Below are 72,089 nucleotides of genomic sequence, written 5' to 3'. Positions count from 1 at the left end.
GAGCCAGTGGTCTTGTCCCCACAAACCTTTAAAATGAAAGATTTGGTTTGAATGGTTTCTAAGATCTCTCCCAGCCCTAAGTCCTGTGCTATCTAATAGGGCTTTGCAAATTAATCTGTCTACCATCCCTTTGTCCTCTACTTGTGGAAGACTTCATAGGCTGCTTTCTTCCTATAGTTTCTACTCTCAAAATGTTTTCCTTTGGTTCCCCTGCTTCTTGCCCTATCCTTAGCTTGGTTAAGAGGTAGAGGTTGATCCTGGGGGCTGTTAGACCTACCCTTACAGGATTAAGAGATAACTACTTACCTGTCAGTGGCATCTTTGGGGGTCCCCCGCCCCCCTAAGCCACAGTAGCAGCCATAGAAGCCATAATTAACCAGGGCATTCTTCCCTGTCAGCTTCTGAATTATATCCTGCAGTTGCTTCAAGCTTCCCTGTACTTGAAATGGGCCTGCAAGACAGATACAGTCTGCTGTTATCTTTAGCACCCTCTCTGGTGAGTAGTGACTCTGCCTCTTCTTTCCCCTTCTACTGACTTTGCTGTCTCCCACATTTCTCACTAGATAAGAGATCTTGCCTTCTTTCTCCTTATTCAAACTTACTATAGAGACGAAGAGGTATTGGAAACAAAACTGGAGGGACCCAGAAGTTGTGGGAGCTATGGGGATAGTGGTGGTGGTGGTGGGCTCTTTGTGCACCCCAAAGGTGTGTCCTCCGTAAGGCTCATGTATGGGGAAAAGTCTCAGAGTCAACTCTTACCATAGGTCATCAATACAGCCAGCAGGAGGAAAGTCTTCATTTTGAAGGCACTGGGGTAGAAAGCACAAACCTCCTGCCCACTGGGAAGGAAGAAAAAGTTCTCAGTCAAGAGCATTAGGACATTTGGAAAAGAAGGAAGCAAAGACCATAACTTTGAGAAGATGGGGGAGACAATTGTGTCTACTGGAGAGAGTAAGAGGTTTTTAAGGCATCCTGATTCACTTTCATACAGATACGTTTGTAGCCACAGAAGCATACAGATATGGAGAGACACTTACTCAATTCAGTTCAACAAACCTTTGTTCAGCACTTACTACATACAAGGTAAGAGGCACCGGAGTATAATGGAGAGAGAATTGGTCTCCAAAGGAACAAGATCAATGTTCAAGGATCACTTATAACCTATCCTGACTGTGGGATTCTGGACAAGACCTGTAACCTCTCAGTGCTCTAGGAAAGTAGGACTAGAAATAACAGGACACATGCTAAATTTCATTGACAGAGTTTCCTCACCTGGTACTTCCTTATACCAATGAAATTGCAGGTCTAGTCTCTAGAGGTGTAAGGAAAATTGCTAGACATTGGGGATAGAATAAGAGGGAAATAGTTCCTGCCCCTCTTTATAGATCATTTCCTGGTAAAACTGTCTCCACTGTGAAAGGATTGAAACCAAGAAAGTCTTAGGCTGGATCATCTCCAGAAATAGACTCAAAAATGTCCAGCAAAATTAGGGTAGCTGAAATGCCTACTCCCAATCCAACTCCCCTTTCCACAATCCTGTCTGACACAGACTGTCCCCATTGCACAGAAGCCCAGAATTGAATTTCTCTCCCACCTCCAATGGGTAAAGCAGCCATGCTTTAATAGATTTTGAGGTGATAGGCTTGGCAGCGATACTTAACTGGGTTAGAGTTCAGGCCATCATGTTCCATTAATGGATGTAGACACCCTCACATTCCATTTTAGGACACTCTATGCTGCCTCAGGAGCTGGATCACAAGATGCCAAAGGGCTCTGTACACATTTGCCAGACAGACCAACCACTTGCTCATGGCAGATACTTAAACACCAAGCCAAGACCCCAACCAAATGCCTACTGTGTACATTCCACAGCAGTTACTGACATTGCTATGTGACTTGCAAAGCACTTTCCTTACAGCAATTCTATGACCTGAAGAGGATAAGTTTTATTATTCACTTTTTACAGATATTTTCTTATCTGATTTAACTGACTTGTCCACGGTCACAAACTAAGGTAAGAAATAGCTGAGTTTGGTATTTTGCCCAGATCCTTCACCTCTAAGATCCATGCTCTACCCCTTTTGCTGCCCCTGTTGTTTCTTTCAACCCCCCCCACCCCAAACCATAGATTTTCCCTCCTTCAGCTATTCACCTTTTCTAGGAAGAATTAATTAATCTAACTTTGTCCCAGTCAATGTCCATTTTAATGTTTCTTCTACATTTATACAGTTGTATAATTTATAATTGTCTATTTTGGAGGGCACATTTTTTTGATGCCTTTTTGGAGGAAGGGATTCTGGAGCTTGATTTCCTTGGTACAAGGTCCATGAGGTAACGCCTTCAACCAAGGCAGATCTGTATCTTCTCTTCTAACAGTTTTAGTTGCTTGGAGGCATGAAAGCTTATGAGTTGTGCAGCTGCCATGTATCAGAGAACTCAAGTCTACCTGGTTTGAGAGCAGTTTGAAACCATTCACTGGACCCTGTTGCTTTCATCTCATGCCATTAAAATGCTTATTCTGCTTCATTTCTCAAAAGTAGAGGTGTAGAAAGGAGACTTTTCATCAGTTTTGAAGCTGCTCCCTAAGCACAGAAGAATCCATAACCTATAAAACATCCTGGAATTTCTTTTCAAGGCAAGACCAAGTTTCCTCTTGGTTCAATAAGACTTACTAGCCTTTACCTCTCCTCTGCATCTCACAAGGCTCCATTTGATGGCATGTTTTGTAAATCATTTCCCTTCTAATCCTCCCAAGAGATAACCTTTATATCGGAGTAGGATCCCCTTACCTCTCATACTTCTCTTTTCTTCAAATAAGAAAGTCAAGCATCATCTTGCCCAGCACCTGCCTGAGATTCACCTGGTAGACAAGTCTTGATTTGTCATTAATGGCACTGCTTATGCTTATCTTGCCATCCCCTTATATATTCTGTCTTGCTGTACTTGGGGTAGGGAGGTTGTGGGTGATGGAAATGAAAGATGAATGTATTAAGGGGGGTAAGAAGATGAACATTTACATAATGTGAACATCTGTGGGCAGCTAGGTAGTAAAATGGATACAGCTCTGGACTTGGAATCATCTTCATGTGTTCATATCTGATCTCAAACAATTTATTAAGTGCCTAGACCTGGACAAACCACTTAACTCTGTTTGTCTCAGTTTCCTCATCTGTAAAATGAACTGGAGAAAGAAATGGCAAATTACTTTAGTATCTTTGCCAAGAAAACCCCAAAATAGGATCACAGAGAATCAGACATGACTCAACAATATTGTTAACTCCTACATTTAAAATATTTTTAATCAGAGCCTTGTCAGAGGGCAAACTGGGAAACTATCCTTTGAACAATGACAAATGCAAATTCCAGATCATTCCCAAATCCTGGTTATTCCCAGGCCAGATGAAATTACCAAACTGGCTGTAGATGAATTACCTTTTCCCCTTTACTCCCATCCCCCATCCCAAAAGATACAACCCAATGCATCTTTCCTTGCAGGTAAAAGATGTAGGAGAATTTATTGGCTCCAAGATTAAAAATTTAGGGCCATGTTCTCTCCTACCAGGAATTGGATTTGAGAGGGCTAAGAATTAAATCTTGACCTCATTTAATCTGGCTGACTAGAATCCTAGAATTGGTCTTGGTTTAACAATGAGTTTAGCTGACATTCATATAGGTTTACAACTTAGGACGTTATTTATAGTTTCTCATTTGACCCTCCACAATAGCCCTGTGAAGTAACAGAATAGAAGTATGATATTCTTTCTTTTATAGATGACTTGCCTTACAGATTGACAGTCAATGAATGTGAGAATTACACCTTGAAGCCATGCTCACTAGCTCCAATCTATTGTTCTCTCCCCCCACTAAGATAAAATTACATTCTCCTGAATTACAAGTAGACTTTTTACTATGTTACTCATTAAGTGAGGATTTTACAGATCATCTAGGACCATGAAAAGATCTTTATATGTCATCTTATTTAATCTACTTCATTTTACAGATGAGGAAGATGAAGCTCAGACAGAGAAAATGACTTGCCCCAAATCGTGTAGGCTAGGGCTCTCAAAATGAAATAGAAACAGATTCCTTTGGGCAGCTTGTTATCTTAGAAAACCACATATTAATATTAGCTATGTTCTATTGTATATTTTTTTATTTTGCAAATTATTTCCCAGTTACATATTAATCAGTTCAAGTTTGTATTTAAGAATATTTGCTTCTTGCCACCAAAAAGTCACATGTTTGACTCTGATGATATAGATCACAAGAAGTGAGGAGGAAGGATACAGGTGTTACTTGTGGTTCCTAGGGATATACTTTGGGATAAACTTCCCATGTGGATGAGTAAATAAAATTTTCATGTGATATTCTTTCAATAAATAGATTCTAATTGATAGCCTTATCTTGAAAATGAATAGAAAGAAAGCAGAAAAGATACATAGACTCACTAAAGACTGAACTTTTATGAGCTAAAGGAAAAGGGTAAGCTACAAAAAAAGAAACTCTCTGGAGGGCAATTGAGCAAAGTCCTTTGGTCCTTCCTAATACAAATGTGACAAGGCCATCAGAACATGATATTTCTTCAAAGAGAATTTCAGGCATGAACACCAAGCTGCTCCCAAATGTATTAGCTCTTTCCTGCTAGTGAAAAAGACAGTGCACTGAGATTTGAGAAGCTAGGGTACTGTCACATGTGTTGTTCTCTTGAAAAATTGACTTGACTCTCAGCCCTTGAATTTCCTCCTCTATTAAATGATAAGATTGGACTAGAGGAGTGGTTCTAAACCTATGGGCTAAGAAGCTTAAAGAGGAAGTGGGTGGATGAGTGTTATGATAAGAGGGTCTGTGAATTCAAGAGTAATTAAATATATCTCCAATAGACTGGAAAAATATTATATTAATATGTATTACTATTTTTCAAATGTCTCTAGGTGCTGAAGCTGTGAATAAAATACAGATAATTTAAAAGCTTTTAAATTGAGGGAGGGGTGATCAAAAGCAAAACATTTTTGAGGAGGGAGAGGGTGAAAGGAGAAAGAGAATAGAATAAATGGGGGAGGGGGAATACAGTTAGCAATAGTAATTGTGAAAAGAAATTTGAGGAAAGTTTCTCTAATGAAAGCTCTTTTCTGAAATGTATAGGGAACTGAGTAAAATTTATAAATGTTATAATTTATAAACTTCACCTATCCCCCAATTGATAAATGATCAAAAGATATGAACTATGCCTAAAGGGCTCTAAAATCATGCATATCCTTTGACCTAACAATATCATGAATCCCAAAGAGATTTAAAAAAAAAATAAAAGGACCTATATATACAAAAATATTTATAGTGGCTTTTTTCTCAGGGCAAAGAATTGGAAATTGAGGGGATGTGGTCAATTGGAGAATGACTGAATAAAGTGTCATATAGGAGTATGATGAAATACTATTATTCTATCAAAAATGATGGGAAGAATGCTCTCAGAAAAACCTGGAAAGCCTTCCATGAAGTCATGTAAAATGAAATATACTATGTACAAAGTAATAGCAACATTGTGAGATGATCAGCTGTGAATGACTGATCTGAAGGACTTAGAAAAATGCTGTCCATGCCCACAGAAAGAACTGATTGTGTCTGAATACAGATTGAAGCATACTTTTTTATTCATTTATTTTTTAGGGTTTTTTTTAAGAAGGAGGGGAGATTTATGTTTGCTTTATGTGACTTTTATAGAAATATTTTGCATGTGCCTTCTCAGTGGGGGTAGGATAGGGAGAGAATCTGGAACTCAAAGTTTGAAAAAAAATGTAAAAGATATTATTTTACATGTAACTGGGTTACATTATACATATGCAAAACAACCCAGGAAAAACATTTTAATCTATAATTTAAATGAATTTATAGAACTTACAGCAACTTTTACTTGTTTTGTATTTTCTCAAATATTGAATATTAATGGTATAGTTACTACTGTGTGGAGACATACAGTTTTTTTGACATTAAGAATGAATCCTCAAATTTGAAAAGTAGGTTATTATTGGTCTAAACCCATAAGTTTAGAACCAGTCCTCTAGTTCAATCTTATTATTTAATAGATCAGGAAATTCAAGGGCTGAGAGTCAAATCAACTTTCCAAAAGAACAACATATGTGACATCTTTCTAATCCCTTCTAGTTTTAACATTTTATGTGCTTTCTTCCTCTAATAGATTATATTTATATTGTGTTTTAAACCAGAAGTGTCAAACACTTGGCCTTCCAGAAGAACCAGATTAAAATAGTTAGCAAAAAATAAAAATACATTAGAATATAGATAATGTTAATATGTGGTTTTCTAAGTCAACATGCAGGTTGTAGGAATCCTTTCTCTTTGCTGTGAGGTAAATAGTATAAATTTCACTCTTTTAATTCTCTAGATAACTGATTGGCTGTGATTTGCTCAAAGTCAGGCAGTTTGTAGAGAGGCACCCAAGCAGTTTTCTGACTTCCAATTCTAGTCATTTTACCATTGCTCTGTCCTGCCTCTAACATTTTTGACAACTCTCTGAGCTCTAAAAATCTACATTTTCCTATCCCTTCCTGCTCTATTTAAGTAGCATTTCCTGTTTACAGTAGAAATCAACAATCTCTTGAATTTTCTTATTTGTCAATTTGATAAATAATATGCTTAAATGGGATTAACCTGCCTGATTGTACAGATGAAGAAATAGGCTAAGATTATAAACAAGTCAATTAAATCCCGAGTGTTCCCTTAGAAATCCCGAGTGTTCCTTTAGAAATCCCCAGCTCTTAGAATAGGGTCATACCGATCCGGAGTCCCTGATCTTATTCACTACTCCCTCAGCCCTTAAAGCCAGGTCATTTCCACTGTTAGCACATCATTGCTAACAGCCAGACACAGTTCAGACTCTGGCAGGAGGACAGCTGCTGGGGTTTTACAAAGTACAGTGAGTACTGCTCTCTACAAAGCAAAGAAGGTAACGTTCTTTCATTAGTGGGGAAAGAAGTGAATGGGTTTGGCTGTGGAGAAATTCTTTCAAGACACCCTGTTTAGTAGAAAATAAAGGAAAAAAATTTGACGAATGATTGAGTTATAAACAAGAAGGAGGCAATGTGATAGAAGGAACATGGGGAAGGGTAATAAGATATTTGGGTTTTATACCCAGCTCAACTACAGATTTATTGTGTAATCTAGACATGTAACAGAGTTGAATGGGACTCCAACAGCCATTTTATTCAACCCACAGCCTAAAAGGAATTCCCTACCCCATCATGTTATATCTGACAAGTGTCATCTGGCCTTTGTTTTAAAACTTTCAATGAAGGTCAACCCACTACCTCCTCAAGCAGCTTCCACATAAAGAATAGAGAGGAGTAGGAGCAGCTAGGTGGCACAGTGGATAGAGCACCAGCTCTGAAGCCAGGAGGACCTGAGTTCAAATTTGACCTCAGACACTTAACACTTCCTCACTGTGTTACCCTGGGCAAGTCACTTAACCCTAATTGCCTCATCAAAAAAAAAAAATAGAGAGGGGTGAGACAACATAGTGTGACCTCATCCTTAAGCTTCAAGATCCTGGGGAATGCTGGTTGTCATGCCCTCCCTCCCTTGCCTAGATTGGAAACTGAAGTATCAGAGTTTGTGGCTGTCTTGGCACAGGGTCATTGCTGCCTTAAACTCTCATCATCTCCTGACCTGGGGTAAGATCAATTTTTTCTCAAAGATGAACCTTCCCTAAGAGCATGAAGAGGAGATAGGTACCTATGCCATCTATTGGAATACAAGGGACTGACCAGCCCTCCATGTTGCTACCCCATGAATACTCACAGTAGAAATGAGACCATTGCTGTTTCTGATTCAGGCTGGGTGGCAAATTTCTGTTCCACTGCCTTCCAGCTTCTGAAGAGAGTCCTGGATCTTTTATTGCCTCTGCCGAGGCAGGGCCTGACTGGCTGTAAAGGACAAGAAAGTTAGATTGGTCTTCAGGCTTGTGACTACATACAGACAATGATGAATGGTGGTGGGGGAAAGTGGGTGGAAAGGAGTGCTGGACCTCCCTACCTCCCACAGATACCATCCTGGACTAGCCATGCATGACCTATTAAGGCCATACATAGCATATAGTTTTTAGGAATAATTATTTTATTTTAGCATTTTTATTTTCAGTTCTAAATCCTTTCTCTTCCTTTGCCCTCTTCCTTATCCATGGGAAGGCAAGAAATATGACACATATTATATATTTGAAATCATGTAAAAACATATTTCCACATGAGCCATATTGTATTTTTTTAAAAAGCAAGAAAGATATGTGTCATCCTGAACTCAGAATTCACCAGTTCTCTCTGAAGTGGATAATATTTTTCATCATGCGTTCAATGGAATCGTTAAGGATCATTGTATTGATCAGAGTAGTTAAGTCTTGATTATGTATTACACTGTTGCTATTATTCTATAGCATGCTCTTCTAGTTTTGTACAACTGTACAACTGTACAACATGTAAAGCCTGTTCATATAGGTCTTCTCAGGTTTTTCTGAAATCATCTACTTTATTATGTGACATTTCAAAAGTTTGAGAGACATAGTTTCTGGGTAATCATTTTATTAATAATAGTAGTATTTTATTAATAAAAGAAATGGTCATTTGGCCATCTATTTTGGACCAAAGATGAATCAAGGTAATAGGTATAAGTAGTAATCAGCTCTGATTAGTTAACGATTAATGAGAAAGAATGAATTTTACAATCAGAGATGGATCTACTCTAAGGAGGGGCTAGAGGAATGCAACTTAATTACACCAGCTTCAGGGAAATCTAAATAAAGGATCTAAATCCCTAACTCAAGTCTGAGAAGAGCACAATGGTCTGGAAGTTTTAACTTAGATTAAATTTCTTATAAAGATGGTTGGGGTAGCAGTAGCCAGATTGAGGAGAACATTAACTCTATCTGATATCATCAGTCTTATACTTCAGAAGCTGAACTTTAAAATGAGAACATTAGAAAAGGGCAGAGGGACAGCTGCATGGCATAGTGGATAGAGCACCAAACTTGGAGTCAGAACCTGAGTTCAAATGCCACCTCAGGTATTTGACACTTATTATCTATGTGATCCTGAGCAAGTTACAACTTCATTTTTCACTCCTTCTCTAGATATCTCCAAATAATTTCTCTTATTCATTTCTTTTTTGGGGTGTGTGTGTGTGTGTGTGTGTGTGTGTGTCTTTTTTACATTTTATTTTTTCAATTGAGAGAAATCATTTGATTTTTACCATTTTTCCTCTTACCCACAAATTCTGAGTTCTAAATTATCTCCCTTTGCCCTCCTCCCTTCAATTAAGAAGGCAAGCAACTTGACATCGATTATATATGTGTAGTCATGCAATATACATTTCCATGTAAATCATTCTGTGAAAGAAAACACATATTAAAAATACAAGAGAAATAAAGTAAAGAAAAATTATATTCCATCTGCATTCAGGATCCATCAGTTCTTTCTCTGGAAATGGACAGCACCTTATAAGTTCTTCAGAATTGTCTTGAATTATTGCATTGCTAAAAATAACTCCATTATTCATAGTAGATCATCATACAATATTGCTGTTACTATGTATAGCAGTCTCCTGATTTTGCTCATTTGCACCAGTTCACGTAAGTCTTTCTAGGTTTTTCCGAAAGTATCCTGCATATTCGTTCTTATAGCACAATAGGATTTCATTACAATCATATTTGCTTGCCACCACAACAAAGAGCTGCAGTAAATACTTTTGTACAAATGGATCTTTTTCCTTTTAAGATACAGACCTAGAAGTGGTGTTGCTGGATAAAAGGGCATGTGCAGTTTTATAGTTTATAGTATATATATAGTTTATAGTATATAGTATAGTATAGTATAGTATAGGGAGGGGGTGGGGTGTAAGAGGTGAAAAATTGGAACAAGAGGTTTGGCAATTGTTAATGTTGTAAAGTTACCCATACATATAACCTGTAAATAAAAGGCTATTAAAAAAAAAAAAGAAACTTGGGGTTGTATTCTATGAGAAAAGCAGAATTGCAGTAGTTCAAAAGAAATGAGATGTGTAAATTTAGAGACATATGCTTCCCAAATGATCATAGAGACTATTTGTGCTTTCCAAACTCCTACTAGTCTAATCAGCTACAGTTGGACACACTGTATCTTGACTCTAGTATAGTGGTCTAAATCAGCCACAGTTGGACACACTGTATCTTGACCCTAAGATAGTGGGCTACTCAGCCATAATTGGACACACTGTATCTCAACCTTAATATAGTGGTCTAGTCAGCTACAGTTGGATACACTCTATCTTGACCCTAACAGTAATATCATTTTGTTCTGGTCATGAATAACAACCTACCATTACAATATTTGATTGATACATGCACACACACACACACACACACACACACACAATATTTTCTCCTTGACATGGAAGCTCTGGAAGGTAAGCACTACCTAAACTACTATGATTAGGTCAGGAGATAAGATATTTTTTTTTTTTCTATGAATTGATAAGTTTTAAAGGAATTTAATTAAATTACTTTTATATGCTTGGTAATGTTTTAAATGTAAGAAGGCTGAAAGAAGCTGTTGAAATCTATTTCTCCCTCTTTTTAATTCGAATACTGTTACATTCTAAATATGTCTATTATGTGATTTTGGAGTATATTGTTTTTAAAAATCTAAAAAGTAAAAATAATAATAAATGACTTCCTGTTGGGAGAAAAGCATGGTAAAAGCCTCTTAGGAGATCTTTGTGAGGTTCCTTGGCATGAAAGAACACAGTAGCATTGCCATTTGAGGAGCTAGGGCCAAAGTGGAGAAATGATACTTTTGAATATTAAAGTAGATGTCATTGGGGATCATTTGAAAACTCATGTATCTTTTCATGCATCCCTGTGCATGAAATTGTGGTTACTTCAGACACTGCTCTAATGGCATCTTGCATGACAGGAACTTGTTTAATTTGTGGAGCTTTTAACCACCTTGCTTTTCAAGTCACACTGACTATCTGCTAACTTGTGCCCCTCTTTGAGCACCTCCAAAAATATTATTATGTCCAAGTCACACGATGACAAAGTTTGAACTACTCCCTAGTTTTAAAGCCACACCTCCCTCTAATACCATAGCTTTCATCAACAAAATTATACCCACAAATGACTATTTGGACTCTGCTGAGAAAATCTCATCTCAGACTTTAGCATTTTCTCAGTATTCTTATGCAGTCCTATATTAATTGGGGAAGGAAAATATGCAACAGTTATCAAAGTCTCAGTATTCTAGAAATGGTCTGATGTTCTCTCTTTAGCTCTATTTGTAGACCAAGGTAAGGAAGGGAAAATAATGAAATGTTGATTGGAATTAGGGATACCAATAAATAAAATTTGTGATAGTTTAAAAATAATAGTTGAAATGATAGTTGTGAATGGCTGAAATTTATGAGTAGTTGTAAAAATTAGGTGAGATTTTGAAGCTAATAAATAAGAAAAACCACAATTATCTAGCTGTGATATAATTAGTAAGATTTTGCAATTTGAAGACGAGTCTCTTGGATTTTCAATTTGCTGCTATTCAGAATCTTGAATCCAGATTCAGAATAGCAACAAATTGAATATATATATATAAAACTTATTATATATTTATATATGATATATAAATGTTTTGTCTCTTCATAAAGCTGCTGGTTCATCATTCAAGAAAAATGTCAAGTGACCCTGCAATCTTGCTACAGGTGGATATCTGGCTCTGGGAAAGTCAAAAGAATGAAGGTGAAGGTAGGACTCTTTTGACCTATCCCCAGCTTAATAAATAAGAAATCTCCTCACCTGAACTTGATTATGACATCCTGTCATCTAATTGACTGCTTATAACTCACACCTGAAATGAAATAGAACTAATGCTGCTATTTTCCTGCCCTTTTTCTCACATAGCAAATTCCATTGATATGGACAAATAAAAAAAGAAAAGGTAAAGTAAATGAACTGTGTGATTTTTGATTAAATTATATACATGTCAGTATAATAAGGGATCATTTTGATTTTGAATTACATTTATCATTTGAATTACAGACAATACAGATCATGAAGCCTTGTAACTGGTGGATTATTTAGTTTACAAGATACCACCTTATAATATTCTTTCAATATAATAATATAATTAATAGAAGATATAATACAATTTTAAAAATTAAATTAAGAATTTTACACATAAAATTATTTAAAACATCTATGTAATACTATTAAGAGAGATAAAGATTCAATTCCCAATTTAGGCCCTCATGGATGTACTAATTAAAATTTTCTGAAATTTTAGGTGAATTATATATTTTTAATGTACTAATTCTTCTTATGGCTCTATTTTATTTTGAGTTTGAGTTAAGTTTTAGTAAGTTTAGAGACACAGATTTAGAAGAAAGAAGCCTTTTTAGAGTTTATCTAAGAACATGATTTGCTTTAGAATATGAAATTAAATGCCTTGAACTTTTCCCATCACAGATATGTGATCCTTAATCTCAACTGAATTCACCTAAATCTATGAAGCTATGATGATTTGGAATTTGATTTTAGATCTCATGGTACTGAAATTGATATGATTCTAAGTCTGATTCTAGGAATCCTATTGGGCCAATGATCTATGATGCCAGTAATTCTATGTAATACTCATGGAGAAGGCTGGGAGAACAACTCAGTATTGGTTAAGGTAGGCTTTTCTTGACTCATTTTGTCACAATAGGACATTTCCTCTTACATGGAAAATATATCATCTTTTAGGCCTGGCTCAATAAAATTGACTATATGATTCTAACTTGGAATTGACATGAAGTCAAGAAAGCATTTTCTCCCAACTGAATAATGTCCCTATTTTCTTTCTTTGACAAATTTCTATAATCATGGTAGGTTGTCAGTAAAAATATAGCATTAAATTTTTATTTCAAAGGTTAATGCTGGAACATATCTTAGCTCTTACAATAAGATAGAAGCATAAGATTTGAGCTATTTAGCCTAAAATTTTAGTCCTTTTAAAAATTAATGTGAGGCTTCATATCTCTCAGATTGGCTAAGATGAAGAAGATAATGATAAATGTTAGAGAGGATGTGAGAAAACTGGGATACTAATACATTATTGGTCATATTGTGAACTAATCCAACCATTCTGGAGAGCAATTTGGAACTGTGCTGAAAGAGCTAGAAAACTGTGCATACCCTTTGATTCAGTAATGTCTCTACTGGGTCTGTATCCCAAAGAAATCATAAAAAAGGGAAAAGGACCCACATGTGCAAAAATGTTTGTAGCAGCCCTTTTTGTAATGACAAGAAACTAGAAATTGAATGGATGCCCATCAGTTGGGGAATGGCCGAATAAGTTATGGTATATGAATGTTATGAAATATTATTGTTCTGTAAGAAACGACCACGAGGATGATTTCAGAAAGGTCTGGAGAGACTTACACGAACTGATGCTGAATGAAATGAATAGAACCAAGAGAACATTGTGCACAGCAACAACAAAATTATGAGATGACCAACTGTGATAGACTTAGTTCTTTTCAGGTGATGCAGGGTAATTCCAATAGTCTTGTAATGGAAAGAGCCATCTGTACTCAGAGAGGATTATAGGGACTAAATGTGGATCACAACACAGTATTTTCACCTTTTTTATTTTTGTTAGTTTGCTTGTTTTTTTTCTTTCTTTCTCATTTTCCCCCCCTTTGAGCTGATGTTTTTTGTGCAGCATGATAAATGTGGAAATATGTTTTAAAAAAGGAAAAAAATAAAATTAATGTGAGGATAACTGGGTATTGATGGAACACTTTATTGGATGAAAATTGTTGTTCTGTTAATTATTTAGCAGAAACATCTTTAGTTTTGATTTTAAATAAAAAAGGATTATAATCTTAAATAAAATATTAGCAAAAAGACTACAGAAAATCATCCCCAGGATAATTCACCATGATCAAGTAGGATTTATACCAGGAATGCAGGGCTGGTTCAATATTAGGAAAACTATCAGCATAATTGGCCATATTAATAACCAAACTAACAAAAACCACATGATCATCTCAATAGATGCAGAAAAAGCATTTGATAAAATCCAACATCCATTCCTATTAAAAACACTTGAGAGTATAGGAATAAATGGACTTTTCCTTAAAATAATCAGTAGCATCTATTTAAAACCAGCAGTAAGCATCATATGAAATGGGGACAAACTGCCACCATTCCCAATAAGATCAGGAGTGAAACAAGGTTGCCCACTATCACCGTTACTATTTAATATTGTATTAGAAATGCTAGCTATGGCAAAAAGAGCTGAGAAAGATATTAAAGGAATAAGAATAGGCAATGAGGAAACCAAATTATCACTCTTTGCTGATGATATAATGGTATACTTAGAGAACTCCAGAGATTCTACTAAAAAGTTATTAGAAATAATCCACAATTTTAGCAAAGTTGCTGGTTATAAAATAAACCCACATAAGTCATCAGCATTCTTATATATCACTAACAAAATCCAACAGTCAGAGTTACAAAGAGAAATCCCATCTAAAGTAACTATTGATAGTATAAAATATTTAGGAATCTATCTGCCAAGGGAAAATCAGAAATTTGATGAGCAAAACTACAAACCACTTGCCACACAAATTAAGTCTGATCTAACTAACTGGAAAAATATTAAATGCTCTTGGATTGGGCGAGCAAATATAATAAAGATGACAATACTACCTAAACTAATCTATTTATTTAGCGCTATACCAATCAGACTTCCCAAAAACTATTTTGATGTCCTAGAAAAAATAACAACAAAGTTCATATGGAAAAACAAAAAATCAAGAATTTCAAGGGAATTAATGAAAAAAAAATCAAATGAAGGTGGCCTAGCTGTACCAGATCTAAAATTATATTATAAGGCAGCGGTTACTAAAACTATCTGGTATTGGCTAAGAAATAGACTAGTTGATCAATGGCATAGGTTAGGTTCAAAGGACAAAACAGCCAATAACTATAGTGATCTAGTGTTTGACAAACCCAAAGACCCCAGTTTTGGGGATAAGAATGCATTATTTGACAAAAATTGCTGGGAAAATTGGAAATTAGTATGGCAGAAACTAGGCATTGACCCACACTTAACACCGTACACCAAGATAAGGTCAAAATGGGTTCATGATCTAGGCATAAAGAATGAGATCATAAATAAATTGGAAGAGCATAGGATAGTTTACCTCTCAGACCTGTGGAAGAGGAAGGAATTTATGACCAAAGAAGAACTAGAGATCATTATTGACTACAAAATTGAAAATTTTGATTATATCAAATTGAAAAGTTTTTGTACAAACAAAACTAATGCAGGCAAGATTAGAAGGGAAACAATAAACTGGGAAAACATTTTTACAGTCAAAGGTTCTGATAAAGGACTCATTTCCAAAATATATAGAGAATTGACTCTAATTTATAAGAAATCAAGCCATTCTCCAATTGATAAATGGTCAAAGGATATGAACAGACAATTTTCAGATGATGAAATTAAAACTATTACTACTCATATGAAAGAGTGTTCCAAATCACTATTGATCAGAGAAATGCAAATTAAGACAACTCTGAGATACCACTATACACCTGTCAGATTGGCCAGAATGACAGGGAAAGATAATGCAGAATGTTGGAGGGGATGTGGGAAAACAGGGACACTGATACATTGTTGGTGGAATTGTGAACACATCCAGCCATTCTGGAGAGCAATTTGGAACTATGCCCAAAAAGTTATCAAACTGTGCATACCCTTTGATCCAGCAGTGTCTCTACTGGGCTTATACCCCAAAGAGATACTAAAAAAGGGAAAGGGACCTGTATGTGCCAAAATGTTTGTGGCAGCCCTGTTTGTAGTGGCCAGAAGCTGGAAAATGAATGGATGCCCATCAATTGGAGAATGGTTGAGTAAATTGTGGTATATGAATGTTATGGAATATTATTGTTCTGTAAGAAATGACCAGCAGGACGAATACAGAGAGGCTTGGCGAGACTTACATGAACTGATGCTGAGCGAAATGAGCAGAACCAGGAAATCATTATATACCTCAACAACGATACTGTATGAGGATGTATTCTGATGGAAGTGGATTTCTTCAACAAAGACAAGATCTAACTTAGTTTCAATTGATCAAGGATGGACAGAAGCAGCTACACCCAAAGAAAGAACACTAGGAAATGAATGTAAACTGCTTGCATTTTTGTTCTTCTTCCCAGGTTATTTATACCTTCTAAATCCAATTCTCCCTGAGCAACAAGAAAACTGTTCGGTTCTGCACACATATATTGTATCCAAGATCTACTGTAATCTATTTAACATGTATAGGACTGTTTGCCATCTTTGGGGAGAGGGCGGAGGGAGGGAGGGGAAAAATCGGAACAGAAGTGAGTGCAAGGGATAATGTTGTAAAAAATTACCCTGGCATGGGTTCTGTCAATAAAAAGTTATTTAATAAAAAAAATTACAAAAAAAAAAAAAAAAAAAGAAAATGATCATGAGGATGATCCCTCGGACACACTTACAAGAAAAAAAAAAAAAGAATTATAGCATATCTTGTGTTACCTAAATGGGAAAAGCCAATTTTATATGGCTTTATTATTGCCACCTGAATATTGAGCAAGTCTTGAAAGGCAACATGTTTATACAGTATTTTAAAATTGACTACTCAGTGTATTTATACATTCCATCCCAGAACTTTTTGCTTTAATTGAAATCATTTTGGCAACTTTTAAATGAATTCAGTTGTGTATCAGGGTCATCATCATTACACACACACACAAAAAAAGATGTTCTCTTAATAATTTGCTAGCAAAATCTCATCCTCCTAGGCAAAGGATGAGCAGTTAAAAAGAAAATAACTAGAGTGATAATTTTTCAGTTGGTTTTAATAAATAATTATAACAAGATTAATTGGTTACATATGTCAAATACAAAATTTGGGTTGAGAATTTTAAAATTTTTTTCAGTTCTTATTTGAATTTGTCAACCTAAACTGTAAATCTTCTGGGCTAATAATGTTCTTATTAGTGCTTTAAAGTCTGAACTGGTTCTTACTACCTAACCTGATTATTGTAGTATCAAACAAGAATTGTATTTACATCTATTCTGTCAGAGATTTGTTTTTAACAGAAAATGAGATTTCTGTAAGTGACCAGAACTAGAGAAGCAAATCCACTAAAAGCTGATCTAAAGCCCCATTCTGTCCAGTATTCTTAAGAGGAAAGATTTTTCAGAGGACCAGAGGTCTGTGTCAGAAGCTGTGCATCATCATAGTAGGGTGGCTGTTTGTCAAAATTGCTTGAATCTTTTTCATTAATAGTGGAAAAGACAAGTTTCCTAGTGAAACTCACAATTAACCGGAAGAAAAGGAATATGTTATGAGGTGGGAATTGCTGGTATAAGAAGCCTGAGGAGAGAAGAAAGTCTATTCTGAAGAAGTGTTATCCTGCTGCATTGAGATTCAACTGAGATTAGATAACAAATTTGTAGTAGATCCACTCAGTATGGTTTTGTGACTTCCTTAGCTCTATTCAATAGAATATGAGTTGGAATAGAGAGGGTAAATGATGGATTTGGGTTTAGTAAAGTATGAATGATAATACCAAGGGAACTAGGGATTTAGGAATGGAGAAGCATGTAAAGTTGACCTATTTAACTAAAGGGTTGGTATTAGGAAAGGAAGTAAACAAAGACAGAATAGGGGTGACAGCCTGTGAAAGTATTGTAGTAGAAGTATTTGAGGTCACAGTGAGGACATTGTAGATTTAGGATGAATAGGGTATAGGAGAAAAGGAATAATATGAAATTATTATCAGATATTCAGAGTTCTTGATCATAGATGTGGATAATGGCAAGATGAAGGGTATGACAGTTCTTGAGGATTACTCAAATGGAGTTGAAAAATTATTCATGGGAGTTGAGTAGATTAAACAACTGGAATATTAGGGTATTTGAGGAAAAATCGACATATACATTGATGTTTTCTAAGATAAGTCCAGGAGTTGGGGTAAGAAGGAACACTGTGAGTCAGTCTCCATGAGTTCCAGAAAATGGAAGGAATATAAAAAGAATTCTAAAAGGAAGGGAAGCTTCTTGTAATGTCTGGGAGATTCCAGGAAGCATAGTAAGGAATGGATGGAGCTAGTGTTTCTTATTGCTTTTGGATGCATGATAGATCCAACTCTGTAGATTTTATTTTAAACCTTTCCGTGGAGTAACTATGAAGTCTTCTTCCATTTAATTGCAATTGTATTTTGCCTTCTGGTTTTATTTAGATCAATTATGTCAGGACTGTCATGATTCATTTCCTATAGGAGTATGTCCATTAATTGGTTATTGGACAAGGATTTAAGCTGAAGTTTATAGATAGTCTGAAAATTGTGATTTTTTGACACTCTGACCTCCTTTTCTCCCATCCTCCCACCATAAATGGGAAAAGGAAAGGGGCAGGATACATTGGACTAAGGGTCATTTAATATCTGTCCTTGCTTTATAGACTGCCAATCAAAGAATTAATTATTAAGTGACCAGCCTAGTGGGGATGACCTTTGTTTTCTTGGATTTGGTTGGTCCTCACAAAGCAGACTCAGTCTATTACTGAACCATACTTAAGATTTTTCCAACATGATATCTCTGGCCAGAAATTGTGTTTAATGGGCAAGTTCATGACTTTAGAGTCATCCTTGACATCTTCTTCTCCTTCATTCATAAAGCTGATCTGTGGGGAAAGTTTTGATGATTCTGCCTCCACAACATTGTTTTAATTATCCCCTTTTTCTCTGCTCACATGGCAGCCCTCCAAGTTTTGGCTCTAGTTACCCACTGCCTGCACTATTGCATTAATCTCTACTCCTTCAATTCTACTCACCCTCTTGTCTACCCTCTACACAGCTACATAAAGAGTTTTCCTAAAATACATATCTGACCATATCATCTCCCCAACTCCCCTCCCAACCTCCTTCCTCAGTAAACTCCAATGATGCTCTATTGCCTCCCGCTTCCAGTACAAACACTTTTGTTCAGCATTTAAAGCCTTTTACAACCTGGTTCCAACCTACCTTTCCAGGTTTATTTTGTATTATTATTTTTTTGTGCTCTCCAAAGTCTAGGCAAACTGTGTTTTCTGCTCTTTCTCATGTCTGACATCCTATTTTTCATTTCTGTATCTTTAAACAAGCTGTCCCATCCTCACTTGCATCCTGGATGCAGTTTCTCTTCACCTCTGAAAAGCCCCAGTTTTTATCAGAACTCCTAAATTCTACCTCCTACATGAAGGCTTTTCTGATCCTTTCAGGTACTAATTAGCACTCTCTAAATTGTCTTTCTTGGAAGGGTGAGGCAGAGAGAAAAAAAGAGGAAGAGAGAAGGAGAGAGGGAAGAAAGGAAAAAGATAGAGAGAGGGAAACAAAAAGGAGAGAGGGAGTGAGAGAAGGGGAGGAAGGAAGGGAGTGAAAGAGAGAAGAGAGCAAAAAAGAGAGGAAGGAAGAATGAGAAGGAGGAAGTAGGAGAGAAAGGAAAGGAGAGAGAGATCGTGAGGAAGGAGAGAGGGGAAAGGTTGAAGGGAGGGAGAGAGGGAAAAGGAGGGAGAGAGAGAGAAGGAAGGAAAAAGAGAGAGAAGGAAGGAAAGGGAGAGAGAAGGAAGGAGGAAGAGGAAAAGAGGGGGAGCCCAACACAGTATCTGGAATATAATAGGTACGTGATATATACTTTTTCTTAAGTATATACACTTTTACATAATTAAATTTTATACTTTATATATATGTATAAAATATATATATATGTGCTTTAAGTTTATATCTTTTAATTTTTTCTTAATTTAAAAACCTAATTTTTCAGGATTTAATTCTTTTCTTTTCTTTTTTTTTCCTTCTGTTCATTCTCTCTCTCTTTTATTATAGCTTTTCATTGACAGAACATATGTGTAGGTAATTTTTCAACATTGTTCTTTACACTCACTTCTGTTCCAACTTTTCCCTTTTCTCCCTCCACCCTATCCCCTAGATGGCAGGCAGTGTCATACATGTTAAACATGTTAAAGTATATCTTAAATACAATATATGTGAACATATTTATACAGTTCTCTTGTTGCACAGAAAAATCGGATTTAGAAAGGTAAAAATAGCCTGAGAAGAAAAACAAAAATGCACGTAGTTCACATTCAATTCCCAGTGTTTTTTCTCTGGGTGTAGCTGATTCTGTCCATCACTGATCAATTGGAATGGAATTGGATCTTCTCATTGTCAAAGATATCCACGTCCATCAGAATTTATCCTCATACAATTTTAAATTAAATGATCTCCTGGTTCTACTATTTCTTAGCATCAGTTCAAGAAATCTCTTCTAAGTTCTTTTCATGTGCATCATTTCTTACAGAAAAATAATATTCCATAACATTCATATACCACAATTTACCCAACCATTCTCCAATTGATGGTCATCAATTTCCAGTTTCTAGCCACTACAAAAAGGGCTGCCACAAACATTTTGGCACATATGGGTCCCTTTCCCTTCTTTAATATCTGTTTGGGATATAAACCCAGTAGTAACACTGCTGGATCAAAGGGTTTGCACAGTTTGATAACTTTTTGAGCATAGTGCCAAATTGTTCTCCAGAATGGTTGGATATGTTCAGAACTCCACCAACAATGCATCACTGTCCCAATTTTCCCCACATCCCCTACAACATTCGTCATTATCTTTTCCTGTCATCTTAGCCAATCTGACAGGTATGTAGTGGTATCTCAGAGTTGTCTTAATTTGCATTTCTCTGATCAATAGTGATTTGGAACATCCTTTCATATGAATAGAAATAGTTTTAGTTTTTTCATCTGAAAATTGTCTGTTCATATCCTTTGACCATTTATCAATTGGAGAATGGCTTGATTTCTTATAAATTAGAGTCAGTCCTCTATATATTTTGGAAATGAGGCCTTTATCAGAACCTTTATCTGTAAAAATGTTTTCCCAGTTTGTTGCTTCCCTTCTAATCTTGTTTGCACTAGTTTTATTGTACAAAAGCTTTTTAACTTGATATAATCAAAAATGGCTATTTTGTAATCAATAATGATCCCTAGTTCTTCTTTGGTCAAAAATTCCTTCCTCCTCCACAAGTCTGAGAGGTAAGCTATTCTATGTTCCTCTAATTTATTTATGAGGGTTGAATTCTTTTCATCCTCCCTTTTTCTTCTTTCCCCCAGTCATTTAAGAAAGCAAGAAAAAATCACTATAGAAATCTTTGGTCAGAAAAATAAATTTCTACATTGACCACATTTAAATAAAAACAGCATGACTAATTTTGTTCTCTGAGTCTATCACCTTCCCATTGGGAGGGAGGCAGCATGTTCCATGGTGAGTGCTATGAAATTGTGGGGCAACCCCATTCACCTCAACATCTCAGAGGACCTATTACTTTCTGGATCTGGATCCCAATCTTTCTCCCACCACATCTCATACCATTACCCTTAAAGTCCTTTGTATTGTAACCAAATGGTCTTCTGTCTAAAAAGAAATGGGGAGAATTCCTTCCAGGTCTATGGAATGGTATGAGCAAAGACACACAGACAAGATACAGAGGAGGATAGAATAGGGCAGAAAGCAGTCTAAATTCCCATTTTTTATCCTTCTTCTCTATGGATTCTGTGAAGGCTCATACCATTCCCAATGAGTGGAATGGACTCCTCCCATCTCCATTTAAAAATTCTCCAAGTTATGTTTCTTCCTCCATAAAGCCTTTTCTGATCCCAAAAGTGAATTCTCCCTTTTCAGATAGACATTTCCTTGTTCTCATTTCACTTGCCATTACATCAGTTATTTGTATGTCTTTTTCCTGTTGTATTGTTCAGTCAGATTCTTCTCCACCCCATTTGGGGTTTTCTAAGTAAAGAAATTGGAGTAAAGATACTCCAGCTCATTTTACAGACAAGGAAACTGAAGCAAACTGGGTTAAGTTGCTAGCTCATAGCTAGTAAGTATCTGAATTAAAATTTGAACTCAGGAAGATGAGTCTTCTTGGCTCCATGTCTGGCACTGTATCCACTATGTCTCTCCCCAACTAGATTATAAAATCTTAATAAGAGAATTAGTCCTATCTTTGTAACCCCCTTAGTAACTTAGCAGAGTGCCTTGCACATAGTTGTTACTCAATAAGCATTTGTAGAATTGAATTGACTTTGCACCTAGTAGCTGCTCAATCAATATTTGTCCTATTGTCTACATGTATAGTAAATACTCAATAAATATTAACTGAATAAATGGTCATTTCTATTCTGGTTTATTTCTCTGTCACTTGACTCTTCAAATCCTTTGCAATGTGAAGGGGTAGAAAATCCATTGGTTTAGGTCATAAAGTCTAAAGTTCTAGGATTATAGTTATTCTGAGTCAAGTTATTGCACCACTGCCACCTCATCTCCTTCTTCAAACCCTGCCAACTAACAGCTCTCGAACTTTAGAGGAAAAAAATAGAACTTTAGGGGATCTTGGAGATCATCCAATCAAAATCCTTCATTTTATAGATGAAGAAGCTAAGTCCCAGGGGGATACAGTGACTCTATTGAAGTCAATAGCAAAGACAGAGTTGGAAGCCAAGTCTTTCAACTCCAAAGTTTATGTTCTTTGCCATATGTTTATAAAGATGAAAGTAACAAAAGAAGACAAAAGATTAAAGCCAGACTTGCCAGAAAGCAGGCGTCAGTGACCTCCCTGAGCAAATACATATAGTCTAAACCATTAAGTCAAATGTTGACACAGCAAAACAGGTAGTGGGTGGTGTGTTTGTGTGTGTGTGTGTGTGTGTGTGTGTGATGGACAGTTGGGAAATAATGGAAGGACTGAAGGTAGTAGGGATGGTAAGGGAAAAAATGAAGTATAAGTGCTAGGATATGTTAAAGATGTGGGCCTTCAATGTCATTTAATTCGGCAAGCATTTATTAACTTTATGACCTGTTAAAAGAACTGGGATGTTTACTCTGAAGAAGAAAAGACTTAGAGGTTGAACAGGTGGATGACATGTTGACTGGTTTCAAGTCTGTGAAGGACTTTCATGCATAATAAAATTTAGTTTGTTATGCTTGGTCTTCAGGAAAGAACTGGCAGCAACAGGACTGAAATGGCAAGAGGCAATTTTGTTTTTCAGCTGTTTCAGTCATGTCTGATTTTATGATGTCATTTGGAGTTTTTAGGAAAAGATACTGAAATTTCCTTCTCCAGCTCATTTTACAGATGAGGCAAAAAAGATTGAGATTTACATAGGCTTTCATGGCTAAGGTCAGAATTGAACTCCGGGCCTAGTGCTCTGTGTGCTATGGCGCCCCTTAAATGCCCCCCCTTCTTTCTGATTAGATCTTTGTGATTCAAGGCCCAGCACTCTATGCACTATGGCGTCCCCTAGCTGCCCCTTCTTTCCTGACTCCAGATCCAGCACTCTGTGCACTATGGCGCCCCCTAGCTGCCCCTCTTTCCTGATTAGATCTCTCTGACTCCAGGTCCAGCACTCTATGCACTATGGCGCCCCCTAGCTGCCCCTTCTTTCCTGACTCCAGACCCAGCACTGTGTGCACTATGGCACCCCCTAGCTGCCCCTCTTTCCTGATTAGATCTCTCTGACTCCAGGTCCAGCATTCTATTCACTATGGTGCCCCCTATCTGCCCCTTCTTTCCTGACTAGATCTTCCTGACTCCAGGCCCTGAACTTTATGCACTATGATGCCCCCTAGCTTCCCCTTCTTTCCTGATTAGATCTCCTTGATTCCAGACCCAATGTTCTATGCACTATGGCGCCCCCCAGCTGCCACTAAGCAAATTTAAGCACAATATAAATTTCCTAATAAAGGTTGTTCCAAAATGTAATGTGATGCCCTAGGCAATAGTTAGAGCTCTGCAAGGAGTGGCTTGAAGATTACTCATTTAATTTGTTGTAGAAGGGAACCCTGTTCAGGTAGAGGGGACCGATACTTCCTGAGATACCCACCAGCTTAGAAATACGAGAATGACACCTGATGTGAAGCCCTGGGAGCTATTTCTCTGTCTTCAAGTCTGTTCTTTTTTCTTGCCCTGAGCATCCTTGCTATAACCATTTCCTCTTGCCTGAGTTTCTCTCACTGATAATCCTAAAGAAAGCGACTCAGATTCACAACTTCTCCTTGGATGTTTTTGAGATAAAACTTTTTGTTTGGATTTTTTATAAGCTTTAGTAGATACAGAGAAACAGATATGGGTTAAAGTTAAAACGGTAACGTTATCAGGTTATAAGGATTCTTAAATAGCTTCTCTGATCTTGTGTGTATGAATAACTTGTACAGGAATTGGATGTGAGTGGGGCAGAGCTTCTTTAAATCATTAGTTACACTCTTGTCCACGAGGATAATATTCTGTTAGAGCTAGAAGGGACCCTAGAACATAGAATTTCAGAGTTTGAAGGAGTCTTAGAACATAGAATGTCTGATCTAGGAGAAGGTCAGAGCTATGAGTATCTTTAGGACATGGAATATGAACTGAGAGGGCCCTTAGAACACACAATGTAGAGATAGAAGGGCTCTTAGAACTGAATGTCAGAGCTGGGGAGGTCTTAGAACACAGGATGTCAGAATTGGGAGCAGTCCTTAAAACACAGAATGTCAGAGGTTGAAAAACCTCAGGACATAGAATATCTTACCTAGGAGAATGCCAGAGCTTAGGAATATCTTTAGGACACAGAATGTGGAGCTGAGAGGGCCCTTAGAAAACAGACTGTAGAGTTAGAAGTGTCCTGAGAACACGAAATGTCAGAACTGGGAGGCACCTTAGAACATAAATGTTAAAGCTGGGAGATCTTTTAGAACACAGAATGTCAGAGCTGGAAGAGTCCTTATAACACAGGATGTCAGAACTTAGAGGAGCCTTAGAACATGATGTCAGAGAGAGAGAAACCCTAAAATTGAATGTCAGAGTTTGAAGGGGCCCCAGGATAGAGAATGTCAAGAGTTGGAAACATCTAAGAATATAGAACATGAGATCCAGAAGGGTCCTTAGACTAGAGAGTGTTATATTGCATGTGTGTGTATATGTGTGTGTGTGTGTGTGTGTGTGTGTGTGTGTGTATGTGTAAGAACTTTAGAGACCCTTTAGTCAACTCACCAATTTTGTAGAAACTGAGTCTCAGAGAGAACAATATCCAAAGTCCTGCATCTAGTAAGTCACAATCAAGTCTTGGATCTGGATCATTTGACTCCAAAAAGCTACTTGACTGCTCTTCTCTCTGAAGCAGAAACTTCTATTACTTTTGATTACATGGGCTCTGGTTGCTGGAATTTTCCTTCTCTTCCCCTTTCCCCATGTTTTGGTCACAGAATAACAATAACAAGAAATACTTTTTTTGTACCATCTACTCTTTAACCTGCACCCCTAAAATACCATGGCTTATAATTATCAATTTTATTGGGCCTTACGGCATCCCCTTCCCCATTAAGGTCAGATTCACAGAAGTCAGAATCTCATAGTTAATTTCCATCCCCACAGGACAGCCAAGGTTAGTTCTGCACCAAGACAAAAAAAAAAAATAATGACTTAGGATAGTATTTAATTTTTTTTTCAAGAGGAAAAAATATCTTTATTTTTTTTACTAACCTTTCATTTCCTTTGTATGCATATGTATTTTAGTAATATTTTACTTTTCCAAATACTACTGATTTTCAATATTCATTTTTGTAACACATTGTATTCTAAATATTTTTCCCTTCTTCCCTAACTCCCTTCTCCCAAAGACAGTAAGCAATCTAATATAGGCAAATATGTGCAATAAGATAATATTTAATGAGTCATAGAGCCACAAAACAGCAGCAACCATCTTATTGAATTAATATCCCCTAACGAATCCCCCACTATAATCCAGTGGATGGCCAGACTACTTAAAATCTCCAATGAAAGAGCTTCATGCCCCCAAGAGAGACCCTTCTACTTGTAAGTGACCCTGTTTGGACGTTTTCCCTGATATCAAATCTAAATCTGCTTTCCAAGGGTGTTATCCTAATGAAGAACTTTCTGATGGAGAAAGTTATAAATAAAATACTTGTCTGTTATTTCAAGGGAAATTATAAAATCCTCTTCTCTGGGGAAAAAAAGAGGTGGGAAAGTATTTGGTTGGAATGATTTGTTTGGCTGATTAGAAGCAAAACACTGGCTGAGATGACCATTCTTGGTTTATTCCAAGTCATATAGTTGGAATCATTCTAGACTCTTGCCACATCCATGACTGGACCTTTTACTTTCTTTAAAGGTAGGAGGATAACCAAAAAGGGAGAAAGTGGAGCATTTGATATTAAGAAGATATTCTCATATGAGGAAATCTGGGGAACAGAAGAGGAAACATTTGGGTTAAGGTCAATGGAAAGAAAAATTAAAAGAATTTTGTCCTTGGCATAGACTGTAGACCACATGTGGGTCTAGCAATACTGAGAAAGATGAAATAGATGAGTTTGGAAAACAGCAAAAACCTGTCTCGGAGGCATGATAAAATAGTGATGGGAGACTTCAGTTATCCAGAAGGTAGTTGGAGCTGTGTGTGTGTGTGTGTGTGTGTGTGTGTGTGCTCTTTCCTTCTGTCTCTCTGTCTCTGTCTTTGATTCCTTCTGTCTCTCTCTCCTCTTCTCTTTATCCTCTTCTACTCTTTTTCTTTCTGTCTCTTCTCTCTGTGTGTCTCCTCTGTCTCTGTCTCTATCCTTCTCTCTTCTCATATCTTCTTTTCTCCTCTTTTTCTTTCTGTCTCCTCTTTTCTCTCTGTCTGCCTCTCTTTCTTTCTCTCTCTCCCTTTTCTTTCTGTCAAAAACAGAGCAACTAATAACTTCTTGATTTGCGTTAATTTTTCCATCACGAAGTGGGGAAAGCAACAAGAGGAAATTTCATTTTCAATTTGATACTAACAGGGAGGAACTGATTGCTGTAATGGAAAGGAAGGGAACCTGGATGGAAGAGAAAGGGCAGGAAGGAGTATGCATTTATTAGGATGTGATTATTGTCCTCCTCATTTATGCCTTGTTCAATTTTTGAGATTGGGTTATTTAAATCTTCCATTTTATTAACCTGAGCATATGTGTGTATATGTATGTGCACATATATGCATACTCATATATATATGTTTCATTTAATTTAGACCTTTTATTGTCATATAATTGGGCAAAACAATTTCTAACAATTTCCTTCTTTTTCTTTATATATTATAGATTATTTTTCATTTTTTATAATTATAATTTGGTTTCCTCTTTTTGAAAAATTAAATCAACTAATTCTTTATCTTAGGTTTTAAAATAGCTCACTCATTTAATTATTTAATGATTTTTCTTTCAATTTTGTTAATATCTTCTTTGATTTTTAAGATTTCTATTTTTGTGTTGAATTGGATTTTAAATGTTTTTATCTTTTTAGTTATATATCCACTACATTGAGCTATTCATTCTTTCTTTTGTTGATGAAGGTATATAAACATGCAAATTTTCCCCTAAGTACTGCTTTGAGTGTGTTTTTAAAATGTTGGTATGTTTTCATTATTGTCATTATCATAAATAAAAGCATCTCCAACCCCCACCATGATTTGTTCTTTGACCTACCTATACTTTAGAATTTCTATTTAAATTCCAGTTTATTTTTGATCTTTGCTTCAAAGGTCCTTTATTAAATATACTTTTTGTTGCATGGTGGTCTATAAAATGTGTCTAATATTTCTGCTTTTTTTGTATTTGGTTGTGAGGGGCTCATACGCTAAGACAATGTCAGTTTTTGTAAAAATGAAAAGCAAAGCTAAGAAAAATATATACTCCTTTTTATTCTCACTCACCAAATACCAGAATCTCTCATACACATTTTTCAAAAAATTTATTCAGTTTCAACTTCTTTCTTATTTAGTTGTTGGTTAGATTTATTTAGCCTGAAAAGGGGTACATTGGAGGCTCCTCCCCAATATTTATACTTTTACTTCATATTTCTTCCTGCAACTCATTTAACTTTACTATAGGTATTCAAATACTATGATATTTGGTGCATATCTATTTTGTGTTGATTATTTTGTATTGATTATTATTTGTATTAAATTCATTGATTATGGTACTTTCTATCAAAATGTATTTTTCATATTTAATCTCTTTTAAATAAGTCCATTTTTGCTATTCCCTTGTCTGAGATCATGATGGCTACCCCTGCCTTTTTTCATTTCAGCTGAAGAATAATAGCTCAACCTTAGCCCTTTATTTTAATTCTGTATATATCTTTGTGTTCCAAGGACACTTCTTATAAATAACACATTGTTGGATTCTGCTTTCTAATCCATTCTGCTATCCTCTTCTGTTTTAGGAGTGAGTACATTCTATTCATGCTCAGAGTTATAGTAATTAATCATGTATTTCTCTTTGTCCTATTCTCCTATTCTTTTCCTTTTTGTTTCTCTGCTCTCTTAATAAAGAAGATAGTAGTGAGCAAGTTATGTGCTCAGAACCTGTGCTCTAGGTTTTATAATATCTACTTCTACTGTTGCTTATTGGCACCTTGTTTCTTGAAACTAATTACAGGTTCTTATCTTTTTTTTAAGACACTTTTTTTTTTTTTTTTTTTTTTTTTGCTGAGGCAATTGGGGTTAAGTGACTTGCTCAGGGTCACACAGCTAGGAAGTGTTAAGTGTCTGAGATCACATTTGAATTCAGGTCCTCCTGACTTTAGGGCTGGTACTCAATCCACTGCGCCACATAGCTGCCCCAAGACTTTCTTCTTGATCCTCCACCAGTAATTTCTTAATTGTCCTAATTGAATGATCTTTTCTCAATTGATATCTTTCTTGAACTCTTTGCAACATTTGACACAACCCTCTTCTTCTCCTAGATAATCTCTTCTCTATAGATTTCTGTGATCCTGCTATGTCCTATTTATCCTTCTACCTAATTGATCACTTCTTCCAATCTCTTTTGCTGGATCTTTTACAGGTCATGTCTGTTAATCAGGAGGGTCCTCTGAGGCACTTCTCTTCTTCATACTATTATACTTGCTGATTTCATCTCCCATGGTTTCAACTATTATTTCTATGCCAACAATTTCCTTATTTATTTATCTAGCCCTAACCTCTCTCTTGATTTTTTAGTCTTACATCTCCAAATGTCCATCAAATCTCTCAAATTGGATGATGTATAGCATTGTTGAGGTTGGAAAGGAAACCCCAAAAGATCAGGGTCACAGACCAGTGTCATGAGGTGTCTCAAAAGAATTTGTAAGCTTGAACCCATTTCCTAGTCAAGAGGCAAAGTTTATTGTAATTGTAACACCATCACAAGTGGTCTAAATTCCAAGAAAATTTAGCAAAGAAACAGAAGCAAGGAGACACATTTATCTGACTTCATGTTATAGATATGCCATATAGATATAGACATAGACCCATGTTTCATAGATATAGACGCAGAGGTAGGACCAAGGAGTAGTCTCTGGAATTTGGTTCTCACTGACCAATAGACTATCTATCTGTTGGTCAGCAATGAACTGAGGAGTGGTCTATTCACTGTTGTCTCAGCAATTTGATCTGTGGGACTATCCTGAGACCAGAAGATTGTAGAATAAATATGGGAGTTCCCAGGGCCAAACTCCAAAGCCAGAGGACCTAAAATCACTGACTTATGTAATGTCCGGCTAGCTTTCTGGAGGTCCTTGGGATCAGCCCAAGTCCTTGGTCTTAGTGGAGGAGAGAAAGAGGCAGGGGGCCACCATGAGGATGGTTAAAAATGGAATGAATGTCTCATTTCCAGTCTTTCTCAGCTCTTAACTACCTTGGTATGATTACATCATTACAACACACTATGTATGTGTGAACTAGAGAACCATTATATCACCATGCTAAGTACTAAGTATATGTATACTAAAGAACCATCATCTCATCAATTGCACTGAGTTAACACCTTATTGTAAGTATCCTTGTTTCAAGTATACTTCTCCAGAGTTCCGGTCTACAGACTTATTGTTAGAACAGAAGCCTTGTAAGGTCAGGAGACCTCAAAATCATTGCAGTCTCCCCTAGAAGCTACCTTACATCAGCATCTCAAGCTACCTTACATCAGCATCTCAAATTTGACACTTCCAAAATCAAACTTAAAATCTTTTCCCTCAAACCTGCTCTTTGCAACTTTCCTATTACTGTTTAGGGTATCACTATCCTTCCAGTAATACAGTATCTCATTTTACCTACTTATTAACAAAGAGGTGATAAATACAAAGTGTATAAGTAAAGGTATGTTTTTGGTCATGGTATGGTCAAAACAGAGATTTATTTTGCTTGGTTCTCTCTCTCTGTGTATATGTGTCAGGGTGGGGCTAGAGTGGAGAGAAGTGTGGTAATAATGGTGGTGACAAAAGAAAAGAAAGAGGAAGGTCACCGAAGTATTTTTTAAAGTACATAGGGAAGTTCAGAAGGAGTTCATAAGGAAACACAGAAAAGCAGTATATTTTTGAAAGTAAAAGGTTGAATTTATTATATACTATAAAGAAGGTGGTAGAGAAAGTCACAGTTTTATATACAATTCTCTTTTAGTACTATGTTTTGTATCCAGGAAACTAAATTGCCTGCATTTGAATTGTCTTAGGAAGATTCTGAAGATCACCTGGCTGGAGAAGGTACCAGACACTGAAGTCCTTTCTCAGACTAAACTGCCAAGCATTCCGACTCTACTGCAGAGAGCACAACTCCATTGTGCCACATTGTTCAAATGCCAAATGTACACTTGCCAAAAAAATTATTCTATGGAGAACTCACAAAAGGCAAGTGCTCACAAGGTGGTCAGAAAAAGTGATACAAGGACTTGAGAATTGATTGTATGACATGGGAGACACTGGCACAGGACTACTCAGCATGATGTGCCCTAATTCGAGAAGGTGCTATGCTCTTTGAACAAAACAAAATTAGAGAAGCTACCCCAAATATTAATATGGATAATTTGTGTCCGACTCTTTGTGGTAGAGCATTCTGAGCTCATGTTGTTGAGGTGTGAGAAATGAGGGTTGAGAGGTCCCCTAACAGCAATGGGATCCCCTGGCCAGTTCACACACAGGCTTTGTGAAAGAATTTGCAAACCCCAATGAATACAGACTTGAGGTTTGTGGCAAGAATGCTGAGAAGAGAAATATCTTCATCAGTTGGCTTGGTTTTATTTATTCAATAGTTTTCTTACTTTCAATCTTATTATATCTCTTCTTTGATTTTCAAAATTTCTAAATTGGTATTTAATTGGTTTTTTTTTATTTATTTTTTCTAGCTGTATTCTTTTCTTGAAGAGCATATTCATAACATAAAGATAGGAGGCCTCTGTGCAATCTATGAACCACTGGACTTTCTCATTCTTTGTTCCAGAATGTTATTCTCTAATACATTTTTCCATCCTTCCAAATGCCAACATTTCTATTCAAATAATATTGAATATTAAAGTCTATCTTCATTTAACTTGGAAGATCTTAATGAGTTCTGCATAATGTTTCTCTACTTCCTCATCCTATACAGTCAATGCCATTACATACACTGTAATTATTTTCCTATTGACTTCTCACAAATACTTTCTATAAGTATATGAGATGAACAAATATCTTTTGAAGTGACATTTCTTGTTGTCATCAGCTGCATGATAAAGCTAATTGAGATTTCTCCTTCACCTGCCTCTCCAAGGAGAATTTATAAGCCATCCTTCCTTTTAGCTATAAAATATCATTTTCAGATCATGATGCAATAAAAATGACATGTAATAAAGAGCCATGGAAAAATACACCAAAGATTGATTAGAAATTAAATAGTTTAATCTTAAAGAATAAGTGAGTCAAACAAACAAATCATAGAAACAATAATTTCATCCTAGAGTATAACAATAATAAGACAACATGCCAAAACTTTTGAGATGTAGCCAAAGCAGTACTTAGGGGGAAATGTTATATCTCTAAATGCTTATATGAATAAAATAGAGAAAGAGCATATCAATGCTCAATTAATTAATCAATTAAACATACAACTAAAAAAGCTAGAAAAAATAAATAAAAAAAAAACCAATTAAATACCAATTTAGAAATTTTGAAAATCAAAGAAGAGATATAATAAAACTGAAAGTAAGAAAACTATTGAATAAATAAAACCAAGATGTGATTTTATGAAAAAGAAAACAATAAAACAGATAAACCTTTGTTTAGTTTAAGTAGAAAAAGGAAAAAAGAAAACCAAATTATCAGTATCAAAGATGAAAAGGATAAACTCACCACCAATGAAGATGAAATTAAAGCAATAATCAGGAGCAATTTAGCCCCACTGTATGCCAATAAATCTGACAATCTAATTGAAATATTTATGAATATGAATGGTGAATATTTACAAAAGTATTAATTATCCAGATTAACAGAAGATGAAATGAAATATTCAAATAACCCCATTTTAGAAAAAAGAAATTGAATAAGCCATCAATGAACTCCCTAAGAAAAAATCTCCAGGGCCATATAGATTTACAAGTGAATTCTACTAAATATTTAAAGAACAATTAATTCCAGTATTATATAAACTGTTTGGAAAAATAGGTGAAGTTCTGCCAAATTTCTTTTATGACACAAATATGATGCTGACCTATTTCCCTAATGAATATTGATGTAAAAATTTTAAATAGAATGTTAGCAGAGACATTACAGAAATTTATCACCAGGATAATATACTATGACCAAGTGGGATTTATACCAGAAATCCAGGCCTCATTCAATATTAGGAAAACTATCAGCATAATTGAACATGTCAATAACAAAACTAAAAGAAATCATATAATTATCTCAAAAGATGTAGAAAAAACTTTTGACAAAATACATCCTTCCTATTAAAAACACTAGAGAATATAGGAATAAATGGAGTTTTCTTTAAAATGATGAGCAGTATCTATCTAAAGCTACCAGTAAGCATCATATATAATGGAGATAACCTAGAAGCATTCCCAGTAAGATAGGCATGAAACAAGGATTCCTATTATCACCATTATTATTCAATAGTCCATAGAAGTGTTAGCTCTAGCAATAGAACAAAAATAAATGGAAAGAATTAGATTAGTACAAAGCTATCACTCTTTGCAGATAATATGATGAGAGTCCCAGAGAATCAACTAAAAACAATTAACAACTTTAGCAAAATTGCAGGACTTAAAATAAACCCACATGAATCATCAGCTTTTCTATTTATAACCAACAAAGCTCAACAGCAAGAGACAGAAACATAAATTTCTTTTAAAATAATTGTAGACAATAGAAAATATTTAGGTTCTTACCTGCCAAGATGAATCCAGGAACTATATGAACACAATTACAAAAAACTTTTCATATAAATAAAATCAGATCTAAACAATTGGAAAAAAATATCAATTGCTTGGGTAAGCCAAGCTAATATAATAAAAATAACAACTCTACTTAAATTAATCTATTTATACAGCACCACACCAATTAAACTGCCAATAATTTATTTTGTAGAGATAGAAAAAAATAACAAAATTCATCAGAAAAGATAAAAAGTCAACAATATCAAAAAAATTTAATTTTTAAAAATACAAAGTATGTTGGCCTAGCTGTACTAGGCCTAAAACTGTATTACAAAGTGGCAGTTATCAAAACCATTTGGTACTGGCTTAGAAACAGAGCAATGGATCAGTGAAGTAGATTAGGTACACAAGATACAGTGTTTGATAAACTCAAAGACTTTAGCTTCTGGGATAAGAATTCCCTATCTGACAAAGATTGCTGGGAAAACTAGAAAATAAAATGGCAGACACTAGGTATAGACCAACATCTTACACCCCATATCAGGATAAGGTCAAAATGAGTTCATAATTTAGACATAAAGGATGATTCTATAAGCAAATCAGGAGAGCAAGGGATAATTTATCTGTCAGATCTTTGGAGAAGGGAGGAATTTATGACCAAACCAGAAATGGAGAACATTATGAAATGTGAAATGGATAATTTTGATTATATTAAATTAAATTAAAAAAATTTTGAACAAACAAAACCAATGCTGCCAAGATTAAAAGGGAAGCAAAAAAGGTGAGAAAAAATTTTTATAGCCAATGTTTTTTATAAAGGCCTCATTTTAAAAATATAGAGAGAACTGAGTCAAATTTTTAAGAATACAAGTCATTCTCCAATTGATAATGGAGCATAAACCATATATGATAAAGGGCATGAACAGACAATTTTCAGATGAAGAAATTAAAGCCATTTATAGTCACATGAATAAATGCTCTAAATCACTATTGATTAGAGAAAATCAACTCTGAGGTACTTACTTTATACTTCTCACATTGCCAGGAAAAGATAATGATAAATATTGGAGGGGATGTAGGAAAACTGGGACACTAATCCATTGTTGGTGAAGTTGTGAACTGATCCAACCATGTTAGAGAGTAATTTGGAAATTTGCCCAAAGAGTTGTAAAATTATGCATACCCTTTGATCTAGCAATATCACTACTAAATATGTATCCCAAAGAAATCATAAAAAGGGAAAAAAATTCACAGGTCCAAAATGTTTGAAGAAGTTCTTTTTTTGTGGTGTCAAGGAACTGGAAAAAGAAGGAATACCATCAAGTGGGGAATGGCCGAATAATTTTTGTTATATGAATATAATGGCATACTATTATCCTACAAAAATGATAAGCAGGCACATTTCAGAAAAACCTGAAAAGGTTTCAAATTGTATGCTTGTGTAAAGGATGGGGAGGAACACAAGTACCTCTGAGTTCCCCTGTTTTTAGAAACTGAATTTCAGTTCCAGAAAAGAATGTCAAAGTGTTCCATGGAGACCAGAATCAAAAACAATTTTCTGACCTTGGCCCTATCCCAGGAAAACCAATATGGTTTGCCTTGGGAAACAATAGTTCTTACAAGTGAAATACCTGTAGGAGACCTGGAAAGAGAGGAAGGAGATTTCTTCCATGGAAGGAGCATAGCCAAAGCAATATTTAGCACTGCAATGCTATGGGAAGAAGATTAGTGGTCAACATAACAGATAATCAGCACCAAGAGGAAGAATCTCAAGACCTGCTGCCACTTGGTCTTCTCATCCCCAGTAAGAAGGACTTCAGGTAAATGGAATTTCTTGTGTAGTCTACCCCTACTGTGAAAGCAAAACGTGAATGGGGTAGGATGAGCATTGAGGGACAGAGTGAAGGATGAGACACTATAAGAACCTAGGATTTGGAGTTGAAAGGACCTTGAAGAGTCATCTAGTTTAACCCTTTACTTTGCAGATGTGAAAACTGAGGCTCAGAGGGTCTATGGGACTTGATCAGGATCACATAGCTGGTTATTAATAGAACAGGGACTCAAATTCAAGTCTTTCCATAAAACCAAGTGCTTTTTTCTTGATGCCATTGCTAGTTCTTTCTTTACAGACTCGAGGGAAATCAGTGCTTCTGGTTGGATCCCAAACAGTGGAGTCCATTTATCCCAGCTGTTCCTAATGTGTTTCCCGACTTTCTAACAGGGATTGGGGGGATGAATTTCAGGCTGTGGTCAGAAGAATTCTGGAGGTTTTCTGGGAGACCAGCTCGACCCAGGTTATTAGTTCATTGATCCTCCAACCCTATAGGCTACAATCTCCTTCTTAGTCTCTGTCTCTGCTGATCTTGAAAGGTGTTATTACTGTAATCACCATCTGTAGCCCTCAGGAACCAGTTTCATATTTTCTTCCTTGATGGATATAGCTTTCCTTTCTGTGAAAAGTCAAATAAAATACCTGGTATCTCATTATTGCTTTCTGTCTATTTCTTTCCTCCCAATTCCTTCTGTCAAAGTATTTCCAGGTGAGCACCATCATTCTAATGAGGGATACTCTGGTTGGAGTGGGCCAGGTGATTAGGTAAGAAGGAAATGAAAAGAAAGAAAGTGTGGGAGAAGATAGGACCTCCTAAAGAAGCCTATATCCATAAGTAGAGAAATCAGCTTTCTTTGACCATTGAAGGTCAGGCTCTTGGCACTTTGGGAACATCTTTGGAATCCAGAGGAGTTTCTGTTAGATGGGAATCAGGGCATCTGTAGATGAGTTGACTTAGTAGGAGGGGAGAAAAGATTTTCCTAGCTTCTTTATGTGTACCAGGGCCTCAGGAATCTCTGCCAAATTTAGAACTCAGTTTCCTTGTCTAAAATAAGAGAATCTGATTAATTTGTATCCAAGCTCTATTTTATAATTTTTATTAGAGATTAATATTATATTAGAATAAATAAAAGTATTAATTATCATATATAATAAACGAATTAATTTTATTTAATTTGTATCTTTTCAGCTCTAAATCACAAATCTAAATCATAGGATCTTTCTTAGTATACCACTGGGTGACTATGAGTACAATGCTGACTTAGAATTAAGAACTCCCATAAAAGAAAGAGATGAAATAAAATGAGGAAGTTAGCCTTACTCAGCTATGAAATAAAGATGTGTACCAGGCTCTGAAGGGAACAGGTAGGAGACCTTAACTTTTTGTTGATCTTGATATACTCTTTTATTTCCATTCTGTGACAAGCAGGATTTTCTTTGCCTTCAGTGCTGTTTGGGTCATACTCTTGCTTTATTTTGAGGTAGTGAAAATAATGCACTGGGAGAGAGGGATGATGGGGGAAGGATGACACTCTTAGAAGATAGGAAGTCCATAATGGGACTGAGTTTGAGAAAGATCCTGGGGAGGGCTGAACCTGAAGAAGAAAGGAGCAGGAAATGCAGGGTCCCTCTTGGGCATGGGTGGGGTAGAGTCAGTAGGAGGTGACTAGCATAATAGGGTCTGGTCTGAAGGGATGATGAAAGAATAATGATATTTTTCTACTCTATCTTTCCTCCCTGTTCCCACCTCCCTACTTCTCCCTTGCTTACTTCTCTTTTTGCCACACTCAACAAGATGAAGATATTACTTGTGCTGTGCTGGTTTCTGGTACTTGGTAAGTGCCATCCTCATCATTTTTGAACTATGACCTCTTACTATGGCTTCATAACCCATAGACCTTAGAATTGGGAGTGGGGAGGAGGGAAGAAGAATATATAAGGAAAATTACAGGGGCATTGAAAGGATTTTTTCCCCCCAAAGCATCCCCCAATAAACCTGCCATAGTGGTTGAAATTCTGCTCACCTTAAGTAACTAACATTTTAGCAAAATGATATTTATGATAGGAACAGAGGGAATGGGTTTCAGGAAAGCAGCGGCAGACTAGTAAAAAGAGTAGATCCCTGCATATGGAGTCAGCAGACCTTAGTCAAATCCTATGCTTCTCATAGCCTATGTAATGTCCAGCGGGGAATTTAGAATCACAAAGTCATAGCCCATTTTAGCTGAAAGACACTAAATAATCAAGGATTTTAGGTATAAGAGATGTCAGATACTACTTGATCCAACCCATACCTGAAAAACAAATGGTTAGTTAGCCTTTATTGAAAGATCTCTAATGAAGGGCAGCTCTCTGCCTCTTGAGAAGGACCATTTAATTTTCAGACAGCTCTAATTATTACGAAGTTTCCCCAAATACTGAGCCTTAATCTGCCTCTGTAAATTTATTACTTTCTCCATTCTGGAACTAAGGAGATCAGTACTTCTTCATGAATAGTATTTGAAAGCAGGTGCCATGGTAGCTTTAAATCTGCTTCAGATTAAATACTTCCAGTTTCTTCAGCTGATGTTGAAATCCATGGCATAATCTTGAGGTCTTTCAATTATCTGCTCCTTTCTATTTGCTTTTTAGTTTACCAATCAATGCCTTTCCTAAATTGCAACACTCAAAACGTCATATTTCACACGTAGTCTGACCAGGCCAGAAAATAGTGGATTTATCAATATCATGTTCCTGGAAGCTATACCTTTACTAAGGGGCTTTGGGACTGCCATGTGACACTGTTGGCTTCTAACTGAGCCCATCCACTATCACCCATGGACTTTTTTTGGTCTGAACTGCTGTCTAGTAATTTCTTTTGTATCTTAAAGTTGATTTTCAAAAATGCTCTTCCAGACTCTTCTTCTCACAGATCTATTCTCTTTTTGCTGTAACTAAAGGGGAAGAAATGCACTTGGAGTTGGTAAGCAGAAGTAGAAAGAAGGAGACAGGAGGGAATAATTCTATCCATCAGAGCCAAGGAGAGGAGGAGCTTTTGGGATATGCCAGAGGATATGAGACACTGTCACATTTCAGGAAGAGGGTATAGGAGGCAAAATGGCCCTAAGAGTGGATCCAGCCTGGGATAAGGCTGATGGTGAGTTGAGAGCAGAGAAGTGGATGTGCAGGCAGGAAGAGATCTGAGGGGTGGATAGAGAAGAATAGTTGGCAGCAGGAGGGAAATGAGATTTCCCAAGGAAGAATCGGTATCTAACCAAGATCTAAAAGTAGGGAGGGGTAGGAAGAAGGGGTGGTAGCTACCCCATGAAGGGATTTAAACCTGAGGATATAAACTTTGTCTTTTTTTTGAACTCTCGGAGTTTGAGTCTGCTTGCAAACAAGATACAATTTACATTGGAACACCAGAACTGTGTTCTTTAAATGCCTGGATTTTGGATCATCTACAGACCCTAGTGTGAAAAGAAGTTATGGGTTCAGACTATTTTATATATCTAGGTTTATTCCTTTTTATTTTATGCTTGTGAACATATAACTATGCATTATGCCGTGCTTATGTGATGCAATTCATCACTAAGGGAAGGGAACTGAGCAGAGTGAGTGAAGGGCTGAGCTGAATGTCTTAACTGGACAAATCTGCACAGGGCAACCCTTCTAAGAGTTCTGTAAACATGATGGGCACTGCCACCCACTAAAGGTATAGAACAAAGGGTATAAGGTAGTCAGGTCTCAGAGCCATTGGCCAAGATTGCCCCCTGGTGTTTTTGGGAGCAGATTACTTCTGAGGAGAATGGATGACAATTTGACTTTTATTAGTGAAAAGAATCAGGGCAACCCCTGAAGGTTACTTAAAAAAAAAAAAGTCTACTTAAGAGAATAATATGAATTTCCCTGGAGTTTTGATATTTGAAGACATCTGGTCCAGTTCTAAACCTTGGTACCTGCACTCTGGTTCACTTTCTCCTCCCACTGGAACTTGGGCTCCTGAACCTAGAACCCTGGGATTCTAGGTGAGCCTTCATCCTATGCTGCCCAGAGCCAGGTCACCACAGCACATTCCATCCAGAAACCATCTCCCATGTGGCTCCCTGCGACTTGGACTTCTGTCCTCTGACAGGTAAGTCTATTTTGTTCAATGCTAGGCCACCATTCACTTTCTAGAGAGTGCCAAATGTTTCTGCTATGCTCACACCTCTGTCTCCTTCCCAAGCCCTGCTGTATCCGGATTTCCAAAGCTAGCCTTTGTATTATCTTGCCCTATGTGAATGTGAATTCTTCAAGGGCAGGGGTTGTTTTGCTTGCTTTATCCCTGGGCTTGGGACAATTTCTAATGCCTAATAAGAGCATAATAAATTGCTTTTCCATTGATTTTTCCTTTCTTCATATTTTTGCAATTTATTGAGAATTTTCTCCCTGCCTTTGGATTTTGTTTTCCTACTGGAAGGGGATTTTCAGTCCCCTTCCTAAGAGAATTACTGTTTTTTTTTTTGCACCTTCAATTTTAAGATAATGCTCTAATCTAAACAATGCTAAAGCTTGACTTTATTTTGCTCATTAATTTGCATGATTGCAATTCTTCAGCATTAATCTCTATCACTGTGTAATTGTGAACATGATCTACACTAAGATATGTTTTAGCAGTTGGATGGAATCTCCAGAAACAACTTTAGACACTGGGAGTCTACTGGATTTTGTTGTTCAGTTACTTCAGGGTTGTCTGACACTTCATGATCAAATTTGGGATTATTTTGGTAAAGATATTGGAGGGTTTTGCCATTTCCTTCTTCTGCTGATTTGACAGATGAGAACACTGAGGCAAAGAGAATTGACTGATTTGCCCAGAGTCACACTGTTAGTAAATGTCTGAGGTGAGATTTGAACTCATGATAATGAGTCTTCTCAACTCCAGACCCAAGTGTTCTTTGCACTGCAGCGCTCCCTAGCAGCCCTATAGTATTTGTAAATACTAGGTATTCTGCAATTTAAGAAAACAAGCATATGCTGAAGTGGAGGAGGAGCCAATTTAGAAATGGTAGGATGCACTAGAGAGATAGGAGGACAGGGGCAGCTAGATGGCACAGTGGATAGAACACCAGCCCTGAAGTTAGGAGGATCTGACTCAGACACTTAACACTTCCTAGCTGTATGACCTTGGGAAATTGCCTCAGGGGAAAAAAAAAGATATAGGAGCACAGTGCCTAAAGGGGGATAATGGAGACTTCAAAGTACCTTCTCAACCACTCAGCCTGGTTAGCCAAGAGCTTCTCCCATCTATTTCTGATGTCACTGAGCACCTGCCAAACTATCTCAAAGGCGTTTGTTCACATGCAGCACGAACTCGGGGCTTCTCAGAACTGAATACAAGGTGAGAATTCTTCTGCTCTGACAAACAGTACAGAGAAATTCTCTCAATTTTGCTTGCGTTCCTAGCTTGGTCAAATGGTCCTCGCCATTAAATCAAAACAAGTAGATACTGTTAGATTATCCCAATTAACTGTAGCTAGATGATAATAATAATACAATAATAACAAAAACAACAAGGATAAGTGGCATAGTAGATAGAGTCAGGACCTGACTCTGTCAGGAGGACCTGACTTCAAATCTAGCCTCAGACACTTAATATCTGTATGATCCTGGATTAGTCACTTTACCTCAGCTATAAAATGAGGATAATAATAACCCCTACCTCCAAAGATTGTTGTATAGATCAAATGAGATGATTGTAAAATATTTAACATAGTGCTTGGTGCATAATAAGCACTACAGAAATATTAGCTATTTTTATTATCTGTAAAATAGTGTATAAAAAACAGCAATAGCAGTACTAGCTATTACTAATATCACTAAATTATTTAGTATTATTGATAATCATTAACATTTTATTAATGATAATAACTAATGTTTTATTAATTAATCACAACCCTCAGCCATTCAGTCCACAAATTCCTATCTTCTTCAGGATCAAATATAAATGTTCTCTTTGGCCTTTAAAGCCCTATTATCTGGCCTCTTCTTGACTTCCCCATCTTTTAACACATTTCTCCTCTCCTCTCCTGATACTGGCCCATTTGTACTCCCTTACAAACAACAGTTCATTTCCCTTTTTTTCTTTTTTCTTTCCTTTTTTTTTTTTTCGCCTATGTCCTGGCTTTCTCCACTCTCTGGAATATTCTCTTTCCTTATCCTTTGGCTCTTAGAATATTTGTCTTCTTTTAATATGGATCCCCAAGCACCACCTTCTACAGCAGTCTCTGCTGTTCTCTCCAACTACCTCTAAAGTTCCATTTTTCCATGCTATATACTGATTTATAGGTGGTGTTCCTTATTACAATGCAAGACCTATTTTTGCTTGGTCTTTATATCCAAACTTCTCCAAACTTTTTGAAATCTACTTAAAATCTAGGTTGCTTGTGAGACTATGTTTGGCTTTTTTGTCTTTTCAATGTCCTAATGGCTGTAAGTGATTAATGAATGCTTATTAAGTGATTTGAGCATTAGTTTTCCTGATACTAAGTATATAGGACTGTGACTCTCTTTTGTATTTATCATACATCTTTAGTATGTCTTCTCAGTATCTAAATTGTGTAATCAGACCCCTATGTATTCACATCAGTCTCTTTAGAGAATGCTCCCCTTTACTTAACATCAGAATGGTTTCTTTTTTTTGCCTTCAGAATTTCATTCTTGAGAATTGCCTATATCTCCTGGGCTGACCTTCCCTATGGATCTGCTCTCTAAACTTTTTCAAATCTGCTTAAAATCTAGGTTGCACGTGAGACTATGTTTGGCTTTCTTGCCCTTTCAGTGTCCTAGGCAATGTCTAGTACATAGTAAGTGCTTAATAAATATTTATTGACTTTCTGACTCCTCAAAAATGGAGTGCTAACTTCCCTCCAAGGTTCCAATCATTTCTGCTCCAGCTCCTAGTTACTCCTTGAAGAAAAAGCAGACTTCTCCTTCACGTTGGAGACTGAAATAATTATTCAGGCAAGCAAAGAAATGATTAGTTGCTTAGGTTTGAGCAAGAGAGTTACAGATGTCTGTATGACTGAAGTCCCCCCCCCCCCACTATAATATACCCTCAGGCCAGGTTTATAATCTTTCTTTTATATCTTCATCATCTATTTCTTCTTTCTGTTTAGGTAGACTGTAGCAAATTGCAATGGCAATATTCTGGTCTTGCCTCCATTGATATTTATCAAAATGTTCTCCATCCTTTTTCCTAGGTTTTCTCACCTAAGAATATATTCTTAACATATTATCAGAAGGAAAAAAAGGAAGAAGGAAGAAGGAGGAAGAAGATAAAAGAAGGCGGCAGAAGGAAGAAGAATGCTAGTGTTTTTATTTAGTTTCTTTTGAAAAAGAATCTTGCTCAGAACGATGTTCCAGGCATGGGTCCCACCTCACTTAGTGTGCCTCTTTGTACAAGACTTTCCAGTTCTTTTTGCTTCTTTCTCTCTCTCCTTCTTCATACATAGGGACTTAGAATGAAGAATGTTAGATTATGTAAGGGGTTTAAAAGCAGAGTATCGGAGAGTTCAAGCTCTAAGGGACAAAGGATTGAAGAAAGTGAATAGTAACCCAAGTTCATTTTGGGAATAAATAGCAAAGCTACAACAGGAATGCTAGTTTTTGACTCAACCTGGGGCAGTTCTCACATTTCCTAGCATTGCTCAGTACAACTATCATAGACAAAGCTGTGGGCAGGATCAGGTGCAGTCACTTTAGTGTTTAGTGAAACTGGCATGAAATTTAAATTCATGAAGGCTGTACTTCAGCATGGGAACCTTAATCTATGATCCTACTGGGTGTGTTCGTTCTCTCTCTCTGTGTCTGTCTGTCTTTCTCTTCCTCTCTTCTCATCAGGCCCAAGATCTTCGACCTAAAATTCTGGGAGGGTGAGGGAAAAGACCAACTATGCTCTTGCCAATCTTTATGTCAGGGAAAGCTCAGGGCAGCTTGAGGCAGTGTTTCTGGCTGCCCATGTCCCACCACATACCACTGGATGGTCTTGCAGGAGCACCCACTGTGCAGGGGAGTTTGTGGCAATTGAGATCGATGCTCAACAAGGCAACAGGAAGGAGCGCCTTCTTGAATTATGCTTTCTATGGCTGCTTCTGTGGTTATGATGGCAAAGGGCAGCCGTTGGACGACACTGACCGGTGAGCTGCCCTTCCTTTTCCTACCAGGGCGGGTTTGATTGTAAGCAGGGGAAGTCACTGAAACCTTTTCTGGGCCTTAGTTTCCTTAGCTATAAAGCCAGAGGTTTGGGCTTGATCCCTTGGGTGACTTTTAGCTCTAAATCTGTGATCCCAGGATCCTTCCCTGCTGGAAAAGTTTAGAGTCTTTTGTTGTTCAGTTGTTTTCAGTCTTGTCTGACTCTTCAGGACTCCATGTAAGGTTTTCTTGGCAAAGATACTGGAGCGTTTTGCCATTTCCTTCTCCTGCTCATGTTATAGATGAGGAAACTGAGGGAAACAAGGTAAAGTGACTTGCCCAGAATCACTCAGCTAATCAGTGTCTGAGGCCACATTTGAACTCAGGTTTCCCTAACTCCAGGCCAGGTATTACATACACTATGGTGCTCCCTTTCTGAGCAGTTAGATTGGTCCTCAAATAATAGGCATACTGACATCTGCAAAATCCATACTATAAAGCTTTCCAGCTTTGTGTAGGATTTGGCCATAATTTGTTGTTTTGACAAAGCTTTCAAGAACCCAAGATCATTTCTGTACACAAAACACTGGGAGTAGGACTTTAGTGTCTTTCATATATTACCTGAATAATCTTCTAGAGCATCTCTGATCACATTGCTCCAGTTTCAAAGCTTTCAATAACCAGTTCACTGTCACTCAATAAATGAATGAGGCCTAAGTGTTCTCCTCAAACTGGTATTCAAGGCTAACCATGATCTATTCTTCTTCTTTATCTTCTCCACTGTCTCCTTCCTTGAATTCATCCCACCTCCTCATGAGTCTATAATCTTACTCAAATTATCATCACTCTAGTAGAAAGAATCCTTCCTTGCTGGTGGACTTTGTGGAAATGATTTTACCTCTCTAGGTTTCTAGATGGATTTTCTCATCTATAAGTAAGGGAATTGAATGATGATCTCTAAGTTTTCTTCCAACTCTAAAGTTGTGATTTTTTTTTTTTGATCCTTCCTCCCACTCTGCCTATTGAAATCCTTTTAAAATGGATCAATGATTTATCTGTATCCTAGTTCAAGATTAATTTTTGTAATGTTTCTCTGAAATTTTGAGAAATATGTATATACTATAGTAATCTTAATACTTCCATTCAAAAATCATCATAAGTCATTCAAATCTAATTTTTCTAGCAGTCTGTTCAGCTTTCTATTTGTTTTCCTTTCTGATTGTCTTTCTGTTATAGTTATCCAGTTATTAAAGGGAAACATTAAAGTTTCCTGTAATTATTATTTTTATGTCTTTTTACAGTTTGATTATTTTTTTCCTTTAGGATCCTAGACATAATGCTATTTTCTATATAATCATTTAATAATATTTTTCACTATATTTCCACCCACACGAAGAATCATTGGTGTGGTAATTATGTAGTACAAACCCGAGAGTTGTCTCTAACTCATAATTTTAGAGAGTTTACCTAGTAAAACTGAGAGGTTAAGTAACTTACTCACAGATACACAGCTAGTAATCACCAGTCAGGATTTGAGCATAAATCTTTCTTGCTCCAAGGCTAGTCCCTTATTTACTATATTATTAATAATATTTTATGGAAATTTTTTTTATATAACTTCCCATGTGCCTTCTCAGTGCCTTCTCTTGGGGAAGGTGAGAAAGGAAGAGAGAGAATCTGGAACTCAAAGTTTTAAAAAGAAATGTTTAAAAATTGTTTTACATGTAATTGAAAAAATAAAACATTAAATAAGTAAATACATTAATAATAATAATAGCCAACATCTATGTAGTGTTTACTATGCGTCAGGCACTATGCGAAACATTTTAAAATTGTCATCTCATTTAATTCTCACAATAACCCTACAAGCTAGGTATTATTATTATTCCCATTTTGCAGATGCAGAAACTAAAGCAAACAGAGATCCAAATTCATATAACTTGTAAGTGTCTGAGGCTGGATTTGGACTTCAGTCTTCTTGATTCCAGGCCCAGTGCTCTATACACTGAGTCAAGTGCTTTTCTTTCATAATCTTTGCTTCTTTTGAAGATAGTATAATTTTCCTGTTTATTTCTTTTGCATTGTAAATTTTTATTGTTGACTTATCTCAAATCACTATTGTAATTTCTATTTTTTGTTTTACAATCACTTGATATATAGTATATTTTATTCTAGCCCATTTCTACCCTCTGTAAATTTTTATTTTTAAAACAAGTTTTGTATATCCAGCTTGCTGATCGATTTTATTTTCTTATCCGTTCTATTATTTTCTTTCATTTTGTTGGGATGAGTGTAATCTATTTAAAATCATAATCGTTAGGACTGTTTTTGTTGTTGTTGAGTTGTTTAGTCATGTCAAAGTCTCTAAGACCCTGTTTGGGGTTTTCTTGGCAAAGATACTGTAGTGACTTGCCATTTCCTTCTCCAATTCATTTTATAAATGAGGAAACTGAGACAAACAGAATTAAGCCATTTGCCAGAGGTCACAAAGCTAAGAAGTATCTGGCCAAATTTGACCTCAGAATAATGAGTCTTCTGGACTTCAGGCCTGGTATCCTATGCCCTTTGGTGCTCCTTAGCTGCCCCTTATTATGTATGTGTGTATGTATATGTATATATATGTGTGTGTGTATGTATATGTATATATGTGTATGTGTGTATGTATATGTATATATGTGTATGTGTGTTTGTGTGTCTGAATGAGAATGTATTTGTATATATATATGTTGATAGAAAGGTGTGTATGTATATATACACACATACAAACACAGATATATGTATATACATATGCATGTATTTGTATAACACATGTCTACATACACCCATATAGACATACATATATGTGCACATATATATGTATATGTGTATATATACATACATATGAAAGAGAGACAGATGAAGAAGGAGAGGAAGATGGAGAGATTCTAGTCACAAGTATTGGTTGGTAGGTGGAAAACCAGGAAATGCTGTATAAACATTAGTTGGTTGAGTAGTTCTGTGCAGACTCTTAGAAGTAGATATCTTTAATGATCTCCCAGGATGTTTTGAAGAAACTGTATCAGTAGGCTGAGACAAGTGGGAGTGGAAAGGGAAAGAAGAGGCAGCCTTTGGATCTTGTAAAGTGGAAACTGTATTAAAAAAGACAACTGAAGCTGAAATCATGCCCTTCTCTTTCTCAGGGTAGCTCTAGCTGAATCCCTCCCCTTTTTTGCCTGTTGCCCATTTTCTCTGCCAGGAGGGTGAATGAGTTCAATGTTCTCTCCCCTAAAGAGGGTATGTTTGGAAGGAAGGAATAACATACTTGATTACTGCCAGAGGGGGATAGTATACAAACCATAGCACCTAAGCTCTGATTGGCAGGCCTATTAGAGTGAATAGAGTATGGTTAAGAAACTGGATCCTTTGCATGGTTCATTATTATTATTTCAGAAAATCTTGCCTGCTGCTATTTGTTCTCATTGTAGCTACTTTAGGAGGTCCCTTTCTTCTCATTTCAAGGTGGCAAGTATAGGAGTTTTGACTTAGAAGTTACTACTCACCCCACTATCTTGTTGGCATTTATCTCCTGAAAACCTGCCAGTTCTTAAATGACCAAATCAGCAACCGCTCACACCTTTTAAGATGACTTTTCTGATTTCCCCAATTGGAACTGGTCATTTTCTCCTTGAATCATTCACAGAAGATCTCCTTTACTGAATGCATTCTATAATCTTTTAGGGAATTGTGACTCTTTGAGTGGAACTCTGTCCACTGATTCCATTTATAATTCTTTTCTCTTGGTTTTGTGAGTTGCAGAGGCCAAAACAGTTATTTACCTCACTGGGCGGCTAAAGCTTATAAGGATAATTCTTTTGTACTTCATTAGACTGGATCTCAGAGAACAGGTCCACGATCTGCTGTCCACCTCTTTTCAGGCCTGGGGATAGTGCCAGAACTTGAGCTGGCACTGGAGAATTTTAAGGCTTAATGAATGTTTTTGAAATCAAAAAAGACTTGAACTGATGACTCTTAGAACTGTTAGCAGAACATTTAATGCCCACTGAGAAGTTCTGAACCCTTCTAATTTTGGGTCCTGGTCTCTCTTTTCTGGACAGGTGCTGCTGGGCACATGACTGCTGCTATGAGAAGTTAGAAGGAAAATGTGAATCTAAACTCCAACATTACAGCTTTACCTATGACACAGGCATTATTACTTGTAGTAAGTTAATAATAATAATAAATAATAATAATACATTTACATCATGTTTGTGATGTGTCAGGTACTGTGGTAATCTCTTTACAAATATCACTGAATTTGATCCACACAACAACTCTGGAAATTGATGCGATTATCTCCATTTTACAGATGAGAAAAATGAGACAGACAGATTTTTAAATGACTTCCATAAGGTCACACACCTTCTAACTGTCTGAGACTAGATTTGAACTGGGGACTTCTAGACTATAGGATCACCACTGTTTATCTATTGTACCATCCAATTCCCATCGTTTTCCTCTTCAGATTTATGCACCTAAAGACTCTTGCTCCTTGAGGTATAGCTTCCTTAATAATTCAGTCAGTCTATATTTATGATGGCACCATCTTCTATTGCCATCAGACTGGGAGTTCTCTGGGGGAAAGAGTACCTTCTTTCTTGTATCCAAAGACAGGAGTCTGTATGCTGGTTTCTGCTCCATTCATCTATTTAATGATTTATTTTGTCATTCTCAGAAAAGGGGTACTTGTCTGGCTGGATTCATTTGTCTGACCCCAGAGAGGAGGATCAAGATTTTCTCACACTTTTTTCCATATTATCACCCCACCTTAAAACTTAGATAGGATTCATATTTATAGTCTACCCAGAAAAGATTTTAGAACTCTGCTAAAATTGTTTGTTAGTGATCAAAGGAAGTGTCACATACAGGTTAGCTGTTTAATTCTTCTAGCACAAAAGATTTATAAATACTTATTAACAAATTCTTAAAACATTAAAAAAACAAACAACAAAACCCAAGCGAAACCATGCTTATTAGGTTCTCCTGGGAGGTCAGGATGGTGTTTCAGGATTGAATCAGAACTAGAGTGTCTGAGCAGATCAAGTCTCAATGTCCTGGCAGTCGGTCATACGAGCACCTCTGGGAAGATGGGAAGGAAGCCAAGTACCCACTCAGGACCTCCCAGACTTTCAAACTCATGAGGTTTCAGCCAAGGCTGGAAATACTCCTTGCCCAGTATTAATGCTTGGTAAACTGGTATCAGGGAAACAAATACAAAACAAAAGAAAAAAGGTTAGATACCTGAGGTTTGATATGTTCATTTAAGTAAGCATTTGTTCCCATTGCTTCAGGGGAGGGAAAAAGAAGTTATCCACTCCCCTTCTTTTTGCTAAAAGTGCAATCGCATCACCCATCCCAGAATTCTACCTGCTGGAAATCCAAAAGAAGTCTGGAGAGAGACAGAGACAGAAGGACAGAGACAGAGAGAGATTGGAATCTTTCTATAGATTCTTGGCCATGAAGATGGGAGTGATTCTTGCCAAAAACTCCTTTGCCCATGATGTTCAGGAGCCCATCGTCTCTGACACAACACCCTCTCCCCCACCCCAGTTACTGGGATATATAGAAATCGATCAGAAATTATTACATCATTTCAGTAAAAGGAAGTATCTATCCTTCAGCAAGAGAGCAGTGCTAATAATAATAACAACTAATATTTATTTAGAGTTTACTATGTGCCAGGTTTATAGTACTAAGTACTTTAAAAATTATTTCATTTGATCTTCACAACAACTGGGAAAGGTAAATGCTATTATTATCCCCATTTTAGATGGGGAAACTGAGACAAAGAGTGGTTAAGTAACTAGTAAAGTATCAGAGATTGGATTTGAACTCTTTTTCCCCCAATTCCAGTACGCTATCCATCATATTATTTACTAAAGCACACACGTGTGTGTGTGTGTGTGCGTGCGTGTATTACCATGGAGTCAGATTGTAAGCTCAATGAGATCACTCTTACTATAGTTTATATATTTCCCAATTCTTGGTGATTAGATTTATCTAGTTCTGAGAGAGGAAGATTGAATCCCCCACTAGTATAGTTTTGCTCTCTATTTCTTTTTGCAACTCATAAGTCTTCCTCTAAGAATTTGGATGCTATGCCATTTGGTTCATATATGTTTAGTATTATATTCACTAATTCTTATTTTATTCACTATGTTTGTATTATTAAAGGCCTAGGTTGCTCAGTGGATAGAGCACCAGATCTGACATCAGGAAGATCTGAATTTAAATCCAGTTGTTGACACTAGCTATATGAATCTAAGCAAGTCACTTGACTTCTGCCTCAGTTTCCTGATCTGTAAAATGAGAACAATAAGAACACCTTGTTGTGAAATTTACATATAAAGTGCTTAGCACAGTACCTGACCCATAATAGATACTATGTAAATATTAGCTATTATTCAAGAGAAGCCAAGACTAAAATCCCATCTCTGCTTACTAGCTCTGTGATTCTTGTCAAATCACTACATCTCTCTGAATCTCACTTTCTTTATCTTTCTTTAAAATTAAAAAAAAATCAATAAACACTCCCCTTTCTCTAAACTTCTTCCCCTTCTCTTCCCAATCAACCCTTCCCTTCTCTTCTCTTGATCAGTTGAAATAATCTGTATAATTTATTTTGGAGTCCATAAGTTAAAAGTCAGGTATTGCCATTGGGAATAGTGAAGATTGATGGTTCTTCCCTCTCTAATTTTCATTCTATTCTGTTTCCAGATGATTCAGAATTCTGCAAATCTGAAAGCTGTATTTGTGACAAGGCACTTGCCTACTGTTTGAAGGAACACACGAGCAGCTTCAACTCCTCGTACAAGCATTTTCCAGGTTCCCAGTGTAGTGAGAAAAACCTTCCATGCCCAGCTTGAGCCCACCAGGTCCCACTTTTGTCCTAATCACTCATTTCTCCTTCAGTTTTTCAAACTCCAAGCTTCAGAATCCTCCAAGATGGTTCCACATCTGAGGCATCAATAAACAAAATCAAAAAAGAGGTTCCTGGGATTGGGTAGGGGAAGAGAGAGAAGGTAGTGATCATGGGACTGAGGGTCAGAAAGGCCTTAGTAAATATTGAGGGCAGAGGTGTCAGACGTGGCACTCAAGGGCTGACTGAGATTAAAATGTAATTGGAAAATATATCAACAAAATAAATAAGAATACAGTTGAACATTGATAATATTTACATGTGGTTTTCTAAGTCATTATGCATTATATAGCTCTTTAGGGGTGGATTAGTGATTCCAATTGTGCTATCTATGTGACCTCATGCATCTGGTCTAAACACTTTATTTTACAAAGGAGGAAAATGAAGTCCAGAGAGTCTCAGGCCCTTGACCAAGTTCAGCAAATACAAGAGGGAGATTCAAATCAACTTTAAATTCACACTTACTTTTACTGTTCTTCGGAGCGTTCTTTAGAATAGGGAATGTCAGAACTGGGAGGGCCCTTAAAATATAGGACATCAGAGCTGGGAGGTGCTCTTAAACCACAGGATGTCAGAGCTGGGAGAGCCCTTAGAATAGGGGATGTCCGAGCTGGGAGGGCCCTTAGAATAGAGAATGTCAGAGCTGGGAGAATCTTTAGAACACAGGATATCAGAGCTGAAAGAGTCCTTTGGACACAGGATGTTTGAATTGGATGGGGATGTTAGAACTAAGAGGAATCTTAGAACATAGTATATAAAATTTGGGAGGGGTAGAATCACAAAGTTTCAGAATTAAAAGAGATGAGCCTGAGATAATGCACTTTAGAAATCATCTAGTCCATTCAGAGCATTTCCTCTACAGCACTCTCAACAAATGGTCATTTTAGCCTTAACAAGAAAGCCTAGACTAGAAAATAGGACTGCCTGACTCCCAAACTTATCTATTCCCCTTTGGAATCACTCTATTAGGAAGATTTTATGTACATGGAAACAAAATTTTCATTTTTCCAGCTCTTCCCCTTTGCTCCTAGTTCTTCCTATTTGAAAAATAAACCAATTTACTAATCTCTACTAATGTCAGTGAGGTCCAAGTTCCTTCCATACTTGCTGAAAGAATCACCTTAGAGATCACAGAGTATCTCTTTCATTTTATAAATAAAGAATTTATTTACAAATAGAAATTATTTATTTTTATTATTTTTTTGCTGAGGTAAATGGAATTAAGTGACTTGCCCAGGATCACACAGCTAGGAAGTGTTAAGTGTCTGAGGCTAGATTTGAACTCAGGTTCTCCTGACTTCAGGGCTGGTGCTCTATCCACTGCACACCTACCTGCCCCTTGAGAGAGTGAGAGTGACTTGGTCTAATTCATACAGATAGGGAAAGATCTGGCAGTATGGTGCTGTCACCTGCAATCTAGAGTCCGGATTTCAACCCCCAGACTAGTCTTTCCACTTTATGCTCAGCTCCATTTTACAGATGGAGAAACTGAAGCCTAAAGAATTTGCAACTAAGCCAAGTTATGAACTTTTGAAGTAGATGGTGGTAGAATCTAGATCTCCCAGAGATCACATATTAGGAACTTGTCTGAGATCCCACAGATAGTAAGTATCACAGACAGGGAATCAAAAGAGGTAGCTTGTTGTACTTCACAAGTGCAGGATGGGGAAAGATGGGTTAGATACCAGTTTGTCTGGAAAAGATTTGGGGGTGTTAATAGACTGCAAAGTCCAAATAAGTCAGCAATTTGTGTGAGGCAGAGAAAAGCTAGTGCAATCTGAATCCGCATTAAGAAAGACTTAGCTTCCAGAAATAGGGAAGTGATAATTCCATCGACCTCTGCCTTTGGCAGAACACATCCGATGTTGTTGGGGAAATACTTGAGCAAAGCCTCTGATAAAGGTTCAGAGGAAGGGATTGGGGATGATGAAGAGGCTCAAGTCCAAGGCCTGAGAGAAATGGTTGAAGGAACTTGAGATGTTTAGAGGAGAATCATGGAGGGATCTCAGTTGGAAGAGGAGTTATATTTGATAACTTTGTTCCCAGCAGGCAATGGCCTCAGCAATGGCTCGTAGTCAGGACAAACTTGGTAGCAATGAGAGCTGTCCAAAAGCAGCATGCCCCACCAATATGTTGCATATGTCCATTACCTTTGCTCTTGTCTTCCCCTAGGCTTGAGTTGCTTTTCCACACTTTTTGATTACGTTCTCCAAGAGGACAGCAGGAACTCTCTTTGTTGAATTCCATTGGAAAATAGCTAATACTTGTTTAATGTTACAACATCCTTGGGAGGTAAGGTTATTATCCCTAATTTACAGATAAGTAAACTGAGGCTCAGAGGGGAATATTTCATTCATTAAATACTTTAAAAATTTTTTATTAAAGCTTTTTATTTTCACAACATATGCATGGCTAATTTTTCAACACTGAAAAACCCATTGCAAAAACCTTGCAAAACCCATTCATTAGATACTTGAGATTTAAACCTTAGAATCAAATTCAGGCCTTTTTATGCCAAGACCAGTGTTATTTCTACAAAATCCCAGAGGGCCTGGACAGAGAGATAGACCCAGACCAGACAAGATAGCAAAGCTCCTCAATATACCATTATCATTGAGTGAGAAGTTGTCATTGAATATTTTTGCTTGTGTGCCCAGAAACTGGATCTTCCCAGTTCTGAAGGGAGAGAATCACTATGGTACCAGTAAAGCATTGTGGGATAAATTCAGAGACCTGAGGACTGAATTTCAGATCCGCTGATACCCCCAATAAGAACACAGGTGAACTCCCAGAAGAGGAGATTCCCTCTACCAATGAAAGTCAACACTTCACACATATTCATGTATGTTATTTTATACACCCATGTATACATATATTTCTGTGTGTATGTAAATCCTGAGATATCTATACACTCTCATGCACAAAATTCTTAGCTTGCCACTAAGATAAACAGCGAGAGCTGTGGGTGGGCTGGGCCAGGTCAGCTCACTACTTGACATTTGAGGAAGCAGGATTAGGACTTTACAGATGAGCACTGACTCCTTCTGTATAAGAAGTACTTAGAATTGTATGTGTTCATCTCTCTTTGGAGACAAAGGACGGCCTTTTTGTCACATTGATAACTCTTCATCTCACACTGGCTGCCAGCACCTGTTTGGAAAAGAGGAGCTGGAGAAGGATGGATTCTAGCTCTGGCTGCAGAATCAGGGGGTTAATTTCCTTATGCTATCACCCTCTGTGTTTGAGGAGATTTTGTTTGTTTGTTTCTTCTTTCACAATATGACTAATGTGGAAATGTGTTTTACATTATTGCACATGTATAACCTATATTGAAATGCTTGCTGTCTTGCAGAGGGGAATAAGAAGAAAAATTTGGAATTGAAAATCTTTCTAAAATGAATGTTGAAAATTGTCTTTATGCATAATAAAAGATAATGTACTATTAAAAAGTATCTCCAATGACTAGCACAATAGATTGGCACTTTTTCTGGCTGTTTAGTCGTTTTCGGTTGTATCTGACTCTTCATGACCTCATATGGGGTTTTCTTGGCAAAGATACTGGAATGGTTTGCCATTTTCTTCTCCAACTCATTTTACAGATAAAGAAACTGAGGTAAACAGGATTATGTGACTTAGCCAGGGTCTGAGTAAGTGTCTGAGATCAGATTTGAACCAGGAAGATGAGTCTGACTTCAGGCCCCTCATTCTATCCAATGTGCCATTCCAGCTGCTTTGTGCACTTATGTATGTTGGCATGTAGCAGGAACTTAAATGTTTTTGATTGATATTTTTCAACTTTAGAACTCCCATGTTCCTTATTTCTTAATCTTTGAAGACAGAGGCAGCATCTCATTCACTCATCCATTAATAATAACATTTCTTAATTGCCTAATATATGTAGGGAATTGTAGCAGATTCTGCTGTCTTTACTAACCTCAGGATCACATCGTAACTTGCACGTGTTAAATACTTGATGAAAACTTGTTGAATAAATGACTAAGAATTGTAAGAACATAGACTTAGATATGACAGGGACTTCAGTGACCAAGGAGTGCACTCCTTTCATTTTATGGATGAGGAAACTATGTCCCCTGTTTCTAAAGGGGCAAATTCAGCTTTTGTTTATATGTCCCTAGCACCTAGCAGGCACAATGCCTGGAACAAAGCAGATACTTAGTTAATATTGGTTGGTTAAGTAGAGGTACTCAGATTTGAAGCCAGATATTCTAACTCCAAATATTGTGCTTTGCCCCAACTATACTGAACCACCACTGTGTCCCATCCTTAATTTTTATGGTGAGAATAGTGATGGTAGCGGTAGTGTTGTGGATGGGGTTGATGGTGGTGATGGTGAATGCAGTCATAGTGATGATGACATTATTATTAATGATGATGATGGTATAGATGGCATCTGGGATGGGGATGGGAATGATGTTGGAATTAGTGATACGGGAATGGTGCTGATGGGACTGGTGGGGATAGAGATGATGATGGTGATGTTAGTGATGGGGACAATAGGAATAGTCATGGTGATGGTGATATTGATGGTAGTAGTGGTGATAATGAAGATTACATTTGTCCTTCAGGAAAAGAGGGTCTGGTTAGGAGGGAAATCTCAATAAATTAGACTGAGCAGACTCTCTTTCCCCTGAGCAGCTCATTCTCCTCATTTCTATTGGCTCTCCAATATGGAGCTATTGACCAGAGGTCAATACTCTGACCTCAACCCAAGACTTAATTTATTCCTGTTCTAAGAGCTTTGGGACCAGTTCTTCCCTTGAGCCAATATCATGCCCTCCTCCTACTTCACACCTTTAATACTAGGCTTGAAAACTCACCAACTCTGGCAAGTTTTCTCATTCTCCAGTCTCAGCTATTCAACATCTTACAGCTTTGGATAAGAGTTTGCACCATTCAAGTGAATGGCTGGACGATTAGAATATAGAATGTCGGAGTAGAAAGAAGACAGAATATAGACATAGGACAGAGACAGGAAGATCCCTGAGAACTCTGAATTTCAAAGCTGGGAGAAGGAAGGGATATGTTCAGTGGAAAGAATGTTCTGGATCCCTAAATAAGACAAATCATTGAATCAACCTATTCTGTTCCCTTAACAAAAATAAAATTGATGAGATTTTTGCTTGAGGGTCTTACAAAAAACTAAAATGAAAGAATGAAAACTTAAAGGGGAAAAAAATCTATGTGAATAAGGCTGCTTTAGAGACTTCTCTCCCCCTATCCATCAAGACAGAAAGAGGATCTCCAAGCACATATTTTGAAGCAGCTTAGAAAAACAATGGATTTTTAAGCTAAGAAACCTGGGTTTTGAATTCTCCTTCTGATATTTACTATTTTGGGGGGAGTCACATCCCCTCCCTAGGTCTGTTTTCTCCTCTGTAAAGTGAAGCGGTTAGACTAGATGATCTCTGAGGTCCTTTCCAATTCTAAATCCCATGACTCTAGAATGATCACTAAAGCAGCCTTCTAGGGTTCCCAATGTCCATAGTGCTTTTTTGGAAACAATTTTTGAATAGCATCAGTTTTAGGATCTGAGCACCACTACCCATCTTTCTGTGATGAGCTCACCTTTGTTCCTGTCTTATTGTAGTGGTTAAAGTGATGTTACAGACCAAATTCTAATCCCAGTTTTTCCACTAACTTTCTGTGTGAGCTTGGTCAAGGCAATTCCCTTCTTTGGGCCTCAGTTTCCTTACATATCAAATAAGGAGGTTGAATGAGACTATCTCTAAGTGTCCTTTTTATACTAACATTTTTGTTCTAAGATCCCTCTTAACTTTGACATTCTGTTCTAAACTTCTTCCAAGCTCTTTTTTAAAAAAAATTTTAATAGCTTTTTATTTACAAGTTGTATGTATGCATCGGTAATTTTGCAGCATTGACAATTGCCAACCTTTTGTTCCAATTTTTACCCTCCTTCCCTCCACCCCCTTTCTTAGATGGCAGGATGACCAATATATCTTAAATATATTAGAGGATAAATTAAATACAAAATAAGTATACATGTCCAGACAGTTATTTTGCTGTATAAAAAGAATCGGACTCTGAAATATTGTACAGTTAGCCTATGAAGGAAATGAAAAAATGTAGGTGGGCAAAAATATAGTGATTGGGAATTCAATGTAATGGTTCTTAGTCATCTCCCAGAGTTCTTTCCCTGGGTTTAGCTGGTTCAGTTCATTACTGCTCCATTAGAACTGATTTGGTACATTTCGTTGCTGAAGATGGCCAGATCCATCAGAATCGATCATAATATAGTATTGTTGTTGAAATATATAATGATCTCCTGGTTCTGCTCACTTCACTCAGCATCAGTACGTGTAAGTCTCTCCAGGCCTTTCTGAAATCATCCTGCTGGTCATTTCTTACTGAACAATAATATTCCATAATATTCATATGCCACAATTTATTCAGCCATTCTCCAACTGATGGGCATCCACTCAGTTTCCAGTTTCTGGCCACTACAAAAAGGGCTGCCACAAACATTCTTGCACATACAGGTCCCTTTCTCTTCTTTAAGATCTCTTTGGGATATAAGCCTAGTATAAACTTCTTCCAAGTTCTAACATCCTGTGTTCTAAGGGCCCTCCCAGCTCTGACATCCTGGGTTCTAAGGTCCCTCTCAACTCTGACACTCTGGGTTCTAAGGATCCTCTCAGTTCTCATATTATCTATGATTCAGTGACAACTCTTGGCACTGGAGCTCTGCTCATCAGGTTAAGAGTTGTGTCACTACTTTGCTTCACTTCTGGTTTAGTCAAAAACCCCAGAAAGACACATGTTGATCTTGGAGGAATGGACTCCCAGGAAGAGTCAGGGGAGGTTGGGAGTGGGGAAGGGAGCTGGTCCTCTCAACACTTACCACAAGTAATGGATATAGCCAAGTCAAGCAGCAGAAACTTCATCTTTGCGACTGATCTGAAGGGAGCTGGATCCAGTTCCAACTTTCCCTTGGCCTTGCCCGTAGAGGGTCCCTAGTTGAAGACTGTGGAATTTGGATCTGTCTAGAAGGCAAGGGTGAACTTATGGTCTAGGCAAGAACAGCATTCTGGTGAAGTGAACATAGACCTTTCATGCAGTCTCAACGGAATTAAATAGTGCTTAGAGCTAGGAGACTCCAGACTCAGATCATCTCTTAAGCTAAAAGGTAAACTCCTTTGTTTAGCATTTAAATCTTCCTCTAGCCTTTTTTCAGACAGATTTTACATTGTGTCCCTTTATGTTGTTGACTACATACACCATTACACCTCCATGTCTTTTCCCAAACTGTTCCCTGATTCTGTAATATATACCTTTTTATCTCCTTAGCTACATAGAACCCTTAGGATTTCTTCAAGTGCACTGTCTTCAAAACGATCCAGTTATAAGCTACTTCCTACTTCCCATATTACCTTGTATTAATTCAGAGTGTATACACACACACACACACACACACACTCACACACATTCACACAAATATACTATATATCTAAATTGTTTTATTTAAAAATTTTATTGAATTTTAATTTATAGAATAAAACAAGCATTTTCATAACACAGTACAATAAAAATGACTACATGAAGCCGCAAATCTACCATGTACAACTTGCTATTCCTTTCAAATATAAAACAAAATTATCCTGTAAATTTCTTTTTTTCCTTTTTTTTCTTCCCCCCACTAGAGATGGTGAATATATATACATATATATGTATACATATATATATATATACATGTGTATATTATATATGTTTTTAATGAATATTCATTGGAATGAACCCAGTGATGAAATCCATGAATCCATAGATAAATTGAAATGATTGAAAATTCATACAGTGAATGAATGAATTAAAAACTATCAGTGAAAAATATACGTGTGTTTATATATGTGGGGTGTGTGTGTGTATAAAAATTCTAATTTACTTATTTGTGTAAAATGTTGCTCCTCTTCACCCCTTTTCACTCTTTCTTTCCTGTCTTCCTGATGCCCCAACTAACCTTCTACCTATCATGCCATACTATAAGACATGAAGATTCAGGTTTTTGTAGTCCTAAAGATCAGTGTGCCTTGAGAAATCTGGTACTTCCTTGTATTTGTAGCCCCAGTGCTTACCACTGATAGATAGTAGGTAATTACTAAATGCTTATTGACTGGTTGATTGATTAGATGATTGATTCTTTGAGGGAAAGAAAGATAAGGGGCCCTGGGCCTTGTGTGACTAGACTAGGGGAGGATCATAGAATTTTGAATGTAGAGAGTCAGAGGACCTGGGTGGGAACTTTGGTTTTGCTATTTATTATCATTGCAATCACATACAAGTTATCTGTCTTCTTTAGGCCTCAGTAAAGTTCTAGAAAGAGGCTATAGGGAACAAAACCAAGAGAACATTGTACACCGCAACAACAAGATTATGGGCTGATCAATTCTGATGGATGTGACTCTTTCCAACAATGAGGTGATTCAGGCCAATTCCGATAGACTTGTGATAGAGAAAGCCATTTGCATCCAGAGAGAGTACTATGGGGACTGAATGTGGATCACAACATAATGTCTTCACAATTTTTATTGCTTGCTTTTTTTTTCTTTCTCATTTTTTCCTTTTTGATCTGATTTTTCTTGTGCAGCATGAGAAATATATATGTTTAGAAAAATTGCACATGTTTAATCTATCATGGATTACTTACAGTCTAGGGAAAGGGGGAGGTGGGAAAATAGGGAGAAAAGATGGAACACAAGGGTGAATGTTAAAAACTATCTTTGCATGTATTTTGAAAATTAAAAAGCTATTATTAAAAAAAATTAGTCTCAGGGCCCTGTTGGGTAGGGCTAGATGTGTAGAAATCCCACATCTCTTCAGTGCACTGATAGTAATTTGTCAACAAACATTCCAAAATGTCCTACCTCTATGCTAGGCCCATAGAACAGGCAATAAAGAGACAAAACAAAAACCAGTTGTTGCCCTGAAGGAGCCCACATTCTAATGAGGAAGATGACTTGTCAATGAATAGGAATATTCAAGATACATTCAGGGTAGGTGGGAAATAAGCAAGGGAAAGGCTCTTGAAACTAGGGAGGAGCAAAGGAACTAGGATTTATATTGTTGACTTCATAAAGTCAACAATATATATTTATATTTATATTTATATATTTAGCTGGGGATAAGTTGTAAAGGAAGCCAAGGAAACAAGACAGTTAGGTAGCTTAGTGGATAGAGAGCTGGTTTTGCAGTCAGGAAGCCTTAAATTCAAATTCAGCCTAAGACACTTAGTAGCTATATGACTCTGGACAAGTCACTTGAGCCTGTTTGCCTCACACATGTGCATGTATTTGCATCTCCACTATACTTGGCACATAGTAGACACTTAATAAATGTTCATTGATTATTGACCAGTTATGATTATCACAAAGTATCTTGTAGGATTGGGAGGAATCATGACCCTGTGGAAGACAATGGGGGCACTTTAGGCATTGGAAAGTTGCCTAGCCTGACTTTTCCAAGGTAGGCAGTGAAGAGCATGTCTGATTGCTTCCTCCCCATTATCTGCAGCTAAGAATCAGAAGGGAGAGGTTGCTCCTAGATCCCAGGAGTGAGACACCGCACATCTGGCTGAAAGATGTGACTAAAAAAGGACCCATCTTTTGGTTTAAAAAACAGAGGAAACCTTATATATCTAACTAATCATTATCTTCCCAGAAAAGTGATCTTGGGTAGCCACACACTTATTCCAGGGAGGCTGATAGTGCTCAGAATGGACTATCGATCATGGAAAGTCAGGACTGGAAGGACCTTAGTATAGAAAATGTCACAGAATGTCAGAGTTGGGAGGACCTTAGAACAGAGAATATCAGAGCAGGAGGGACCTTAGAACCTAGAGTATGAGAGTTGAGAGGGATCTTAGAATCCAGAATATCAAAGCTGAGAGAATACTTAGAACATAGAAAGTCAGAGTTGGGAGAACCCTTAGAGTAGACAATGTCAGATCTGGAAGAGACCTTAGACTTAAAATGTTAGAACTGGGAGAGCTCTTAGAAAGTGCTGGAAGGAACCTCAGAACACAGAATATCAGAGCAGGAGGAATCTTAGAATGTAGAGTATGGAGTTGAAAGGAATCTTAGAACCCAGAACAGCAAAGCTGAGAGGACCCTTAGAGCATAGAATGTCAGAGCTGGAAAGGCCCTTAGACAAAGAAGTCAGAACTGGGAGAGTCCTCAGACTAGAGAATGTTAGAGTCCTTAGAACACAGAACATCAGAGCTAGAAGGATATTAGAACATAGAGCGTTAGAGTTGGGAGTACCCTTAAAAGTACAGAATGTCAGAGTTAGAAGAGTCTTAGAACATAGAATGTCAGAGCTAGAAGGCCCACATAGAATACCCAGAGCACTATGAAATCTAAAGAATTTACTTCAAAGATTCCAGTCTATTTTGAAGTGACTTCTCAAAACCAATGTATAGGTTCTGTTTTTTGTTTTGCTTTTTTTTTTTTTTTTTATAAGGCTTCACAACAGAGTTAGAACCCCATCCTAAGGTGTCTTCCCACCAAAGATAAAGGAGGGTTTAATTTAGCATTTAGGATTCTGGTCTTCACAGAGGAACTTCAAAAAGAAACTATAGCTCTTCTGGTAGCTCTCCAGATTTCGCTGCAGGCAGAGGGCAAGTTCCTTGTCACACTGGCAAATCTTCTTCTCACAATGGCTCTCCCCCCCTGATAGGAAGCCAGAGACAAGGGAAATTTGGGATAGATTCTGCTACATTCTGCTATGTTCATCTTCCCATCAGCCTAAACACCCACCCACAATACCATAGGTCCAGCACCAAAGAGATTAATGCTGTCTCTTCCTGGTCTTGGGACCTGTTGCCTCAAGGAATGCGGCTCCTATTGGGTGGAGTCACACTGGGGATACCCAAGGGCCTGGAGAAATTACCTCACAGATTTCTAGGAGTGGAAGATAACCAGGAATGGAATGGTTTTAAGGTGGCCAGTTCTGATGATTGCCAATCATCATGGCATAACTGATGATTGCCAAGCAGAATCAAATATCTGGAATTTCTGTGAACTCCAAAAATCAATGTTCTATTTTCATTTATTGGGCAAGTGAGTCATTTTTTCATGTAGTTATTTCAGTCATATCTGACTCTTCATGACCTCAGTTGGGGATTTTCTTGGAAGGGATATTGGAATGGTTTGCCATCTCCTTCTTCATCTTATTTTACAGATGAGAAAACTGAGGCAAACAAAATTAAGTGACTTGTCCCAACTGACCCAGCTCTTAAGTGTCTGAGGCCAGATTTGAATTCATGAAGACCGGACTTCTTGACTCCAGACTGTCATCCCCTAGTGGCCTATTTGGAGAAATATCACCACTTGAGACTCAAGCTTTAGACAGAAGGTTTTTCTCCCACCCCTAAGCAAGTTACTCAATTTCCCTTGGACCTCAGTTTCCTCATTTGTAACATGAGGAGGTACTAGATTATTTCGATGATCCTTTCTAAATCTGTGCTGACTAGGGGGCAGAGTGACTATACTATCAGGCCCAAAGTCAGGAAGACCTGGTTCAAATTCTATCTTTAATACTTATTAGGTGGGTTCTCATGGGCAAGCCATTGATCTTTGAACCTTAGTCTCCCCATCTATAATATCTTTAGTAACAATTATTTTCCAGGTTCAAATAAGATTGTCTGCAAAGTGCTTTCTAATTCTTTTAGTGCTAATAATAGACACTCTAGCTATTGTTATTACTGAGATCTTGGAGGTGTTTTGGATGGGCTTAGGAGGAATCATGACCCTATCTTGGAGGGAATCATGGAGATACTTTAACCATGGGAAAATTGCCTAGCCTGGCTTTCCCAAGATAGGCAGTGAGGAGCATAAAAACTTATCCTTTCCCCATCATCCCCAACTAGAAATCAGAAAGGAAATGCTACTTCTAGAGGTCATGAATGATGTCTAATAACTTAAACGATGAGATTTTGGGCCTTTCAGGGACTTTAGGGGCCATGGAGTTTCTCATTTTACATATGGGGAAAGTGAAGCCCATAGAGAGGAAGTGGTTTACCCAGTGTGACACAGCCAGAATTGAAACCCTTCTCCAGGCCTGTTTCTTCCCCTACCAAATGAGAGGGTTGGATTACATGACCCTCCAAGCTTCCTTCTGAATCTAAAAGCTTTTAGTCTCTAAAACTACCCAGTTAGTCAGGGTTTAGATGAAGGTTAGGTTCTTGATATAGCATCTACTCCCTCTAGATTAGGAAGACCTTGGCCCAGAAACTCACAGCACACAATGTTTCCGTCATTATAGTTGTAGTTGTACCTGCCCACAAGGACGTGACATCTCTGTTGCTGTAGGTGTTTGTAGCAGCAATCATGAATCTTGCAGCACCTGGGCAGGGAGAAAGGATGGCAAAACAGACATGAAGCATAATAGCACTTAGCCTGTTCTCTTTCTCCAGCTTTCCTTCAATTCTTACTTTTGTCATTGCCCACTAAATTTTGGGAGAGAAAAGGAACATCTTAGAGAATGATTCCCTATCTCTACTAATAGAACTGGATTTAGATTCCCCATGACAGAAAGGAAATGTATGTACCAAAGTGAAGCTAATACCTTACTGTATGCTTTGATATCAGAGAATAATGAAATCACAGATTATCAGCATTTTAAGCAAACTTGGGGCATAGAATGTCAGAGCTGGTAAACATTAAATGTTTATTTAATTTAAATTTAAATTACCAATGTTTAAAACATTGAATATTTCTCATGGTTTTTCCCTTTTGGTCTGCTTCTCTTTTCTCCAACATGACTAATGCAGAGGTATGTTTAATATGATTGTACATGTATAACCTTATGTGTTTGAGGTTTGGCACCAAATGATGATATTGATGTTTAGGCACCAAAGTTGAGATTGGATCATGTGACAAATTCACAATGGCCAATCTCTTTGGCAAAAGGGAGGTTTATTTAGGAGAGGAAATTATGGACAAAATAAAAAGATACAATAGACATCAGGAATGATAAAATGTGAAATAAGATTTGAGAGAGCATATAGTCAGAAAGGAAGCTGGTTTTAACAATTAACAATGGGAAAAAAAAGTTTCCTATAGGAACTCACAATTAATCAGGAGAAAGGGAATACACCATAAAGTAGGAATATTCCATTATCCTGTTTTGACACTATCTGTGGAAACCTAACGTCTCATACTCCTCACAGCCTCCCATTATTAGGTTTCCACTGATAGTGTCAAAACAGGATGAAGGGAGGGTTGAAATATTTTGTTAAAATAATTCTAACCAATTACTGTGTGAATCAAGGAACTGGCTAAACAGCAAAGTTCCTGACAGAGTTAAAATGGCTAGGGTCAACGACAGGATAGAAACCTTTTGATATATGAAATGGGAGCAAAGAGGATTGTAAATTTGACCAATTGTAATTCAGATTATAAATCTGACCAATTGTAACTAACTCTGACTAAATCTGACCAATCTGAACTTTGAAGGGAAGGGCGAGGAACTGAACTAATAATATAAAGCTTGCTTTGGCTTCAGTATTCAGTGTGTATTTCCCCAGTGAACACGCCCACTTCTCATGAGAATAGTTGAATAAAGGATTCTTCTCTCACTCTAAAAGAACTTTGGCTGTACCATTCATTACTCTTGGACCAGCTTGCAACTGAATTCCCCAACCCCGCTGGGTTCCAGAGAGTCTTTTGATAACACAGGCTAAATCCATAGAGGAGTTTAGCACCTTAAAAGAATTAAGAAATAAGAAAGAGAAAGATACTATGAAGCATGGGGGAGGAATGAGAGGAAAGACACCATAAGGCGTAAAGGAGGGGGAAGGAGAAAGATACCAAGAGACTGAAAGCTGTAACGGGCTAACTCAAAAGGGATTCTGCAAAGATGGCATGGGCCATAGACAGATTTGTAGGGAAAATTTAACCTCAGGGGTTTGATATAACTTGAATTTCTGACTGGACGTAGCAAGGTGGAGCTACCCAAACCCTCCACATAGGGTGAGGTTAAACTGATCCCCATCAGTTCCCTTTCCTGCTTATCTCAGGGAGTAATTTTATCAGTACTTCAGGCTTTCTATGCTAACCCCACCTCGTTATCCAGAACCTCATCATAACCTATATTACATCGCTTGCTCTCTTGGGGAGGGGGAAGAAAAAAGAGGGAAAAAAAATTGAAACTCAAAATTGTACAAAACTAAATGCTGAAAACTATCTTTACATATAAATAGAAAAAAATAATATTAAGTGGAAAAAATGAAGCAGAAGCTCAAAACCCCCCCAAAATCACTGTAACTTTTTAAACATATAATTGGGAAATAATTAATGAAATGAATTTATATGTATGTGCATATATTAATTTTGTTAATTATTTCACATACTCACATACAAATATATCTAAAGAATATTGAATACTTGCCTTGGAAGAGGCCCTAGAATAGAGAATGTTAGGGTAGTGTAAAGGAGAAATGAAGAAATCTGGTTGTTTTTTAAACCTTACAATGTGAGGTTAGGAAGGTAGGAGACCATCTCTTAATCAACTTAAATGGCTACCACATATTAGTATTTTGTTCTAAGATAAAAGCTCAGGAGGGAGGACTCTTGTGGATACTCTCTCCGCTGTGGGTCTGGACCATGACCTTGTCTGGGTTAATAAGGACCGGTCTAATAAAATATGAAGAGTCTCATCACTAGTAGGAACTCCACAAGTTGATGTTTTCCATTAGATTGTGAACTCCTTGAAGTCAGAGACTTCTTTTGTCTTTCTTTATATCCCCAGCTGCTTAACACAGGATCTGGCACATAATAAATGCTTATTGACTAACTGACTGAGTTTTTTGGCTTATAAACTCCCTGAATTACAGTTGAATTGGGCTGATTGAGGACTTTAGGAGTCCTGGAATCTATGGAAATTCTCCTCCCTTAATGACTTCAAGATGAGTTGGCTGAGATGAGAGCAGAAGGTCCTTTAAAACTACCTTTAGAAGGGGTAGTTACCAGTCAGTTGGATCTTTGGGTTGACCTTTGCCTCCTAGTCCACAGTGGCATCCATAGTTTAGATAACTGAAGATAGGATTTTTTCCTGTTGCCTGTTTAATCATTTTATTCAGCTCCTTCAGGCTCCCATGGCTTGGGGCTATTGCTCCTGGAAGAAAAATATTAGGAACATGTATCATAAAACTGTCAAACATTTTACTTGGGGAAGAAAAGGGCGGGAGAAGGATATGACATGAGAGAGATATTTTTTAGATATTTAAAAGGAAAAGGGACCAGACTTTTGATATTTGTCCTAGAAGGCAGATTTACAAGTAAAGAAGTTGTAAAGAGAAAATGTAGGCTTGATGTTAGAGAAAACTTTCTAATTGTTCCCACAAGCCACAAATGAGAGTAATCTGTCTTGGAAAGCAGGCACTTCCCTCACTGGGTATCTTCAAGTAGAAACAAGTAACAAGTAGTTACTTGTTACAAGTAGAGCAGTAACAAGTGGTTACTTGTTGAAAGTGATATAGATGTGGGTGGATTTCTTTTTTATTATTTTATCATCTTCCAGTGTTCGAGTCCAGCTTCAAACACTTAGTAGCTGTGTGAACCTGGGTAAGTCACTTAACCCTGTTTGCCTCAATTTCCTCATCTGTAAAACAAGAAGGAAATTGTAAATCACTCCAAATTTTTTTTCAAGAAAACTCCAAATGGAATCAAAAAGAGTCTGACACAACTAAAAAGCAACTTAATAACAACAATAAAATGAGAGAATGAGAGGCAGTGGAGGGCAGTAGCTGAAGACCTAATCTTGAAGCTAGGAAGGAAGACCTCAATTCAAGTTTCCCTTCTGACACTTTTTGGCTATGTGATTCCAGGCAACTCACTGAATCTCTCATTGTCAAAAGCAATTAAGACCATGTTGCAGGACAAAGATCTACAAGTGGTACCTGGTTCCAAATACCAGTGAAACCCTAGGTCCAGTTCTAGTTCCTATCTTTATCCTAAAATGAAACATAGATACTAGGTAGCTTTGACATAACTGGTCAATTCAACTCAGCAAAATCTTTACTAAATACCTAACATGTGAAAAATGCTGGGCTGAATTGTTTAGCTATAACTTGTCCTGCCCTCAGGGAGCTCACAATCTAGTAGAGGGATATGAAAGCTACAAAAATGATTACACTATATATCATCATATGATAATTACGTTAGCAAAGTAATCCGTCCTTCCCCCCCCCCCCCCCCCCCCCCCCCCCCCCCAACTCTCACTAAGTGCCACTTGAGAGAAAAAGGTCTTTTCAGGACTGAAGTGACAAGAGAAAGCTTGCTGCATATGCTTATGCTTGTTGCATAAGGACAACATTTCAATTGGACTTTAAAGGCTGATTAAGAAATGGAAATAAGGTCTAAAGGAAAAACAGGAATAACTGCTTCACTGAAAAAATCATGAGGGTATGTAGTAGCCCTCCCTTAACTTTGGCTAAAATCACTCCCTAAGACAGCTGTGGGCTGTTCAGTCTCTCAACCTGAGCTCTGAATAGAAGTGACTTGGGTTGGGAATGGTGAAGGCTGATCACAGACAAAGGGAAGAAGAGACTTCGAAGTTGGTGGCTCCATAACATTGGAGAGGTAAGTCCCCCCTAGCCAGGATATATACCTTGACCACATGGGTTCCCCTCCAAGTGAGCCCTGGCCACATATATCCCTGCATTCGCCCCCTCCCTTGTTGATGGTGTGGCAATGTGTAATGGAAGAGACCCGCAAGTTCTGTAACTTTGGAGGATTAAATTTCCCCAGCCAGAATATATGCCCTGGCCACATGGACTCCTTTCACAAGTGAGCCCTAGCTATACAAATTCCCTGCATTTGCCACCTCCCTTCTCTCCCACCTCACTTCCTGATGGTATGGCAATCTCCAGTAGAGGGAACTCCCGGGCTCTTTAACATTGGAGATGTAAGTCCCTCCCAGTCAGAATATGTGTCCTGTCCATAAGGGTTTCTTCAGAAATGAGCTCTGGTCACACACGGTTCCTATGTTTACCCCGCTCCCCCTTACTGATGGTGTGGTGATATGTGATAGCCTTTATATAGCTGTATATAACTGCCCCTAATTTTGCTATGCTATTGAGTTAAATCTTTTTTGCTTTGAACTAATGTTAGTCAATAAACATTTGTTTATTATGCCAGACACTTTGCTAAGTGTTTTATATGTGTATGTATATAAATATAACTATATATATAAAGAGAACAGTTCCTGTTCTCAAGAAACTCAAATCTAATAGGGGAGACAACAAACAAACAAATATCTACAAACTATATACAGGATAAATTGAAAATAATTAACAAAGAGAAGGCACTGAGATTAAGAGAATTTAGAGAAGAGTTCCTAGAATTATAGTTGGGGTTTAAAGGAAACTAGGGAAGTTGGGAAGCAGAGATAAGGAGGAAAAGCATTCCAGGTATGGGGGGATGATAGCCAGTCAGAAAAAATGCTAGGTACCAAGAGCCAAGAGATTAAGGGAATTCCTTATGGACCAGCCAGGAGGCCAGAGTCATTGGATTGGAGAGTGAATATTGCAGAGTGAGATGTAGAAATACCAGAAAGGGAGGAGAGGGCTAGGTGATGAAGGTCTTTGAATGTCAGGGGATTTATATCCTGAAGGTGACAGGATATGGAGTTTATTTAGTAGAGTGGGCACATGATGGGGCCTGCATTTTAGGAAAATTATTTTAGTTGCTGAATGGAGGATATAATGAAGTGGGGAGACACTTGAAGAAGTCAGACCCACCCTTTTCTCTCCACCGATAACTATTGCAGTAGTCCAGATGTAAGATGATAAGAGTCTGCAGTGGAGTAGTGACAATGTAGCTCTGGTTGGTCTTTTCCTCTTGGAATAAGACTATGCTGGATAGAGTTGTGGGGAGGAGAAGGGATTGGAACAGCTACTAGCTCTTAGGACCAGATCCCTTCTGATAAACTTCACTTACCTAAGGTAATGAGCACAACCCACAACAGTACCAGTTGCATGGTCCAAGACGGCCAATCTGGACTGTCTCCAAGCTGGATGGCTGAGCTGTATAAACTGGTTTGGTTGCCCTGTGACCTTGTCCTGATGAAGGCTAGAAAAAACCAAGGAAGAAAACCAACCTATGAAGATTTGGCCCAGATTGGAAGGCAGAAACTTCCCTACTAGCTGTGTAAATTTGGTTAGATGATTTAATCAATATCTGACTCACTTTCCTCAACCTCCATTTAACAAAGCTTAGCTCATAACTGATTTCTTATCTGGTACCTCTACTCTAGGACATTTCTGCCTTCTCTATCATGTCTCCTTCCCTTTCTGATTCCCTCCCTCCCTTCCTCTAATTTTCAGCTTCCTTTTTGTGTAGTCTTCTTTCATTAGTTTTAAGTTTCTTGAAGGATCTTTTCTATGCCTCTCCCTCCTTCTCTTTCTCCCTCCTTCCCTCCCCCTCTCTTTCTCTCTCTCTCTCTCTCCTTCCTTCCTTCCTTCCTTGCTTCTTTTCTTTCTTTCTTTCTTTCTTTCTTTCTTTCTTTCTTTCTTTCTTTCTTTCTTTCTTTCTTTCTTTCTTTCTTTCTTTCTTTCTTTCTTTCTTCTTTCCTTCCTTCCTTCCTTCTTTCCTTCCTTCTTTTCTTTCTTTCTTCTTTCTCTCTTTTTTCTTCCTTTCTTCCTTCTTTCCTTCCTTTGTTCCTTTGTTCCTTCGTTCCTTCCTTTCTTCTTTCCCTCCTATCCCCAGTGCTTATCACAATGCCTGGCACAAAGTGGTGCTTAATAATGTTTATTAACCACTGACAATCTGTAAAATGGAAATAATAATAACACTTATCTCCTGAGTTATTGTGACAATCAAATTAATATCGGTAAAACACTTTGTAAACTTTAAAGCACTACCACATACTCACTTATTGTTATTGTAGTTGTTGGTATTCTTTTTCTTCTTCTTCCTGTGGTCCAATCAAGCTTCAAAAGCACTTTGCATAGATTATCTCATTGGATCCTTACAACATCCCTATGAGATACATCTGTTATTATCACTCCTATTTTATAGAGGAAGAAACTGAGGGTGAAGGGAAATGACACAGGATCACACAGCCTGATCCAGGTGTGTGGAATTCAAACTCAGATTTTCTCCTATATCACACTGAGGGCATTAGAAACCTGGGGGAAGCACCTGGAAGAATGAAAATAGCATTGAATTTTTAAGTCACAGAACTTGAACATCAATTTCCTGCTCTGCTACTTAAACAAATGACCTTGATCAGGCCCCTTCCCTCAGTTTCCTCATCTTTTGAGAAAGCAAAGTGATGTGGTAAGAAGGTCTGAAGTCTGAGGACTTGGGGTTCAAAACTTGTCATTTATTCCCTGTGTAATTTTAGGAAAATTGCTTAACTTCTCTTGGTCTCAATTTACTTATCTGTAAAATGCAGGATCAGATCAGTTGGCCTCTATGATCCCTTTAGGCTCTAAAGCAATGATTTATAAAAGCTGAAATGATCTCTTAAATCTCCCCCACCAATCTTAAATCCTATGATTCGACAACTAAATGGATGGGAAAATGGAACGGGATGGTGAGGCCCCCTAGAAATCTGCTTAGCTGGAAGACTAGATACTGAGCAACTGGAGAAATAACCATTTGGAGGTCCTGGGGCTCTTAATGGATAGATAAATGGGACTGGGATGCTATGCAAAAGGGCTGGGGGAATGAGAGATAGAAGGATAAGGGATTGAAGAACTGGAGAGATGAAAGAAGGGAAAAAGAAAGAAATTTTAAAGAATCCAGGATCCTGGGACAGATGGAAATAAAGAATTATTGTTGGGAGGCATAGTTCTGACCATGTTTTTCCCTGGTGGCCACCAAACCTTTGAAATAAAAATATAAACTCCTCAGTCAACTGGCTATGGTCCTTCACAACGAGTGGTTACCTACATTTTTAGTTGTCTTTTATATTATACCTTTTGCATCTCTCTAAATTTAGAGAACCATTGGTCTAGAGCTGGAAGGTCAGAGCACAGAATGGTAGCATAAAGAGACTACCTAGCCCAGTCCTTTCATTTTATAGAAAATGAGGATATGGTCTAGAAGGGGCTGAGAGCTTTATATTTGTTCAGAGGAAGCTCAGGGTTCAATTTAACAATTTCACTGCCATTTATTAGGAATCAGCCTAGATCTGGATAAGGATGCAAAGATGGAAATGAATGAACTTTTCTCTTAAACAGCTCACATTCTGCTGAGGGAATAGTAGATCTAGCTAACAGACCTAATTGAGCTGGAATGGACTTCAGAAGACATTTAGTCCAATCTCTCATTTTCTCAATGAAGCTAAGTAAGTTACTCCAGAGGAAAGAAAGAAAGCTGCTGAGATAGGATTGGAAACCAGGTCCTTTGACTCCAGCATCAGCATCAGCCAGCTGTCCAGGTATACTGGACTATAGGTAAGCCTTCATTGAGGTGAATAATAAATCCCTCTGAAGTGGTCTCATCATTCAAATTCACGCTGCATCATTCCATTGGGCTGGTTCAATGATTATTTTACATAATTCTAACTGTGAATAGTTTGAATTCAAATATATGTGGCTATTTCATTGCATTCATTTTTTGCTCTAATCAAGACTTAGTTGTAGCAGCTGTTCCTGGAACGTGGCCTTGTAGTTTCTGTCTGGGGATAGAAATTTCAACCTTTCTTTGTGTGTGTAGGGAATTGGTTTTTCCCTACAATCTCCAAGAACTCAGATTTGTAATATTGTGTGTGTGTGTGTGTGTGTGAGTGTGTGTGTGTGTGTGTGTGTGTGTGTGTGTGTGTGTCCTGGATCTCCTTGGCATCTGGCTGAAGCCTAGGGACTTCTTTGAGTATTGCTTTTAAATGAAAAAATTAAAATACAGGAGATTACAAAGACAATCAATTACATGGAAATACAATTAGCAAAATTCTTTAAAACTTCGAACAAACAAATTCCTACTGTGTGATCCTGGGTAAGTACCAGATTGCTTCCAAAAACAAAATCAAACAAACAAACCAAGTTCTTGGACTTAAGTCAAGAACTCCTCTTAGAGTCTTGTCTGTAGTTTCCTCCAAGATTTAACTCAGCTACTGTTTCTCATAAAAAATATTCCTTGATGTCTCTCTTCAAGTTACCTTATATTTACCAATATGAATGTATTGTATTTTTCCCTCAGTTGAATGTGAGCTGTTTAAGGAAAAAAAAAATCTATTTTCATCTCTGTATCCCTGCCCAGTTCTAGTACAATGTCTGGAATATGGTAAACACCTAATAAATGCCAGTTGAATTGTTGAATTGAATCCTGAGTTTCCCCTGAATAAGGCTCTTAGCCCATTCCCTCTGATCTCCAGGAAGAAAGAAAAACCATTGATGGCTCCATTGTGCCAATGGAGCTATTAAGAACTGACTTTTTCATCACTGGGGCAAAATCAGAATGGGGTTGCTCTTCTGTCTCCTTTCCCCCATAGGCCCCAGAATAGAACTTTCTCACCTTCAGGGTTCTCTTTCCTCAGATGTTTTGGGACTGGAAACTGGTGACTGATAGCTCTGCAGACTCCTCCAGCTAGTGGCCAGCTCCTTTTATAATCACTATCCCAGTGGCTTGATCCCACCCTGGACCGTTCTTGGCAACCAAGGAAGTTTGCTTTTTTCCCTTTCTCTGGAAACCATTTTAATGGGCAAGAGTAGCTGTGTGCCAGAGATGAGAAAGATGAGGGAATTTCCAGATTCCTCTGAAGTCATCAGTGCTGTGAGCAGGCACATAGTCCATAGCCGTGAAGGCTCTTAGGACACACAATGTCAGATTTGGGAGGGTCCTTAGAACACAGAATGTCAGAACTGGGAAAGGTCTTAGAGCACGGAATG

General features: G+C 37.4%; 3 protein-coding genes across 4 annotated transcripts in view; 1 reads left to right on the top strand and 2 right to left on the bottom strand.

The window, feature by feature from the left end:
* LOC100930955 (phospholipase A2, membrane associated-like) overlaps window positions 1–874 on the bottom strand; it is a 4,589-nt gene extending 3,715 nt beyond the window's left edge. The window contains exons 1-2 of the mRNA XM_031961542.1: window positions 760–874; window positions 307–451 (exon numbers count right to left, since the gene is read on the bottom strand). Coding sequence (XP_031817402.1) covers window positions 307–451; window positions 760–874 — 260 coding nt within the window. The remainder of the gene's footprint in view (window positions 1–306; window positions 452–759) is intronic.
* Window positions 875–35,910: 35,036 nt separating this feature from the next.
* Window positions 35,911–50,446, top strand: LOC105749916 (calcium-dependent phospholipase A2-like). 2 transcript variants are annotated; one of them, XM_031957293.1, is made up of 6 exons: window positions 35,911–35,979; window positions 36,302–36,477; window positions 36,908–36,947; window positions 43,127–43,271; window positions 47,361–47,464; window positions 50,020–50,446. In XM_031957293.1, exons 3-6 carry the CDS (start codon window positions 36,908–36,910, stop codon window positions 50,166–50,168), a joined length of 438 nt encoding a protein of 145 aa, XP_031813153.1. In that variant the 5' UTR covers window positions 35,911–35,979; window positions 36,302–36,477; the 3' UTR covers window positions 50,169–50,446. The 2 variants fall into 2 exon arrangements, with proteins under 2 accessions (XP_031813153.1, XP_012400947.2); XM_012545493.2 differs by lacking the exons at window positions 35,911–35,979; window positions 36,302–36,477; window positions 36,908–36,947 and having other exon boundaries at window positions 42,437–43,271.
* A 10,244-nt stretch (window positions 50,447–60,690) lies between these two features.
* Window positions 60,691–71,882, bottom strand: PLA2G2D (phospholipase A2 group IID). The gene is made up of 6 exons (XM_012545495.2): window positions 71,716–71,882; window positions 69,128–69,234; window positions 68,194–68,325; window positions 65,221–65,368; window positions 62,490–62,596; window positions 60,691–60,921 (listed from the first exon to the last, which is right to left on the bottom strand). Exons 3-6 carry the CDS (start codon window positions 68,231–68,233, stop codon window positions 60,779–60,781), a joined length of 438 nt encoding a protein of 145 aa, XP_012400949.1. The 5' UTR covers window positions 68,234–68,325; window positions 69,128–69,234; window positions 71,716–71,882; the 3' UTR covers window positions 60,691–60,778.
* Between the last annotated feature and the right edge of the window lie 207 nt (window positions 71,883–72,089).

This window comes from Sarcophilus harrisii, chromosome 3, assembly GCF_902635505.1.
Source record: "Sarcophilus harrisii chromosome 3, mSarHar1.11, whole genome shotgun sequence".
Lineage (NCBI taxonomy): Eukaryota > Metazoa > Chordata > Mammalia > Dasyuromorphia > Dasyuridae > Sarcophilus > Sarcophilus harrisii.
This window is presented reverse-complemented; position numbering and strand designations above follow the sequence as displayed.

Coding starts and splice junctions, on each gene's coding strand:
- LOC105749916 (XM_012545493.2), top strand. CDS start 43,027: ATGCTCTTGCCAATCTTTATGTCAGGGAAAGCTCAGGGCAGCTTGAGG. Junction 43,272..47,360: donor CCGTTGGACGACACTGACCG/GTGAGCTGCCCT, acceptor TTTTCTGGACAG/GTGCTGCTGGGCACATGACT. Junction 47,465..50,019: donor CACAGGCATTATTACTTGTA/GTAAGTTAATAA, acceptor TTCTGTTTCCAG/ATGATTCAGAATTCTGCAAA.
- PLA2G2D (XM_012545495.2), bottom strand. CDS start 68,233: ATGCAACTGGTACTGTTGTGGGTTGTGCTCATTACCTTAG. Junction 65,369..68,193: donor GGTTGTGCTCATTACCTTAG/GTAAGTGAAGTT, acceptor TTTTTCTTCCAG/GAGCAATAGCCCCAAGCCAT. Junction 60,922..62,489: donor TGACGGAAACATTGTGTGCT/GTGAGTTTCTGG, acceptor GCTTCCTATCAG/GGGGGGAGAGCCATTGTGAG.